Genomic DNA, 69,098 nt, shown 5'->3' on the forward strand with positions numbered 1-69,098 from the left:
CTGAACTGAATGCATGGGAAGTTCAAATGGGCTGGATATCAAGTACCAGACAACATCAGTTATAATCCTTGTCTGGGAAAAGTGTCTCCCTAAGTATCAGCTTAGCTTTTTTAATGTCTATAGGAAGGACAGGATTAGATCGGCTCTAATGCTCCAGAAACCTTTAGTAAATCCTCTGCATAGAACATATTTCCAGTGCCCTTTTGCAATCAATATTTCTCCTACTCTTGCCAGATCATAAAGGATGGGATGATATATCAGATAGTGCTCTTGGTCAGAACTTGTCATCGCAGGAGACAGGCCAAGGTTGTCAATGTACAACACAAGTGTATCCAAAATAATGGGGAAAAGCAGAATGTGTCCTCTGGCAGTCTGCCTGGTGGTGCTATCGGAGGGGCTCTCTCTGGGTCAGCATGAAGCTGAACCCCAGGGGGGTTGACAGTGGATGTTACACCACTGCATATCTCAGGTCCCAAGGATTGCACCACCATGTTACAGCATCATTTTCACTTTCGGACCAAATGCATTGAAAAAAGGATATATATTCAATACATTCAATACATTTCAATATCTACTGTGTCAATCCCCATAAATTTTGGGTCAACTCCAAACCATTTTTCTAGTTTGGTCTCTGATCCAAAAAGTGAATTCTTTATCCGGTCCTAGTCAGAATTGCCCAGTCCTATAGTTTCATAGTTGGTAGGGTCAGAAGGGACCTGAGCAGGTCATCGAGTCTGACCTCCTGCCAAGGGCAGGAAAGAATGCTGGGGTCAAACGACCCCGGCTAGGTGATTATCTAGCCTCCTTTTGAAGACCTAATCAGAATTAGGCCCATTGCTGCCTTTAACAAAGCTTCCAACACAGCAAATGCCCAACACATTATTGGTGCCCAAAGGCTATATTTATTTTTAAAAAGCTATTTATGTACCAGGTTTTGGCCTCTGACTTCCATTAGTATCTGGGCATAACTTCGTATGCCAGGTCTTATAGTGATAGCATGTGTCTATGAAAAGAGCACCAACCAATGCAGTTTTTTGACAGACCTCTGGGAGAGGTAATTTTCCATGCTGTGCTTCTTTCATAAGCTTGGAAAACTGGCCAGTAACCCTGTTGTGAAGTCATTGCAGAGAGGTTTCACTTGTTTGCAGTCAAAAGAGTACACAAGTGCTAAAAATAGCAGAGTATCCCTTAAAGGTGATCTGCCAGGCAGCTTCCTCCTTTTTTAATGTAAGGATATTGTTAAGGAATAGTCATTTGAATTACTAACTCAGCCCTGGACTGAAACCTCAGTAGTTCCAGAGTGAATCAGGAGTAGTTTCCATGCAATTATGCTAGTATATTAATAGTGTGAGATCAGACTGTAGCTCTCACTGGCAGGGCCTGAGGTCCATTCATTTCAACAGTGGAATTAGAGCTGTGGATTTCCTCTAGGAAGGCAATATTTCTATGGAGTTTTAGTCTTCTGTCCATCACTTCCTCTCCCACCCTGCACTGCCACATACCACTCCAGGGGGAGCTCCTTCGTGTCCATAAAGCACTTGGACGAGTGATTCGCTGAAATAACCACTTGCTCCCTAGCGCCAGGCCTTTGCAATAGAACAGTCAGACAAGCAATAATGAGGGAAGTTGGAGAATAAAACGTATTTTCTTCCACCTCTCCCCAAGTTGCAGAGAAAAGCGCTAGGTGGTCGCAGAGCAAAGTCAAAGGCAGAGGGATTTCCTTTGAAATCTATGGCATGCAGCAGCATCTTGGTTTCATTACGTTTTTTCTCCCTGTAGTGATAACGGTACATCTCCCACTGTGCGTCTTTGATTTCACCCTTTAAACGGTCCATTTTGATACACGCAGCCCTTTTTCCCCCATCAGCTTCCCCAGCCACTGCCGGATCCTAATGCCTTGTGTTTATATCCTAGCTACGGGCTGATATCAAAGAGAAATTCTCCAGCAGGACTAGGTGAACAGTTCATTAAAAAGAGAAGACAGCACCGGCTTTAAGCTCCCAAATGAAGGCTCTTTGTTCTTCGGTGCTTCTGTGACACGCAAAACAGGCTTTTGGAGCAGTGTCGCAGTCATGAAATTGGCACAACCCTAGCATGAGCTCTTTAGCATGCCTTATTTTAATGGACCAGCCATGCCAAACAGGCTGGTGAGCAAGCGGACCTGCTGGTAGAATATGGCTGCATCAAATGGTGCAATGCTGTCAAAGGCTGGCTGTGACTTTCATAGAAGTTTGAACCAGCTTCCAACTACTTTCCCAGCTGCTCTCTATTATCTGGAGACCAAATAACCTTGTTCAATTATTAGACCCAGCTGGGAGGGAGTGGGATCATGTGAGGCCTGCAGTAGCTGCCAGCTAAGATGTGATAAGGCGGTTGCGTGGTTGGGGCTGTTTCTAGAAGATGGCATGTGCTTAGCAGCTCTCTGTTGGAGAGAGCACTGGTTTTATGGTTTTTGCCAGGGAGGACTGAGAGAAAGCTTTGCTTGTCGGGAGAAAGCTCTCGTATGGGGGTGCTTAAAAAAATCAATGGGAGAACACAGCTAGGAGGAGCAGTACTCTGGCAGGTCAACTGGCACTGGCTGACCTGCCCTAGACACTGAGAAAGTCAGGATCCTACTAGGATGTTGGTGTGTAAACCCAAAGGGGTTCATGGAGAGCCAGCCTGACTGCTGCCTGCTGAGCTCAGACTCCATGTGATGCAGCACGTGTAGGCAATGCAGAGTAGGACAAATTACATAGCTAAAAATACCAGCTTGGAGTTGGCATGTGCCTCTCCTGTTGCAGCCCAGCATTTCCTTGCCTCTCTTCCACTAACTAGCTCATAGGTGACACAGGTGTGATGTGTACTGTATATAGGCTTGCTACGGATGCATGGTGTTTGCTACAGACTCCAGATCAATGCAATGTCCTTACTCATGGGAGCAATCTCGTGGAAGTCAAGGGAGATGCACCTGTTTCTGAGGACCTCTTAGTGTTGTGTTCCCTGTGGAAAGGGACAGAGGTGGTTTCCATTACATGCTATTTTAAACTGTATTTTACCAGTGATGTTGTTCCAAACCAGAAGGACAAGTCAATAGGCCTGGGAGCTGCAGTCAGAGCAGAATGCAGGTGCGAGCGAGAGGGGAACTTGTGCCACTTGTCTGACTTTCCAGGGGTTGGTTAGAAGGTGTTTTGTACCCAGGAGTAACTTGGAGCAGCGTCTGCAATCTCACCCAAATCCCCCTGGTATCTAGGAATCTCTGGTCTTGTGACCATGCCTCATTTAGGGCAAACAGAGAGCTGTTTTGTCAGCTCTTCACAGCCCAGAGAGTGTGCATTTCCCTGGAGGTCTCTGCCAGATGGTAATTACTACTGCCTTTCCAATCCTTTTGCCTCTCAAAAGCAAAATGAAGATGTTAGTGCAACCCTAAAGATATGGTCTGAGAGATGAAATGGAAATATACCAAATAAATTCAACATCCAAAGTGTATATGAAATAAGGGTAGGATCTCCTGATCTGTGTTACCATTCCTCCTGATAGCAATCAGTAAAGCAAGAATCCCAGAGAGGGACAGGCTACAGCAGGGGGTTAACAGCTGTAGCTGGGAGCAAATGCAGCTCATAAAGAAGGTGCCAGCGGCTGACAATGGCTTGGTTTGGCAGCTCTGTACCCTCTAGAGTTTCTCTTTACCAAACAGGAGCCAAATATCCCTATGTGAGATGGGGAAAAGAAAAATGTGCAGAATACAGGGTGTGCTCTAAATGCCTAGACAAGTCCTATGACTCTTGATATCAGCTCAGGTTGCTACTAATAGGACTGGATGATGATCCATTGAGAAGATGCTTCATGCTGTCTGCTGCTCTGTAGGAAATTTCAGAAATCAGATACAGTCTATAATGATAAAAGTCTGACACCTAATGGAGACAGCTGATACTGTAACAGGAATAGAAATTAGCCAGCTATTCCCTTACAGAAAAAAAGAAAAATATAGCACATCTTAGTGATGAAACCAATAGGATCTCAGAGATTCAAAGAGTTTTGTAGAAGTGACTCAGAGTCTTGAAAGAAAATGTTATCATTTTAAATATTTAATGATATTCATAAGAGAAGAGACTGTGTGTGCCAATCTGTGGCATTTAATACAGAGTTGTCTTCTGTAGCATTTGGGGTTAACCTGTTTGTACTAGAAGCTATCATTTTCTATGATATTCTATAAGAGTCTTCAATAATGAAGCAGTAGGGGCTTGAAGTCATACGTTCTTGTATTAACTTCTATCCGCAGAAGCTACAGTTCAATTCTAGGTGCATGGGCAGCTTGTCGCACAATAGGAACGACTGAAAATTATAGCAATTGCTGGTAATGGGGACTGAAGATTCTCAGTACTTCCTGGGATTGAACTATGAAGCCCAAAATTTATTCTATAATTGTCCTACTTGTCTGTGCAATCATTTTCCACTGTGTGTATTAATACGCTCGATTTGCTGCTATTTTAATGGGTCTGAGAACAATTTCCACTAATTGGCTCTGTGGAGGATTTGCAGCCAAGACTCCAAGGATTAAATGTGCCTGGAAGGCTAACGGCACACAATCAGAGTAGTTGGTTTTCCATTTCCCTTACCCTTGCAGAGGTGATCTCTACTGGTTAGTGCTGCAGGACATTGGTGGGGGAAGCTCCCACTCCTGGAGGACCTCTTTGATGGTAAACAGATGTGTCCAGTCTACAGAGCTGTCCACTGTCAGCTGTGAGTTGGCTTTAAAGTATCTGTACCTATATAAGTATCTTGAAATATATCTTTGCTTTATAACCTGAAGGCCTCGGTTGTGTTCCCGTGGCACTTGTCCTTTCGTTCCTACAATGTTACAGCATAAGCTGGTGCTTCTCTACCTGGTAGGCTCAGCACAACCCAACTGGAGGGTGTTTTCATACGAAGCTGCAAGTGGGCATTGATGCTGGGCCATTCCGTTGCTATTCTCGCTCCCAAAATTAGTACCAGGCTGGGAGGATAGATGTGATTCTCTGTGTGTTGCCTGTAGATGCTCTCTGTTAATGCATTTGCTCCAGTGAGTTGTAAAAGGAACGTAATATCAGTGGGAAGCCAGTGTTAAAGCGACACATTCTTCTTACAATAGCCCCAGCAGGATCTTTCTCACTAGGCTGTGCTACAAACAAAACTGATGCCAATTTTATTGAAGAGTTTGAGTCTCGTGACCCTGGGGTGAGCACCATGCAAAGCTCAGCCCCCACGGAGGGAGCAAATCCAGAGTTCAAGTCTAACTTCTGCTTGGAACCATACAAAACCATGTTCCCCTCTCCCCTCACTTCCCATATCCCAGACTCTGTGACCTCTGCTGGATTTCACTTCTGATGGTTTCTTTGAGAACCTGAAATTCAAAACCAAGCTTGGGAATACAAACCCACCTGGAGAGTGAATAAAAGTAGTTGGCACAACCCCCACTAGCTGAGATGACTGCGTTTCATGCTGCTCCAGATATGTCAGTGCTCCGATTCATTGCACTGTACAGGCACCTCTAATGGTCTGAGTGAAACAGGAGCATGGCAGAAGTGTCTGGTGTGAGTGGTATAATTACGCCTGGAGCCACACATTCCCTATCATCAGAAAATCTGCTAGGTGAACCTTTTTCATTTTGTTTTTAACCTTATTTTTTCCCCCATCTGAAAAAAGCTCTTGCTCTAGGCTCCACCACAGTCTAGGGTTTAGCTTTTAATGCATCTGACTCGTCATATAAAACCCAGCCCCCTTCGAGGAGTTCCGATAGAAACAGACAGCTCCCAAGGTCAGGGAAAAGGTTCGTTTCATTTTTGAAAGCTTGGAAGTTTTCTTTTCATTCGGGTAATTTTAACAAGGGGCTAATTAGCGCTAGCCGGTTTTGTCAGCTGTCCATGGTGGGGAATGGGCCAAGACCACTGACCTTGTTTTTCACCTAGATCGTTGATCAGGAAGACAAATACCCTTTAATGGGACCTCAGGGAGCGCCTGGCTTGTTCTCTCAAGTCAAGGGTTATACAACATAGCAGCTCCTCCAGCCGAGTTGCAAAATGCCACCACAGCTGCTCCGTGTTGGTGACTGCTGGGTGAGTGCTGCAGCTCGTTTAGTCAAGCAGCCATTTCTGTGTGGCTTCCAAAGAGAAGCACCTGACTAAGCACAGAGCAGAGTCACACTTGCAATCATTTGTTTTAATTAAAACAGTGAGTGCGTGTGCGTGTGTGCACATGCGTATGTATGCAAGGAACTGCCCCAGTGCTGGTGAGGTGCACAGAGCCCTTCCTCTTCTCATGTGGCTTTGGAGGCATTCTGCAGAGACCTCACCTTGCTCTTGTCTGAGCTGCGAAGCATCCCAGCAGGTCAGGAGGAAGGCACTTCTCAAATGATCTGTCAAACTGCAGGTCTTGCAGACATAAGCTCCCTGAAAACTTGTTCAACTAATCACTTCTGGATTAGGAAAGCACAATAAGTCTGCTGGAGAGAAATACCAAATGATGAACAGTTTTTAGTTGCCCCATTTCAGCTACTGCAAGAGTGGGTGGGAGGTGATGCACAACACTGTAGTAACCCCACCTGCGAGTCCAAAGTTGCAATCTCAAACGATGCTGGGTTGGGCCTATGCACCCGTGACCTGAAAAATCTCTAAGAAAGCATCAGGAAGTGGTGCTGATTTCTCAGGAAATGGTATGTCTCTTTCTGAATCAATGTTGGAGTACTGTAACACCGAAAGCTGCCATGTCTGATTCAAAAAAGAAACTGAAGTCCAGACCACAGAGATGGGCTCAGTTCTCATGTGCCCCATACCTAGGGGCAGTCACTTGCATCTAAAGTGATTGCTGAGCTGCATGAGAAAGCTACCAGGTCACAACTGCAGCATTTTGTTCTCGCACCGTATGGGTGCAATAGGCTACACAAGCTTCAGGGAGAAAGTGTAAGGGATTTGTGGCACTTTTTGCAAGAGTAGGAGCCATAAGCCTTTGAACAAATTCTCATAGGACTTCTATATTCTGCCTAATTAAACCTCTCCTCTAATTTCAAATGATACTTATCTTCTGAACTCTGTGGCAGCATTGCTCTGTGCTGTCAAAGAGTTGGTGCAGTGCATCCAGAGATAGTCATGTCAGGTGCAGTGATGCTTTATAAACTTAGAACGAGAAAAGACAGAGTACTGATAGCTCTCTTAAGAGTGACGGGACCTCATTTGTCCTCATTTCCTTTCCTGTAAACCAGCAGTTGCGCTCTGCAAGTTACTGGAGTTGTACCAGTGTACAAAAGGAGAAAGGGGCAGGGAGGGAAAGCAGGCCCAGTTTAGTGTGTCCAGGAGCAATGTCCTCAATCATGCCCTGTATTTAAATGCAAACTACCAGCTCAGCTGGAAACAGCAAAGCCCAGTTCTGGTGGCACTGAGGGTAAGCTAACTGGTGCTGACTTGAGGCAATGCTAAATAGATTGCCCTTGGCTTCACTGCTTCCGGTCAGAGCAGCAGTGACCATGCAAGCGTACAGCCCGCCAGACACCACTGCTGCCAACCAGCCAGTCTAGATGTGGCTGGAACAACCAACTGACTACACTGCCACTAGATACCACTTCCCTTATAACACTGAAGCTGAAAATATTGGCTATTCACTCAGTTTGGCTGACATGTATTTAAGAAAGTACCGAAGAAGAAGCAGAGGCATCAAATGTTTTCCATGTGGTTTTGGTATTGCCTGTATGAAACGCTGCCTGTTACATCAACTGGATCTGTGGGGCAGGGTTACTTGCTGCAAGCCATCATGAAATAAAACATGTCAAAACATGCGTGGGAGGGCTGGCCTTTCACCTGTGGAAAACTTAAAAGATCTAAAATGCATTTGAAGAGAGACAAAGTGAGAATGACTTCATGTGAACGCATGTGTTGAAAAGGGACTTTTTGATCACTAATGCCCCAATCAAGTAAAGTGCTTGTGCACTACATCAAGCAACTGCTCGCGGGGGTAGAGGATGGGAGCTGGGTCAGGGCTTAACAGGAATTCTCACTCTCTTCATGACAGAAATGTCACATCAGACGTGTCACTGTCATATCTGATCAGCCACAAATGCTATAGAAATGCTTAACTACTCAGGTGGATTTGTCTGCCTGGTCCTTCCGTCAGTCCTGGTGATTAAAAACTGAGTGCAGAACCTTACTGCGCTTCCCACAAGGGCACATTCAAACTCTCGTGGCCGAAACAGTTCCCAGCATAACTCGGATACCGCAGCTTTCTTGGCGCTGCCTGTGGCTTGTAGCACAAGTTGGCATGGGTGGCATGGGGTAGGTTGCAATTGTTTCACCCCCCAGAATGGTCCCAACACCATGGTTTGCTGGATGTATGGAAGAAGCAGAATTTGTCCCTGATTTTCTGTACTTAGTCTTGTGGCGGTGTTTTTTATTTAGATATTTAAGGATTTTCCCCACACCCAAGACGAGGTTTTTTAGTCATGTCACAAGGCTTCATGATTATACATTATTGCATCCTATATTTTTTTTCCCTGTGCCCAGGTACCATCCGCATTGCACCTTTTAGACACAGGCTTGCCAGCTTAGCACAGCATCATAGCTATGCTGAACTGCTCCGTGAATTGAGCTGTCTGTAAATTGGGACTTGAGGCCCTGAACTTACTATGCAGTTGATGCTAAACTCCAGTCTTCTGATGGTTTTCTGTGCCTGGCTTCAAACAAGGCAGTACTCCCGAACTAGCATTTATGCATGTGTTTGCAGGATGGCAGGGGAAATGCATGCAACTCAACTGCAAAATATCAGTTCTAAAGAATTTGACATCTTCCATTGTTTTCACAAGTTCATTTTCATCTGCTGGTGCAAACCCTTTTAGGTTTTGTTTCTTTAAAGTATTATGCATTTAGAGTGGGAAAGCAGGATTTGTACCGGGAACACTCTATTCCTTCCCTCTCTGTGTATGCATTTCGGTTGCAGGGGATAAAAACATCTTACTTTTCACTGGTTCTGTGCACTGTGCGACATTCACCTCCCCCTGCACTGCTGAAAGCTGACTCTCCCTTTACCCTGTTATGGGCCTGTATGATGATTAAAGGGTGGAAAAGGCTATAAATATAAACTTGGAGCAGCCCTGTCACTGCAACAATAGTGCTTTTTCCCATGGCTCTGAAAAGGGAACTGGTTGTCCTTTTTCTGACCCTTCTGCTCCCCTGGGGTCTCAGTGAGTTTGAAGAGCAAGCTGCAGCTGGGATGGACAGAGAGAGGTAGGCATGGCCCGTGATGCCTAGCTGAAGCTAAGACACTGAACTGGAAAAGGCCAGGCCTAGGTAGGAACAGGATCACCGCTTCAAGGAGAAAGCACACTGTGGTGACCTGTCCATGGAGGGGGGTTGCATACCTGCGTTTACACCAAGCAGGAGCCTTCCCTGCTTGAACTCCACTTTGAAACACAGGGAAAGACTAAGTGGCATGCCTTACCACCTCCCCTCCCCAGGGTTCAAATTATGCTCTTATGGGGGTCTGCAAAAACAAATGGGACTGCCCATCATGATGCCTTCATAAAATCAGAGATGCCCCCAGCAGACCTGGACACAAGCATGAGTGAACCAGGTGGCTGCCCAGGGCCCAGACAGAAAGGGGGCCTGAACATGGTAATTTTTTCCTGTTGTCCAATTATTACAGTACAGGCGCAGCAGTCCTTGACTTAAGACATTTCAAGTTGCAACAAACAGCACTTACGATGTTTGTAAATGGACACCCTATTTAAACTTTCTGACGTCAGTTTTGCTTTACAACGCTTGGTCTGACACCACGCCACGCCAGCAAACAAGTTTGCTGCGTTGCCCATCTCCCTGGAGAACATCTGTCCAAACTTCCTTGGACACTTTCTTTAACAAAGCAGACAAGACTCCAGAAAAACCTGCAGACAAGACTGCTGAGAAGACTCCAGCCAACAACCCTTCAAAAAGCGCAGCAAAGTCGCCTCAAAGAAGTCTTTCCAAATGAATATGATCGCTATTCACAATATAAGTACACTAATGTAGCAATATTACTCATCTATAACGGACTGAGTGCAAAATTCTGGGTTATTTTTGGTGAAAATAGGGTATCGGGCCTCGGTTCAGGAACCATTCCCCCATTAATAACATTGCTCCTACGGGGAAATCGGTTCCGAGTGACGACTTCAGGCGCAGTTTTCGGGAACCAATTATGTTGTAAGTCTGAGGACTGCCTGTATTATTATTATCTCTGGCCCAATACTAAAAGTTTGTGCAGTGCCACCAGTATCGAGAGAGAGTGTACAGCTGGAGGCTGGTGGGGCACGGCGATGTCGACAGCTGGGGGGTGGCGAGCACTGCCACTCTCAGAGGGTGCGTGTGCCACCAATGGCATATAGATGTGGGGTCATGTATGGACGCAGGGTCATGTATGGACGCAGGGTAGCATATGAACACAGGGTAGCATACAGACCCATGGGGTCTAAGGTAGTATACGGACATAAGGTAGCGTATGAACACGGGGTAGCCTACGGACGTGGGGTCTCGGGTAGTATACGGACACGAGCTAGCGTATGAACACGGGGTAGTGTACGGATGTGGGGTCTAGGGCAGTATACGGACACGAGGTAGCGTATGAACACGGGGTAGTATACGGATGTGGGGTCTAGGGCAGTATATGGACACGAGGGAGCGTATGAACACGGGGTAGCGTAAGGACGTGGGGTCTCGGGTAGTATACAGACAAGAGGGAGCGTATGAACACGGGGTAGCGTACGGACGTGGGGTCTCGGGTAGTATACGGACACGAGGGAGCGTATGAACACGGGGTAGCGTACGGATGTGGGGTCTCGGGTAGTATACGGACATGAGGGAGCGTATGAACACGGGGTAGCGTACGGACGTGGGGTCTCGGGTAGTATACGGACACGAGGGAGCGTATGAACACGGGGTAGCGTACGGACGTGGGGTCTCGGGTAGTATACGGACAAGAGGGAGCGTATGAACACGGGGTAGCGTACGGACGTGGGGTCTCGGGTAGTATACGGACACGAGGGAGCGTATGAACACAGGGTGGTGTATGGATTTGGGGTGTCAGGTAGTGTATGGATGTGGGGTAGTGTATGAACACGGGGTAGCGTATGGACGTGGGGTCTAGGGCAGTATACGGACACGAGGGAGCGTATGAACACGGACACGAGGGAGCGTATGAACACGGGGTAGTGTACAGATGTGGGGTTTCAGGCAGTATACGGACACGAGGGAGCATATGAACATGGGGTAGCGTACGGATGTGGGGTCTCGGGCAGTATACGGACACGAGGGAGCATATGAACACGGGGTAGCGTACGGATGTGGGGTCTCGGGCAGTATACGGACACGAGGGAGCCTATGAACACAGGGTAGCGTACGGATGTGGGGTCTCGGGCAGTATACGGACACGAGCTAGCGTATGAACACGGGGTAGTGTACGGACGTGGGGTCTCGGGCAGTATACGGACACGAGGGAGCGTATGAACACGGGGTAGCGTACGGACGTGGGGTCTCGGGCAGTATACGGACACGAGGGAGCGTATGAACACAGGGTGGTGTATGGATTTGGGGTGTCGGGTAGTGTATGGATGTGGGGTAGTGTATGAACACGGGGTAGCGTACGGACGTGGGGTCTCGGGCAGTATACGGACACGAGGGAGCGTATGAACACAGGGTGGTGTATGGATTTGGGGTGTCGGGTAGTGTATGGATGTGGGGTAGTGTATGAACACGGGGTAGCGTACGGACGTGGGGTCTCGGGCAGTATACGGACACGAGGGAGCGTACGAACACGGGTGTATGGATTTGGGGTGTCGGGTGGTGTATGGATGTGGGGCAGTGTATGAACACGGGGTGGTGCACGGACACAGTGGCGGGGGCAGAAGCGGGCGGCGCGCCGTTGGGCGGGGCGGCGATGGCGGCGGGGCGCGCAGGGAGGATGCCGGGGCCGCGCCCTCCTCCCCGCTCCTCCCGCTGCCCGGCGGACCCTGCGGCGCATGCCCCCGCTCCCCGGGGCCGGACGAAGCGCCGCCGCCAGCAGCGCCCGCAGCCGGGCCGGGCCCGCAGGTGAGCGCGGGGCGGCGCGGCCTAGCGCGGCCTGGCGGGGGTGGGGGAAACTGAGGCACGGGGCGGCCCCCTCCCCACTACAAACGGACTCTCCCGGCCTGGTCGGCGGCGCCGAGCGCGGGGGGAGGGGCGCGGGCCCGGCAGTGTCGCGTGGGGGTCGGCGGGACCAGCGCAGGGCCGTGTTGTGAGGTAAATAATTAAATCCGGCGAATGTATTCATGAGGTGCCGTCCCGACGAGGGGCAAATGTATTGCCAGGTAGCGTAGAAACGCAGAATGAGTCCAAGAAAAAGATCGTGAGGTATTGTACTGACGCGGGACGGGTCCAGCAAGCGTATCGTGAGGTAGCGTGCGGACACGGCACGAATCCGGCAGATCTGTTGTGAGGTAGCGTGCGGACACGGCACGAATCCGGCAGTTATGTTGTGAGGTGACGTACGGACGAGGGGCAGGTGAGGCAAACATATCATGAGGTAACATATAGACATGGGACAAGTCTGGCAGCAATATGAGGTAGTGTATGGACACGGGACAGATCCAGCAAATGTAATCATGAGGTAACGTACGGACGCGGGGCAGATCTGGCAAATGTATCGTGAGGTAGCAGACAGATGCAGAATGAATCCAGCAAAAATATTGTGAGGTAGCGTACGGACGTGGGACAAATCCGGCAAATGTATCGTGAAATTGTGTACAGATGCGGGACAAATCCAGCACAAAGATGAGGTAATGTACGGACACGGGACAAATCCATCAAATGTATTGTGAGGTAATGTATGGACGCGGGGCAAATCCAGCAAATGTATCATGAGGCAATGTACGGACATGGGACAAATCCAGCAAATGTATCGTGAGGTAATGTACAGACACACGGCAAATCCAGCAGTTGTATTCGTGAGGTAGCGTACGGACACAGAACAAATCCGGCAGTTATCTTGTGAGGTAGCGTATGGACGCGGAGCAAATCTGGCAAATGTATTCGTGAGGTAGCGTATAGAGGCAGAACAATTCCAGCAAAAATATCATGAAGTAGCGTACAGACGTGGGACAAAACCGGCAAATGTAATCATGAGGTAGTGTACAGATGTAGGACAAATCCAGCAAAAATTTTATGAGGTATTCTACGGACGCAAATCCAGCAAATGTATCATGACGTAGTGTACAGACATGGAAAAAATCCAGCAGTTATATTGTGAGATAGTGTACGGACACACAAATGGATCATGAGGTAGCGCAGAGATGCAGAATAAATCCAGCAAAAATATAATGAAGTAGCGTATGGACGTGGGACAAATCCGGCAACTGTATCGTGAAATTGCATATAGATGCAGAACAAATCCAGCACAAATACAAGGTAGGATACAGACATGGGACAAATCCGGCAAGTGTATCATGACGTAGCGTACGGACACAGGGCAAATCCGGCAACTGTGTTCGTGAGGTAGCGTACGGACACAAAACAAATCCGGCAGTTTTCTTGTAGCGTATGGATGCGGAGCAAATCTAGCAAATGTATCGTGAGGTAGCATATAGAGGCAGAACAAGTCCAGCAAAAATATCATGAGGTAGTATACAGACGTGGGACAAATCCAGCAAAAATTTTAGGTAGCGCACCGACACGGGACAGATCCAGCAAATGTAATCATGAGGTAGCATACAGATGCAGGACAAATCCAGCAATTATATTGTGAGGTAGCAAACAGACGCGGGGCAAATCTGGCAAATGTATCATGAGGTAGCATACAGATGCAGAATAAATCCAGCAAACATATCATGAGGTATTGTACAGACGTGGGACAAATCCGGTAAATGTATCATGAGGTAGCGTCCACGCACAGCACACATCCAAAAATTATATTGAGAGGTAGTGTACAGTAGAGCAAATGTATCGTGAGATAGCCTATAGATGCAGAACAAATCCAGCAAACGTATCAAGAGGTAGCGTACAGATGCGGGACACAACCAGCAAACGTATCATGAGCTAGAGTACAGACATAGGACAGATCCAGCCCGTATATCGTGAGGTAGTATACAGACATGCGATGAATCCAGCAAATGTATGGGGAAGTATCATACGGACACGGGACACACTAGACCCAGGGAATGTATCATAAGCTTGTGTGCTGACACGGGGCACGATAAATCCGCAGAATATAACATAAGGATGCATACACACACAGGACATGATAAGAAGTATATCCTGAGGTAGCATACAGATGTGGGACAAATCCAGCAATTATATTGTGAGGTAGTATACAGATGCGGGACAAATCTGGCAAATGTATGGTGAGGTAGCATACATTCCCCGGATCTACCATGCCCCATGACTGTATCATAAGCTTGCACACAGACATGGGGCATGATCAATCCACAGGATATATTGTAAGTGTGTTGCGGGACAAATCCAGCAAATATATCATGAGGTAGTGTACAGATACAGGGATCATACCCCATGTGTGTATGGTAAATCCAGGGAGTATATCCTAAACTAGCATACAGATGTGGGACAAATCCAGCAAATATATTGTGAGGTAGTGTACAGATACAGGGCATGAGAAACCTGGGGCAGGTATGGGAAGTTAGCACGCAGGCACAGGGCATGGTCAATTCAGGGATTATATCGTGAGGTTAGTGTACAGGTGCAGGGCATGAGAAATCCAGGGAATATATCATGAGCTAGCGTAGAGCTGCAGGACAAATTGAGCAAATATATTGTGAGGTAGTGTACAGATACAGGGCGCAATAGATCCAGGGAATGTATCATGAGCTTGCACACTCAAAGGGCACGATAGAGCCACAGAATATATAATAAATTTGCATACACACACGGAGCATGATAAAACCAGAGAATATATCATGAGCTAGCACATACACGCTGGACATAAATCAAGTAACTATATCGCGAGCTGGTGTACAGACATGGGCACAGTAGATCCGGGGACTGCATCATAAGCTTGTGTACAGACACAGGGCATGGTAAATCCTCAGATAAAAACATAGAATGTATCATAAATTTGCATACGCACCCAGGGCATGGATAAATTCAGGAAATATATCATGAGCTAGCATATAGGCATGGGACAAATCCAGCAAATATATCATGAGCTAGCATACAGATCTGGAGCACGACAGATCCAAGGAATATATCATAAGTTTGTATACAGACACGGGACACTATAAATCCACATAATATATCATAAATTTGTGGACAGATGTGCAACCCAAACCCCTGGACAGATGTGGGGCATGATAAATCCAGGGAATATATTGTAAGCCAAGAACTATGTCGTAAGCTAGTGTACAGACCTACTGGACATGATAAATCCAGCAAATATCATAAGCTTGTGTGCAGGCACAAGGTACAATAAACCGTGGAATATATCGTAAATAGCATGCAGATGTGGGACATGATAAATCCAGAGAATATATAGGAAAATATCATACAGATGCGGGACATAAATCCAAGGAATATAGCATAACTAGTGTACAGGAAACGGACATGATAAATCCAGGGAATATACTGTATGCAGTTGTACAGAAATGGGACTTGATAAATCCACGTTATTTTGTTCCAGGCCAAAGCAGTGTCCTAACCTGTCACTAAGAGAGGACTATTTCTCTAGTTCACCCATGTTTCGTAATGGTTTGCTATTTGGTAGGTTACTAGCATGCGTGTGGTAGGGTTAAATATTAATTTTTTCTTCCTTTGCTTGAAACTTACAGTGACGTGTGTTAGATTGCTCCAGGCACTGTCCTGTAAGGAAGAATGTCCTTGATCACTATGCTTAAATGTTAAATTCTATAAGAAGAGCCATTATCTGAGGAGGGAATCAGAAATCACTATCCATGGCTGCAGGCTTGGGAGAAAACATTTTATACAAAGGACATTTTGTGACAAGAATCGAGCAAATGAAGCAGCAGAAATATTTGTTTCTTTTGGCCTTGCAGGGTTGGGTTGCTGTGTGTGAAAATCAGGTGAGATAGGTCACGGGTAAATCTGTGAGATGGGAACCATGTTCCAGCTTGCTGTCACAATGATGTTCAAGTTGATCGTTGCCTTGTTGCAGAACAAGTTTGACAAAAAATACTATTTAGCACATTTACGGAGCTCTTCATGCTTCTAGCTTCATGTACCTCATGGATATAAGATAGCAGTTTTTCTCCCCATTTTCTGTTCAGTCCTCACCTGTACCATGAGTGAGTGTTTTTTTTATTCATTTAAACACTCAGGAATCGTAATCATTCTTAATGAAAACTTGTGAATGCAGATTACATTGTCACAAAAATGTCTTTCTGGCTGCTTAAGCTAGAGAATGCTTGAGAAGAGTTAGGGCAGATTTGTTCAGAGATAAAAGCTTGTTTTTGTAGCCTCTTCACAATATGAAGCCAGGCTGTGCTGTCAGCCTATTGTATTTGTGGAGAAGGTGTGGTGGAATTGACAAATAGGTTCAGACATCAGAGCAGTGGCGTTTGTTGTAGTATGCCTAACGCTAGCCAAATTAGATTTTACTCCTGCAAATGCCTGTTGCAGATGGACCCTTGTGCCATCATGAAGACCCGTGGAGGATTATAACCTTTATTGGGTGCACTAAGTCTTTCGGTGTTTGGCTGTTCAGTGTGTAATGCAACAGGCCTCAAACCGTTTGGGGTTTCCAGTATAATGTAAATAATTGTTCATAATCTTCTTAGCACTCTGCAAGCCCTTGAGATTTCTGTTTGTAGAAGGGCCTGCCTTCTGCGTTGAAGTCAGAATGACTGCAGTGTTACAAATGCAGCAGTCGGTGGAAACAGCCTGAAAGGACTTTGCTGCTGCATCGTGCAGGTGGTAAAGTGGAGCGATGGATGGAGGAAGTTATTTAAGCAAAGCCACAATGTTGAAGAGGATGCATACAGTCGTTAGCAGAATGGTTTTCATTTTTTTCATAAGGTTGTTTCAGTACAAAAGGTCTGTTTCAACATTTTTGGTTTCTTTTGCCCCAAAAAAACAATGCACAAGCAATAGAAAGACAGCTGCAGGGCACTTTGGCAATTTTTATCCAACACAGTGATGTAGGAGTCTAGTCAAAAGACCCTATATTCAGATTAAGACTCTTAGGTAGGGAGGATGAAATTACCTATATAGAAGTCTAGCAAGACCCAACAAGCCGTGGGGTCCTCTGTGGCCACAGGTGGATAGACCAGAGGCGGGCAATTATTTTGGGCAGAGGGCCACTTACTGAGTTTCGGCAAGCCATCGAGGGCCACGTGATAGGCAGCCCAGGGCAGATTAATATTAATTTTCTTAATTTTTAGGGGCTCCATGGGCTGGAGAGAATGGCCTAGCGGGCTGCATCCAGCCCCCGGGCTGCATTTTGCCCACCTCTGGGATAGACCATCATATCATCCAGGCTTCCTTTATGATACGAGCCATAGTTTTATCATTTAAATTATATGGAAAAGTAACTTGTGGGAACAGTTGACATAAGGCTCTGAGTTACTTGCAGGTGAGTGGAGTCACCAGGTATCATGTGGAAGGCATTATGTGTCTTCATGTATTGTGGATGCATTGTAAAAGTATTTTTCCTTTTCTCTTAGGATGGAAGGGAGACCAATTTGAGGAAAAAGCCGCTCTGTGGTAGATTTCTGTGTTGTCTGCTAGAATGTTCCTTGTGAATGCCTCTCCTCTGGTAGCTCTGCAGACCAATTGGGAGCCCTTTGCACAGTCGAGGAGTTGTGGATTCCCCGTTTGCTTCTCTGAATCGGAAGAGGATGTCACTAGATCCTCTGTAAACACAAAAGTTCAGATGATCATAAACAATCTGCAAAGTCAGGAGTCTTCCCTGGGCATGAACAATGAGTATGATTGTATTATGCAGAAAAAGCAAAAGGGAGAAAAGGGAAGTACAAAGAGACTTATGTCTAACACCTGCTTGCTACAAGAGCACATTAAATATTCCAAACGGGGTTGTCCTGATGATTCTGATGGCACAGAAATGGAAGAGAGTTCTGAGTTTGGAGCCCTGGTGTTAGATTCAGACAGCGATGATTCTGTTGACCGCGACATAGAGGAAGCCATTCAAGAGTACTTAAAAACGAAAAGCAAGGGTAACCAGCTGTTGCCGAGGAATGTACAGTGTTTGGAAAGTACAGATGGATACAAAAGGGTCAGAAAGGAACTCTCGCAGAGCAAGATAGCTAATAATCTCCCCGTGAAATTTGAGGCTGAAATGGTAGCTGAAGAGTTGGTTTCTGACCACATGGAAATTAGCAAAAAGGCACGGTCTGCTTCCCCTCTGAGCATCAGTAGCGATGACTCTTTCGAGCAGAGCATACAGGCTGAAATTGTGCAGTTCCTGAATGAGAAGAAACAGCAAGAAACTAATAAGTGTGTCATTATGGAAGATAGAAAACTAGAATGGAGAGAGACCCATGTGAAATCTGTGTTAAAATATAACAAAGAAACAACCAACAAAGCAAGCTGCCCGAACATAAAGCAAGGCTGTAAAGCACTCCTCTTAAGGCACCATCCCAAACTACGGAAGGCTAGCTCGCAATCTAAATGTTTGAAGTCTAGAACCAGCGAGGAGCCTATTGATTTCAGCCAAGTGAATCAAGCACATCTTAAAATGACTGCAGTTAGCGAGCCCTGGAGCATGGAGCAAAATAAAGGAAGCGAGGCCAAGAGGAATTTCTGGAGGGGAGAACAAATAATTGAAAGTGCACACATATCTGACTCGAGTAGCGATGACGGGATTGAAGAAGCCATTCAGCTCTATCAGCTGGAGAAAATTAGGAAACAGGGAAGCCGAGCAACCGACCATGTCCCTTTGGGAGGAGAGCAGTTTGATACAAAGCGGGCAGCAGACATTTCTGCAAGGCTTACAATTAGCTCGGCCAAACGCATCTCACCAGATGTCCATAAGAAAACTTTAAGCAACAAGAGGAAAGAGATGGGTACAAAATCAGTGGAATTGAAAAGCACTGGCAGTGACTTGAACCAGATCTTTAAGCCGGTGAAAAAAGCCAGAGGCTGTGCCTCTCCAGTAAACAAAATTGCTGACTGTGAGCTCACATTACAGGCCTCTTGTAGAGCAGACACATCTGCAGAACTGATGTGCGCAGAAGCCATTCTTGACATTTCCAAAACAATCCTACCACCTCCGGTGGGAAGTGACAACAGACCCCTTGCAGCAAACCCTTTCTTCTCTCCCCAGTGTGCACCTCCTGCCCACTCTGAGAGTGACAGCAGCCCCATAGACAGTGATGATAGCATAGAGCAAGAAATCAGGGCTTTCTTGGCTGTCAAGGGACAGTCAGAAAGTCTTGTACCCAAGCCCAGTAATCTCTCCCATGCTATCTGCCTGCCTTCCTCTTCCGAGCATCATAACCTCACTGCTGGCTTTGAGCCTTCCCTCCCTAAAACATTTAAGCTATCACTGAGTCGGAAAAGGAGGCTTCGAGGAGAAAGCAAGGTAGCAAAACAGGCTGCACCAAAAAAAACAAAAGAGGTGGAAACTGGGTGTTCCCAACTAGGTAATAATAATAACTCACAGATGCCAGTGTTTCAAAATGAGTGTGGACTAAGCAGTCACAGAGAAGCCTGTGAAGTTGGAAGGTGTGGTAACAAAGAGATTAAAGGGCAGCTCATCTCTTGGGAGTTAACTGGGCACGATGATGAGCATGTGGCTTTAGACTCAGCAACCACTTTGGTGCAAGTTCACCAGAATGCAAAAGAACTATTAAAAAGTGCCATCCAAAGTCAAGAGAGAGACGATTCGTCTGACAAGAGCAGTTCCCTGGACAGTGATGAAGATCTTGATAGTGCTATCAAGGACCTCTTGAAGTCCAAGAGGAAACTAAAGAAAAAATCCAAAGATCAAAAAATTCAGTGCAAGAAGAAAGTCCGATTTAGTGACATGGAAATACAGGTGTTGGATGAACTTGGCAGCATTCAACCAAGTGAGTGGGAGTCTAAAAGTCCCCCACTGCTGAAAAGCAGCCTCTCAAAATCTAGGAGAGAGACTAAGGAGAATGCAGTGAGAAACCTCCAAAGCAGTATAAATGGCAAACTTCCAAAGGGAAGAGCAGAAAGCATAAAGAGCCTACAGTGTGAACTACAAGTTGAGAGAGAAGGTAAACCTAAACCAGTTTCTAACCAGAATAATCTACAGGCCGCTAAAACTACAAGATGCCCTTTGAGCGCTCCGTCAGTGGCAGACGACAGCAGCTCGGTGGACAGTGACGACAGCATCGAACAAGAAATTAGGAAATTTTTGGCAGAAAAGGCCAAAGACCCTGTAAGCAATATGGGAACGCAGAAGGATAAGGGGACCACTGACCCGCTGAGAGTGGCTAAGCCAAGCACTAACAAAGGAAAAGCAAGTTTCCGACTACTTGAAACTGAGACTGGCCTGATATCAGCTCAGGGCAAAAAAACTAAGAAGGCAGTTCAGCAGAGTGGTGGCTTGAGAAGCTCTCGGGGAGCAGAAGGAAAAAGTGCAATAATTCATGATGGTGGGAAAAGTGTGTCCTTTGCAGAAAACATGCGCTTCCATACTACTGTTGAGTTGAAAGCTAAGCAAGGAAGGGCAGGGACTCAAGGTGATGTCAGGGGTGGTTCATCTGCAAAACAAAATGCAGCAGGTAAAAAGGACCTCTCTAGCTCAAAGTCCGTGCAGAAAAGCTTTCCAGCGAAAAACAGCAGAGGTGACCCCAGTAAATTACATAACCGCTTGAATGCAAAGCCTAATTCCAAAAGAAAAAGCACCTTTCAGCTAAAAATTTCCAGCAAATTTATAGCTAGTCTGAAATATGCCCGTGAGAGGAAGAGATCCGAGCTTTTGAAAAAAAGGCAAAATGCAGAAAGTTCACTTCCTCTGAGCAGCCCTTCAAAAATGGAGGTAGCTCCCCCCAGTGGTTGTGAACTTAGGCAGGACAGTGAAGCTGTGTTGCAGAAGGGAAACTGTGACAGAGAGGAGAAGACAGGGCCAAAAGACACAACTTTTCCTCAAAAGCTCACAGTTGAGGAGATCAATCTCCCTGTAGCAGAAATATGTGAAAAACCAGAGGCTGCTCCTTTGCAAGTTAGAGCTGAAGCGGATGATGATAGGAAGGATAAGACTTTGAGAGATGAGCAGATGAGTCTCATGTCAGAGCTAGATCCAGGTCCTCCCCCATTGCAAGGGCCCAGCACGGCAGCAGTAAAAGATGACAGTGTTAGCACAGATATATGTAGCAGTGAGAGCCAAACCATGCACATTAAGGAAGAGGAAAGAGAGAGGCCGCCATGCAGCAACAGTCAGGAAGAAATTAATGTATCTGATTCAAGTTCAGAAGGGAAAATGTTAGTCCAGCAAAATGGGGAATGTGAATGCAAAGAGAACCAAGATGAGGAAGCATTAGACAGAGGTGATGCAGAATTTAGTGACGTAGCAATAGAGGAATGCCCACGTTCCTTGGTGAAAACCGAGGTATCAACTTTGTAAGTAACTTTTTACAATAACATTCAGCCTTTTTAGAAAATAATTATCAGTGTAAATAGCTTGATAAAGTTTGAAACTAAACTGAAAAAAGATGGGAGATACTGATCTATGTATATCATATATACACACGAATGTGAAGAAAACCTCCTATTTAACAGGTCTGTTGCAGAAAGATGAACGTAATTTTTGTAGGTTTTGGTAAATTATTTAAAGTGCTTTAAGGAGATATTTTTTATAATGATTTTTAGGGTTTTCATTACGACATGATGTTGCAGTTAACACTGTTGTCATACACATGATGATGATACCATTGCTAATTATGCTTTAAATTATATGGAGCATCTGAGCATAAGTACATCACAAGCAAACCCATTTGTGTACATAATATATTGGCCAGCTGTTAAGAAAGTCTAAGAGAAACCACAGCATTTGATAGCAATATTACATTCTTGGTGTTGCTGACTTGGTGTTTCTTGGAATTAGAATGATTTTGGACCAACCCCAAATCATTTTCTGTGGGTCCCACTCTTGCCATGAGAAGTGTTTCACCAGACCACCGAAGCTAACACCTCTCCATTGAAGTCCATGCAGCTCCATACATATGAGGAGAGGTCTTTCTGTGTAGATCCAGTGGTAAGTTCAGGACTGTGATGTGGATGGTCTTTGAAGGCCTTGCTTCATATTAAGTGGTCTCAACAATCTTAGAAACATATCGTCTGAATGCTCCAAATGCCTCTGGTTAGCAGCTATGACAAAGCACAGTTGCAGTTCAGTACAGTCAATAACAAAATGGTTTTGGTAGATTGCACTAGAGCTGCATGCTACCTGTAGCATGCACAGCTGAAATAACTCTACAGCTTTCCTTGAGTCTCATTTCAATGCCTGAAATGAAACAATGACCTTTGACTTTACATTAAGTGACTTTTTGGTAAGTGGCTCCTAAAAGGTGCATTCTGTGTAAAATGTGATAGTCCTCTGCAATGTTGTGCAATAGAGTAAACTCGGGCTTGCCAGTGGAAGATGCAGCGATCATTTTCTCAAAAGCTCTGGTTGGGCAACCTTTGTTTGAGTGAGATTCTATGGTATTTTCTACGCCTCTTTTTGTTCCAAGTCCTGCTTTCTCTCCCTTCCATCTATCCAGCATTAAATCACTTTTACTGAGTCTAAAAACCATTTCATTCAGAATAGGAATGTCTCCACGCAGATTGGCACTGGCATACCCACAAGATGTGAATTAAAACTGATGCGTGTTGGATAAGTGCATAATTCATGTTAAGGCGTGACTCCTTGGTTTTTTGCCTACTGTTTCTCTTGCAACAGATTCTGATAATCTGCATATTGCTTATGCGCATAAACTATTTAAGCACACAGAAACTCCTTGGCCCCGCTGTCAACTTCCTAATGCAGTTTACTCCCATTAATGGAGTAATTAGTAAAACTGACTAGGAACATCATTTTCAAGGCTTTTGTAACACCAGTGAGCTGACTGGGTCCTGTTCATTTCCAGGCTGCTCTTAGAGGCATATGACTCTCTGAGAAGGGAAGTCAGGAGCCTTAATGAGGTGGGAAGACCTTAGTTCAGGCTGCTTCTCTTTTTAATGAGCATTGCTTATATTGATTTGGATAAAGTGCATAACCTGTTTTCAGTCTCCAGGCTATGCACGTAAGCAGAGTTCAGCAGAGCTATTTAATTTCCACTGTGCATGTGCAATAAAGCTCTGGGGCATACCAGTCTTTATGTTTTGTATCAGCAGCTCAGTTTGGCATTTCTCTTATAATTGGTCATTTTAAATAGCTCACCTCTTCCAGACCTCCACTGGCATACATCTCCATTATCAGTCTGTCTTACTCACTTCAGCAGTCTTCTCTCTGGCTGGCCTCAAGTTTCCAGAGCAGAATAAAAGCAGTCAAAAACACAACCAGTATTGCATTCCCCTGTCTGCTCTGATACGGCAGAGAATCGGCAGGTAACGACATACAATAGTGTAGAGCTAGGAACCGTGTTCTAGAGATAAGAGAAACATCAGCCTTTATGCCTAGACATCCTTTTTGTGTGTTTTTTACTAATGTGCAGTTACACTTTAAAAATTTTGATAGTGGTTGCCTGACATCTTACTTTTTGACCACATTTTTATAAAAAACGTTGATTTTTTTTTTTTTTTTTTAGATGAAAAAATTACAGCAGGTAAGTAAAACCTGTAATTTAGCAAGAGTATACCTGCCTGCCTGAGTCCATTTGTAGGACTGGGTCTTTAGTTTGAAATCAGGCTGTGAGCTGATATTTTAATATCAACATTTTTGTAGTACATGGCTTTCCTAAGATGATGCTGTAATTAATAACAAATGATGGAAGCACTATGTACCTGGTCTGCATAAACTATGCTGAATGTTTCCTTGTTAAACATTTCAGTAAGACAACATTACGTTTTTAAAAAGTGTCTTGTGCCCCAATGGACGTGTGTTTGTGTGGTCGATACTTTGTCTTGGTGTACTGATTCACTCTCAGCTAAGATACAATTCTGTGTACTTTGTGCTTTAACCCAAATCTAATTTTAAACAGCACTTTTTTTTTTAAATTGACAACTTGATTTGTATATAAGAAATGGTGTAAAATCGATAAGTTTATAACATTTAATAAATTGGGTTCTGACCATGAACCGTGAAACCATCGAGAGCTCAAGTGGTTTGTGTCAGCATCTTGAAATCTTTCTGTCCCTGCTCGTTATTTTCCCCCCTCTGAATTTACTGTAAAGTTGTAAAGAGCTGACGCCTGCAGTTTTGTGGCATGTCATATGCACACAGAAAAGACTCACTCCTGCTTCCCTGAAGACAATGGCAAAATCCCTGCCATTTTAACTGGGAGTATCCGAGTCAGAAGCCCTAAATTTTCCTGCTACTTATTTTCTCTTCCTATCTCTATACAGTTCCTCTCCAAATCCAGAATGCTCTGTGTACAGCAACAGGAATGGGACTAGCATCCATTATTCATAGATCGTTAGGGGCTGGAAGGGACCTCGCAGATCATCAGGTCCAGCACCCCCGCTCTAGGCAGGAAGACAGCTGGGGTCAAGTGACCCCAGGGAGGTGACTGTCAAGTCTCCTCTTGAAAACCTCCAGGATAGGTGACTGCATCACCTCTGGAGGGAACTTATTCCACAGTCTGGACACCCTGACTGTAAAGGAGTTTTTCCTGGTATTAAGTCTGAAGCAGCTTTCCAGGAGTTTATATCCATTGGTCCTGGTCTTCCCCAGGGGTGCCCTGGTGAACAGTTGTTCACCGAGCTCCTGATGCACTCCTCTGATATAGCGGTAAGCCGCTATCCAGTCCTCTCTCAACCTTATCTTCTTTAGGCTGAAGAGGCCCAGGTCCCTCAGCCTTTCCTCGCATGGCTTGCCTTGCAAGTCCCTGATCATGTGAGCAACTCTTTTCTGGACACTGTCAAGTTTTTCCACGTCCTTATTGAAGTGCGGCGCCCAGAACTGGACACAGTAGTCCAGCTGCAGTCTCACCAGTGCTGAGTACAGTGGGAGTATCACTTCCTTTGTTTTACACGAGATGCATCGGTTGATGCATGCCAGCTTGTTGTTTGCTCTGCTGGCCACGCTGACAACTCATGTTCATGCAATGGTCAGTCATTTTCGCTAGGTCCCTTTCAGCCGTGGTTAGGTGCATGATACCCAGTGGAAATAAGAAACGGGAACAGATTTGAAAATGTGACTGTACTGTAGGTCTGCGTTCCCTCATGTGAAAATGGGGCTACAGGGCTAGAGGATATTTGGCTTGATGGCTCAACAGGTTGTGGGCCTAATCGTTAGCCATACGAGTAGGATTTAGTGACACCACCACTTCTCACCTACAGGACCAGCACAGACCTCAGAAAGTTCTACCCAGTTCTAGGAGCTGATTTTTCCATGTTAGTTCCACCAGAATTGTGGACTGGCCATCTGTACAAATGGTATACGCCCCGCATCTTGGATATTTATTGGCAGCTCAGCTATCAGCAGTATGCTGTGTCAGGCTTCTTCCCACGCTGTGCTTGCAACAATTGCAACAACATCGTTCCGGGTACAGATCTCATCAATCATTCATGTAGTCAGGAAAGAGAAGCCTAGCTCCTTGGAACAATAAGAAATCAATATTAAACTCAGCAGATTAAAGCCTGGGTGGTTAAAGAATAGAAAAATTACATTAACCGAGTTAGTGAGTCTGTGAATTTATGGGGCTAAACTTGTGTCCTGAACATGCTTTGAGATTGCAGAAGTGATATGCCCAATCGTGCCGCTCGAGGGAGAGCCTTGTTAGGCATTGCACCAAAAGGATGTACAAATGTGTGTTTTCTGTGTTTTGGCACCCATTGTAGTAGCCACCAATTGAATAGGCTAAGCTAACCCACTTGACTCTATTAGTGGCATCTCTAGCTGATGGGTGAAGGTGCACTGACTGCATAATAAAGAATGAACTTGCCCTGGCATCATGTCCAGGCCTCTTGTGGGCAGAGGAACTGCTGACCTGTGAAATCCAATCTTACCAGGTAAGTAAAGTAGGCACTGACTTTTAATTTAAAATCATCCCATGTCCTGTTAACAACACACTGGGGTATTCTTTTCATTTAGTGCATGACTTTGCTTTGTTGTGGGTTTTGAGCAATCTGAGACAAGGCGTGGCGGGTCCATGCTGTGAAGACCGACCCTCCCCTTTGAAACTTAGGTGTTGTGTCAACAGCTGTTCACTAAGGGCAGTGGAAGCAGGCACCTTCATCCACTGTGAATGCAATCGTTTTATTTTCATGTGCATTAGAAAAGGCAGCTCTCAGCATCCCTCTGGGGACCTGGAGGATTTACCCCTATTTTTCAACATATTAATTACCCCTTGTTAATTAAAGATTGTGCCTTTGGACATGGTGCCTAAACCAGAAGGGATTATAGTACAGACATCTTGTGCCACTTTCTTTGTTAACCAGTGTTTTTTTTTAATTTTCAGCCTGTTAAAAACTTCCATCGATCCTGGATTGACAATACAGCCATACATAATCTTATCTCCAAGAGATCTGTGTAAAAATCTGACTTTAAAAACACAGAAAGGAAAAAGAAAATTCCAGGTAGATTCTCAGCTATGCATTTTTGCTCTTTCTTCTGCAGTTACGAGTGTCAAATGTTTTTCCTGCTCTGCATTTAACTGTTTGAAATGTTTAAACACTACATTTGGAGAATCTGTCGCTAACCTTGGACCTTCTCAGGAATTGTTAGCTTCACCTCAACTTATCATTAGTGTCCCCTGTAGATTGTGTCTGCCAGGAAAAACCTATAGGGAACATGGGACCTGAATGGCCAATAGCAAGGGTGTAGAAAAGACTCCCCTTTTCACCTATTTAATGCACAATGTTTAACTCCACTGAGCTACAGGGCTGGCATCTTAGGGGCACACACTGCCCCAGAAATAGATAGCACTGTTTAGCTACACATCCAAAATGCCCAAGTCCCATGCTGGCTGTAGTATGCGCACGTCTCATCTCCATTATCCTATTACAGATCTTACACACTGTATGACTTGGAGGATTTGTAATAGGATAATGGAGACTTTCACCTCGAGGTCACCAGTTTAAATCCAGCCCCAACTGAGCTGTGATTTTAAGTTATTTGTATCTGGTGATCTGTAAGTGTGTCTCCTCTGGCTAGCACACAAATGTCCCTGCTACTAACACCCTTTGCTTCAAATGATGTCAAGTCTTGGTAAAGAGAGGAAGGAAGAGGTGTGGCAGTAGAGACTGAATTGTCTCTCTTTGTCCATGTGAGGAGCGGAGTATATGTATGTCTCAGTGCACTGGCATTTTCTAACCTGCTGTGCTACTAAACAAAGGACTGAAGTCCTAACACTGTCATAGAGCAGCTTATTCTAGCACTCCACTCATCTGAAAACAGTAGAGGTTAAATAACAAAGCTATCTCAAGCTCTGATACAGCAGGGATGAGCTCATTAATAATACCTCTAGGGCCAGCCCACAATTTTTTCGGGCCCTCCAAAAGAAATGTTTTGGGGGGCCCTGCCCTGAAGAAGCGGGGGAGGAGGGGGATGACAAGTAGCCGAACGCAGGGGGCCCCTTAGCTGCGGGGCGTGCTGTGGCGGCAGGTTTCACAGTATAGGATGGGCCAGCCCTGAATACCTCAGCAATGAAATGCGTGCTTATTAATGGCTATTATGGGGGATAAGAGGCCATGAAGAGCTGGCTTAAAATGTTCAGAACAGGTGTTTGTAGAGGTGGTGAATTTGCTTGTGTTGGTAAAGGTTGGGTGTTTTGCACTTGATTTCAGGTATTCTGATCTTCTCCAACTTGGCTTTGCTGTTTACATTTTTATAGGGATTTGATCAGAAAGGTTAAAGATATTTTGGATGCAGTGACATTTAGACTAGCCGATCTGATGAGTGCTTCTCATCTAAGTCAAATTCAATACTATGTAGAGACTTTAAAAAGTTGCCAGAGGGGAAACGTGTTCTGCTTCTGAAACTAAATAAGATGAGATGAACAGATTCCAAAGAAGGCGCAGAAATTCAGGAGAAAGGGTCAGGGGCTTAATAGGGAAAAGAGAAGGGAAAAAATGCACATTTCCATAGAAGGACACAAATCAGCAACAGTACTGTGGTAAAATGTAGCATAACTATGTAAAGAGCACAATTCTGATGGCCTGCCTTTCTCTAGCAAAGGACAGCTTTCTTCCTTTTGCTTTAGATCAGTGTTACTTATTTAATCTCAATTTTTTGCTTTCTGAATGCCCCAGAGGAAAACTGTGTTGTATGTCTGGGATGGAAAAGCCTCACTTTGTTTTCTCACAAACTCAGCTGGAAAGCTGGGTAAATAACAAAATAACATACGCTTTGGAGCGCAGCATCACACCAGCTGTAGCTTGCAAACTAGCTGTTAGCCTCTAGGCATAGAATATTTATCTTGCCTGCTTTCAAGCCAATTACTCAAGGCCCATTGCACAATATATGGTAATCTTATGAGTTAACATGATAATATTCAAATCCACTGATCATTGAATCTGAAGAATAAGGACTTTGACCCAAAAGAGGCCTGGCTGTTAGCTATGTAACTAGCTATGCTATTTCATCTGTAAGATTTTCCATGGGGTGGTGTTATTTATCCTGTCATGCCTTATAAACAAATAACAGTAGGCAAATCCAGTTCATTTAAATGTGACTGTTCTGTATATCATCTTAAATACAAACTAGCACATCTGAGAATACAGTTTGTACTGGGGTTAAATTATGACAGAAAGATTATACCTGGCCGTAAGGCTCAGAAATAAAACATCAGGAACAGATTTATGCACAAAAGATGTTTTTAGGTGAGATTTAAAATAGTATGGGAAAAAATATGACTGATATCCTGGCAGGGAAATGCTAGGTGTTGGGAGGGAGATTATTCATTTATTTTAAAAAAACAGTCCTTTCTATGGACAGGACAGTAAGTGTATGTTAAACAGCCACAACTCTGTCTCATTTGTTTTGCATTGTGTGTTAATTTGCATTGCAGGAAAAGGTGTGGAAATGGTGAGTGAAGAGAAGGCGGTACCCTGAAAGCCTGGAAGAAAAGCAGGGAATGAAACAGCAGAGGGTTGCTTTTCATAATTGTACTGATTTCTCTTTGGAAGCCACACCATAGCTAGGTATTGAAAACCCATGACTGGGACCAGTTTCTGCCCTTTCCTGTTAGTTAAATGCTATTGACGGGCTAGTAATGGAGGTAGACTATAGCTCAGTATTTGTGTAAACAAGATAACCAAATGTCATGGTATATACCATGGACCTGATCCCAAACTCACTGAAGTCAATGAAAATCTTTAACTACAATGGGTTTTAGATCATGCACCATGACATTGGTTTATTCTCCGTTAATGCCCTTTATTAGAGTTACCCAGTTTAGAACGTGAGGATTTTCCTTACTGATTTTGTTAATACCTAACAGAAAAACCTTCCCTTGCTTGTGCTTTTTAAAAACTCCTTTGTCACATTTCATTGTTTCACTTTTATAAGACAATACCAAATCAATCCTAGTTGAGGGGGAAATATTTAAGAAACCATGACAAATATGATTGGTCCTAGTTTCTGAATACATCTTCCCCACTAAGCTAAGTTCTCTTTCCAGCTAGCATCTGGCATGTCAGCATAGGTCTTCAGTTTTGCTGGCTTATTCCAGTGCATTTGACACCTACCTGAAACTAGTTGCTCATCCACAAGCAGGCAGAATTCTTCAGTTCTGTTTTCTAGGTCAAAATGTATTTTGCTGTTTATTTGAGTTCAGTGCTGTTTGTATACGTGATGCAGTTGCATGGGTTTTATTACTCGTTCCAATAAAGCCTTTAAAATGTTTCACTATGATTCATTGCCATTATTTGAGTAATCTAAGAAATTATGGTTTCAAGACCTAGGAAGGAGTAGTAAGTATTCTTTAATAAATCAGTGAGCAGCATTATATAAAAGGTTAATATTATGTATCATATTATTATGTATTATAATAGTACATGTTATGTATTATAATAATACATATTTCATGGTATTCTGGTTGTATTCTAAACAACATGGAGACAAGGATTTAAAAAAATCCTTCATCCTTTAGTAAGAGACAAGGATTTTTGTGAGAGAGCGCTTTTATTGGGCCAGCTGTAGTCGGGAGAGATTTTTAGACAAGTTGTCAAGCACAAAGTGCCATTCCTCTGGTCTTTTAGTCCCATGTAGTACATGAACCAAGAGTTTTAAATGTAACCTTTATGAGTGAGGAAAAAAGCTATTAACCATACGGATATGTGCTTTGTTATGATCTATGTTAACTGAACAACACATAATTATATGTGACTTATACTGCCTATAAATTAACTGGAAGTGTCAGTTATTTCCAGTTGCACAATTTAAATATCATTTAGCTACATTCAGTCTTTATTAATTACAGTACTAGTCTTCTACCCAAGAAAGTTCATTCTGTAACCTAGACAATCATTTTCCCCCGGTTTCATATTGAAACATATTTATGTATATTCCAGTCAGAAGCTATGGAAACTGGTTCTTAATTTTTTAAAGAGAGGATTTTATCCCCCCAACATTTACAAAAACCTGTGAAACCCCTTTTGTCGGCTTTATGAACTCTGCTGCACCTTAAGCCTCTTAATTTTGTAGTCGCTTTGTCAAACTCTAATAGGAAGACCCCCATTATCAAGAAGAGTCTCACAAAAAAAAAAACCCACAACAGAATCCCAAATTCACGTCAGAACAAGGTTACTGCTCTGAAGCGCTGCTGTTAATCTAGCGCTGCTTTTTCTACGGCATGAATCGTTTTTCAGCTTTGCAGTGCATTTGTCTTTTTTCAGAGCAGATCAGCTCTGGTTTTGGTTCTATTTAAACAACGGTTTCTCGCTCTAGGCAGGTGTTCCTGTCACAGATGCCACCATCACAGCTGGCACTAACTGGCCCTCAGACGGCCATCTTAGAGACCCGGTATCAACAGGCTGGAGATCTGCTCTGATTCCTCCCATAAATAGCACGCGAGGGTCATTTCTGAAGTATGCGACAGGGCAGCAAGGCTAGGGAAAGTATGCCTGCCAGCCATTGGTGCTGTGCTGTGAGGTCACGCTCTCCATCTGCTTAACTAATATTGCATTCATCTATATTCAAAGGCATTGTAAGGGGAAAAGGCCACTCTTCTAGATTTTTTAAATAATTTTTTATTCATGCACCAGCTCAGAAGCAATATGTTACACTTACTAGTCTCACTGCAGGTTTGACATCAGCTCATTTACCTGTTTTATTCTATGTTCACAGCCATTCATTTCCACTCTGCTGTGCTATCATTGAGTCTACGCTCACTGGCGACAAGGTCACCTGAAGCTGGATATTGTAATAAAAGATTCCCATTGCAGCTTAATGAGACTTTAATGACACGTAAAAGAAGCCTGTATTCATACTGATGAGCTTTTGTATGGCAGGTGAAAGCAGTGGTATATTGCTAAGCAGCTTGCTTGTTTTTAACCAGGCAGTTGACACTGAACTAAAGGAGAGGTTTCAGACTGCAGTCATGCGGGCTGAAAACCTACTGACAGTAGGATGGCCCACTGCTGTTGTAACTGGGGTGAAAGTTGAGTCTGTCGTAAAAGGTGATGAAGTTATCTGGCCCCGTGACATCACTTTTCTCCATGGCAGTGTTGAGACCATTACTCCTGTACATGCCGCACTGTCCCAGTTTTTTTGAAAATTCATGTGAGCAGACATAAAAGGAGGTCTGTGATGGAGGGGAGGGGGAAGGCAAAATGAGATGTCAGATTGGTGGGAGGTAACCTTTTTGGCATGCGTGCCACAAATTAAGCCCCACACCCTTCCCGAATGCCACTCCAAATCCCTTTCCCGGGTCCAATCTGCTGCTCTTTCAGCTCCCTGCCCTGTGCTCCCTGCTCAATCTGCTGCTCTGCTTTCTGCTCTGCATCCTATCTGCCACCACGTTGTCTGTTCCTTCCCTGATCTGGATGCCACACAGAGGCTACTTGTGCCACGTGTGCTGGTTGCCACGCCTGTGTTAGATGCACATGCGAATGGTGCTCTATAGTAGCTAGGACTCTTGGTTTTTACGGCTCAGGAACCAACGCCCTACAGAAGCCCACAGCAAAGGCCTGGAAACTTTCATCCCTGAACTGGCATTGCTATCCATGCATAATAATGTGCGTGTGACTGAACTGGTATTGATTAAAGATGTTTAAGAGTAGAAAGAGGCTTTTTATTCTCTGTTGCCTGCAAGTATCTCTCTCCATTTGGAGTAACACGCTTAAGGGCAAGGATATGGTGTCCTATGAAAAGTAGTACTTCTACCCCAGTGTGCTTCAGAAGTACTCGATCACTGTGTCCACTTGCTTTTGAGTGAATAACTTATCTTTTCTTTCTAATCCTCCTGCACTACAAAGCCTGTTGCTTGGAGATACTGAGGTTTCTGGGTGCAGTTTTGCCAGAGCCCCCAAGTGACTTAAGCGATTTTCAATGCTTATGCTCCTATACCAAAAACTCCACCATCTGCAAAGTTTGGCATGAGTCATTATTGCTTCCCTTCCTTTGTAAGTGGCTGGGGTGATGGCAGGACGCAAATCTGAAATGCAATTGAAAACAGTCTACTGGGGTTTACAGAGCAGACCTAAGATTGAGCTGCTCTTGGACATTATGCCAATTTAACACAAGACACAGTGATAAATTGCGGCTATTAGGTTTCCCTCTGTTCTGTTTCCTTTTGTGACTTTTCCAGCCTTATTTTCTAGCTGTCTGAATAGACACCCACATAGACATGCCTTCCTCCTTACCCTAATTGCTTATGCCACTTGCAGGAGATATGTAGGCACAGGAGATTTGGTAAACACCCCATGACTGGAGAAGAATACAGGCATTTTAAGATGCTGCTTGGGATAGAGGTTCCTGTTAGGAGGGCGGTGTTCATGTTAGCTTTCTGCACACACTTACTGGCATTTCATGTACGGTAGGTGCTCTGCTTCCATACGTCTGGTTGGTGGTTCTGTACAGTGGATTGGGCTCTTTTGTCCTAAAGAACAAAATATAAGTTTACTCCGTCCGGTTTTTTCATGCAAACTGCATTCTGCACAGGGTTAAACAGCACAGAGAGCCCTTACAGCAAAAGATGGACGTCGAGACAGTCAAGCAAGGGGGAAAAGGTGGTTTTGGATGAGATTAGGGATGTGTATATGGTTGGAAAGCCTGCAGAGCAGTCAGGCCCGTCACCATCGGGAACGTGTCTTGTGTTAAATTGACAGGAGCTCAGGGAGGAGATGGGTGCCATCGGGGCAGAAACCATACCCGAATCTGGAAATATTTGTAAGGAAAAGGACCGTTCTGGACTCTGCAGAGCTGGGGCTTGAAGATGGAGCAAAGGCACACTTGGGGCCTCTTGTCTCGAAGGCTGAACCGGCTCTCGGAAAGGGTTGCGATCGCAAGAGCCCCGCAGCACAAGCTGGACTTAAAACGGGTCTGGTTTGCTGAGGTCTGCAGATGATCTCTGGGCACGCCCCCAACCCCTCTCCATCCTGGCACCGTCTCTGCTCGATGCCCGTGTTGCAACAGCTGCCTCACCTGTAGCCCCGAAACCATCCTGGGTGGTTGAACCTGGCTGGCAAACTGTCATCCACTCGGTAATAATCGCTGGTTCTCTGCGACGGGCCCTGCTCCGTCTCCTTCTTACAGGCGGGCTCTGCTTCCAGCAGACGCCCCTGGGACATGTTGTGCTGAGGCCTAAACGCGGATCCGGCTGGACAAAGAAGCGGGGAAGCGCCGGGTACTACAGCAGCTCCCGGTCCTTGTGTCACCTGTTGCTGGGAGACGGGCTGTCCCTTGGCAACAAAAGTGGCAACACTTCTTAAAGGAACACTGCTCTTCCCCTCCACAAAACCAGCGTTAGGGTTTGAGCAGGATGCCGGCTAGGTCCAGTAGTTGTAGGAAATCGCTGTTACAAGCGCCTGCCGTGGATCGGCTGTCGACTGCCCAGTTGGTTCTTCCCCCACCCCTTGCACCAGTGCTGCTTCATTCCCACGTTTCCTTTTTATCTGAACGTCTGGAAGAAGGCGGCGGGGTCCTTCGTTCATCGTCAGCATCCCCTCGACTCGAGGATGCTCACGGACAGGCCTCGAAGGGTCCGATCCTCGAGCCACAAATCCCGGGACGAGCAGGCCGCGGCGATTCCTCTCCTCTTCCTCTCTCCCTTCTCCGCTTTGAGACGCTTCACCTGCCGCATGTACTCTCAACGTAACGTTTCCTCCACCGCATCCCAAAGCACTTATTTTGGGACCCAGGATGCTTGAGGCGGGTACCACTGGCATCAGGGAGGATGCAGGCGTTTGCACCCCTGGGAAGCGGGGCAGTGCCACTGCACCCTGCAAGCACTCTGGTTTTTCTCCCCCTGCTCCCTTGGAGGGCCTGGCTGTTGCATGCAAGGGCTGCGGGGTGTGCAGCGCCGTGCACGTGGCAGCCCGCTGCCTTCCCCCGCGGCCGGGCGGCTGCAATGGTTCCTCTGCAGCGGCAGGCGGAGCTGCGCCGAGCCCGGGCTCCGCGGCCGCGGGAGGAAGCGGAAAGCAGCGCCGCGGAGCCCGGCCCCTTCCCCCGGGCTGCAGCATGGCTGGTCCGCGGCTGCTGCGAGCCGGTGAGCAACCCCCGGGGGCAGCCCCGATGTGCCCCGTCCCCTCTGCCTGCAGCCTGGGCTCCCCATGCACCCAGCCCCTGTGCTTGGGGACCAACGCTGGGGGGAGAACCCCTGGCCTAGCTGCTGTGGCTCCTGGAGGTGCCCAGGGGTGCCAGGCAGACAGGTCCCTGCAAAGCGGGGTGTCAGAGCAGCTTGGGTTAGGCGCTGCAAGGGCTTGTTTCTAGGGCAGGGCACGAAGTTGCATTCATGCTATGGGGGCAGGTGTCAGCTGTAACTATATGAGCACTGCGTGTCCTGTGTACCCTACAACAACAGGGAGCACGGCTTTGTCTAGATGCGGTGCTACCGGAAATAAAGGATGTCTGGGCTGGGCTCAGGCAGGGGGCTGGATGAGATGACCTCTGCATCCCCACTTCTTGTAATCCTCCTAATACTGGGTTGCTTAGCTGCGGTACCCAAGCTAGCCCTGCATTGCAAGGTGGGATCACCCGCTCTCTGCACCGGTTTCCTCGCCTTTGAAGTAGGGTGAGCAGCAAGCCGTATCGTAAGAGCTAGGAGCATTTTTACAAAGCATTGCCCGCCTGCGGTAAGAGGGGTTGCAAACCGCGATGCGTTTATCATCGTACTGGCTCTGTAAACCTTTTATTTGATTTCCTCCTTCCCTCTCTTTGCAGTCATACCAAGGCTCAGCTGCGTTGGCTTGCTGGAAAGAGTTTCTCCCAGAGCCGCCCTGCTCAGCACTCGACTTTGTGGAACTGATCCTGTCCCGGCAGAGACCCAGCAGGTGGACCCCAGTGGTAAGGCTGCCTTCTCACCTGCTGGGGAAAGCCAGAGCCGGATACGGATACAGCCTGAAAAGAACAGAATGAATTGAAGTATTCCTCTGTGCTACCTGCTAGAGTTGCTCTGATCTAGGAGGGAAGCACATCTAAGCGAATGGGCATCGCTTCTGAGACCTGCTTTTCTGCTTCTGCTCTCGGATTCTTGTGCATGTGTTTCTGAATGCGTGAGATGATCTCCTAACTTACCTCTTAGTGTGCTGAGAGAAGACTCTGTGGGTGAGGTTTGGGATTGGGAGTCAGGACTCCTGGGTTGTGTGTGTGGTACAGCTTAGGGCAAGGCATTTCACATTTTAGGCTTTTTCCCATTGATGTGATGATGACCCCCATGCAAATACTTCTTGAGTTATACTTTGTAGAATGGTAAAAGGAAGGGGACGCCTGTGGGGGTGGATCTAATTGTCCTTTACAAGCACTGATATGCTGCTGTTCCCGGCAGCATAATATCACCTTCTTTTTCTCACGCCATGAGTGACCTTGGTGTTTTACAAGCTAAGAGTAAAGATGAAACTCGATTTTCTCTTCTTCCAGTTATTAATGAGAAGCTGTTAACTGAACCCCTCAAGCAGCCAGACTATTTCAATGTGAAAGAGCTCTTCACCCTGAAAGATCTCTTTCAGGCCAGAGTGCATTTGGGACACAAGAAAGGGTGCCGTCACAGGTATGTTTCATCACTTTGCGCAGGAGATTTTGGACAGTGCTGGGTAATGTCAGCTTCAGTAGTCCTTGGAAGACCTCATTGGCGTCACAGTGTTTTGGGTCGGGCTTATAGAAAAATGAGTACAACTATTTGGCCTTTCAGGTGCTCGCAGAAGGATTCTAAACTAATTGCTGTTAAAAAAAGTACAAGGGTGGTTATGTTGTTTGTGTGGAGACATAGGTAGCCATATGAGTCTGAAGTCAAGCAGAAGGCAGGTACGGAGCTATAAACTGCTCTGTGCACATCCTTTCACAGCTGCTGATAAAGTGAGCTCCAATTCACGAAAGCTTATGCTATACATATCTCTAATTTAGTTAGCATAAGGCAGGGAAGATGTGCACCTTACAGACTATTTGCTGCCATGAAAGTGTAAGGGTTCGAGGCAACTTGCAAAGACTGGCGGATGTCGGATGGTTTCTATAAAGCAAAGGTTCCCAAGCACTGGGCCGTGGCCGAGTACCAGGCTGCGACAGCTTGGCTGCCAAGTCGTGGCACGAGCCCCCTGCTCAAACCCCCATCTGTCCGCCCAGGCAAGCAGCTTCTGGGGTTAAAGCTGAGCTTCCAGGGTTAAAGGTGCATGGTGGGGCAGGCCCGGGAGGGAGGCAGCTGGCTCCACATGCCTCATCCTGCTCCCGTGGGGCCACGGTATAAAAAGAGTTAGGAACCACTGCTATAGAGGAGCTGGGATGTTTGAGGATATCAGTCCAAGGACAGTAAAGGTCCAGATTCTTGGTATCCCATATTCTCTCCTTGCTCCTAGGTTTATGGAGCCATATATCTATGGCTGCCGTCTTGACCAGGACATGATTGACTTGGATCAGACCATGGACCACCTCCAGCTGGCGCTCAACTTCACAGCCCACATCGCCTACCGCAAGGGGATCATTCTCTTTGTCTGCCGCAACCGCCAGTTTGGACACATGGTGGAGCTCACGGCCAAGAACTGCGGGGAGTATGCCCACACCCGCTACTGGCAGGGCGGTCTGCTGACCAACACCCACACCATTTATGGAGGCAGCGTCCGTCTGCCTGACCTCCTCATCTTCCTCAGCACCCTAAGCAACGTCTTTGAGCCCCACGTGGCTGTTCGGGACGCTGCCAAGATGAATATCCCAACCGTGGGGGTGGTGGATACGAACTGCAACCCCTCCCTTATCACGTACCCTATCCCAGGGAACGATGACAGCCCATTGGCTATGAAGCTCTACTGCAAGCTCTTCAAGATGACCATCACCCGGGCAAAGCACAAGAGGAAGCAGATGGAGGCTTTATATGAACTGCAAAACCAAGCAAGCAGCAATTAGACCCATCTTGGGTGCTTAATGGCCTACTTGCAAATCCGTGAGCTCACCCATGCACTGATAAGCAGCAGGTTGTTGCCGCCTCTGCTCATTCTCTGTGCCAGCAGTGTGTATAAGGCAAATTGTTGTGAACAGTGAGATTATTAGCATAAATTTCAATGAGAGATCGAATGTACCCTGAGAGAGCCCCCTGGCCTGCTGCTGAGAGAGAGATCCAGTGTAGGGGGCAGTGCCGACTCTGAAAAGTTGCCTATGAGTATACTTGGCTGTCTTCTCCCCTTGCTCCCCTGCAAATAAAGCTCACTTAACCAAGCCTAGACCGGTTGTTATTAGTGTAAGTAGAGTGTATCCACTTTTGTTCACTTCTGTCTGTTCCTTATTCAAGCAGAAATGTATAAAGCATGTTTTGTTGTGATTCTTTCTTTCTAAACATACTGTAATCTGAATTGGGGAAGCTTGTTTCCATGCTGCCCCAACCCTCCTCTTGCTGAACAAAATAAAATATTCTATTTTTTTCCCCCACAACTTGCAACTGTTTTCTTAAATGAAACATGAAAAATCCCACAGAAAGCTATAAATGAACGACAGGTTACAGGTTTAAGGTGGGGAATGGTCTTTGCCAGAGAGATCTCCTCCTAAAACAATACTTGTAAAAGCTCTGCTTTTTATGGGATCACTGGTGATGCGAAATGTTGAGAGGTTTGGGGTGTTTTTTTAAGTCAGTTCAGCTTCTACACTTCCCTGTGTAGAAGCTGAAACTGACTTTAAAAAAAACCCAAACCTGTAGAGACCTGCAGGTCAAGCTTTATAGTTTAAAATCCTACTTTAATATACTCTCCCTTACTGTTTTGTTATTTCTGTTTCCTGTTGCAGAGAGGCCTACACCAGCCCCAGAGAGGAAACTGGCTTTTCAGGGGAAATAATGAACCTATTAGGTAGCATTCATACATAGTCAGATGTGAAGGTAACTAACAGGATCTTTTTCCCTTGTCTGTCCCTGATGCACTAATTGCAGGAGTGGTGTTTAACAACTGGAACTAAAGCCATTATTTTGGCTAAAGTGAATTTTTTTTTTTTATGGTTCAGAGCTTCCCTTTATTAGTGTCTCTTATTATTTTAGAATAACTCCATTGCTGTATCTAGGGGAAAAAGCAGGCACAAAAGAATGACAATGGTACTGCTGTGCCTGTTTTAGCACTTCAGCTTAATCCAGATTTCCCAAGGGATGGTTCTCATTAGTCCACACTTCAAAACAGAGCCTTTGTTACAAAGAGGCTCATTCCCAAACTGACTACACAGAATGTCGGTCCTTTAATTCAAGTGATGAGACTCTGAAGTGTCAAAGCACAACTTAAACAGAGGATCCCTGGGCCCTAGTGCTTTTCAAGGCAGGGTTTGCTCTCCCTTTACAGGAGTTTGCTCTCCTTGTTAACTAGTGCTGCTGGTATAAGCCTGTCGGTTTGCTTCTTGGGCCTGGAAACTCTGCATGCTTCATACCAGACTTTCTTCCTAGTCTCCTTCCGCAGAGCTGTTTTGCAAGTGCATGCTGATAACTTCCACGTATGAAATCCCTCTCTCCTTCATAGGAGGAATGTCATCTTTTCCCCCTTTTCCACCATGATGCCAACCTCAAGACTTCTTTTGCTCTGCTCTTCGTCCCTTTTCTCTGTCCTCCCTTCTCAGGTTCTTCTTGAGAGAGTGTGATTTTTTTTTTTCCCCCAGCTCCAGCCCCTGGAGGAGGTGAGAAACCCACCCATCCATTTATTCTTTAAGGAAAACATCCAGCTTGCACTCTAGAAGCAAACATGGAGTCACCAGCATGGAGAAGAGACAGAACTGCACAAGTGTTATTTTTAAGTGAAAAAGGTGCTGCTTTGGGTAAATCTGATATCTTTTATTAGACCAACTACGACTGTTAGCAAAATTCTTCCTTGCAAGCTTTTGGGTACAAACACCCTTCTTCCGGCAGAGGGAGCATCTGCAGGTTTGTGCTCTTAAAAAGGACGTTTTTAAACATGCTTTTTGAGGCACACTCGTGCCGCTGAAATGCAGAGGGGTCTCCACGGTGGCCCACACCTTCCCCATCTCCTCTCCCCACTCTTCCACCTTCCTCCACGCCGGTGTCCCCCGTCTCCGCTCTTCCAACTTCCTCCCTGCACTATCCCCACCCACTTCAGGCACCCCTCGCCAGCTCTTAGGCCTCGCTCGTGTTTTGACTACAAAAACAAGAAGGGGGCAATTTTTTTTTCGTGTTGCAAAGAACTCGGAGCACATCCGCGCAGGAGGTTTTTAGCCCGGAGGGTGCCTGCTTGAAATGTCGGGGTTCGTCTTGTGACCTCGGCTGGCACGCCGAACGGCGCTAGCATGGCATGCCACCCTTGAGAGGATCTCAAGCTGGACATTGTGCTGACCCCGGAGAGGATGGTTGGGAGCAAGGGCCTCAAGCTGCAGCAAGGGAAGCTTAGATGGGAGATGAGCTCTGCTAGGAGGATACACCGCACCATGTCCACCCTTGGCAGTTTTCAAGAGCAGGTCAGAAGACACTTGGTTGGGTGAAGCATTGCCTGGGGACCCCCACCCCAACCCAGCCCTGCTCTCCTGGGACCCCCTCCCTGCGAGCGACACTGCTGCACTTCGCCCTCCCCGCCTGCAGGGGGCGCGCGCGCGCCGCCACGACGCTCTGCTTCGCGAAGGGGAAGGCGGCTGGGGTGCAGAGCCCTTTTGTCCCTCGCGGGCTCCTGTCGGGCCGCCTATATAAGCGGGCGGCGGGCAGTTGTTCGGCCTTTCCCTGCGGCGCGGGCGGTAGGTCGCCATGTTGTTGGGGGGGGTCCGGGGTCAAATAGGGGAGTCCTTGGGATGATGTGTGTGTGCAGGGGGTGTGCACATGGACGTGCAGGGGGTGTGCACGTGTGTGCGCGCGCATGCATGTGCGGTGGGGGCATGTGCAGTGTGTGTGCACGGTTGTGTATGTGTGTCCCTGTGTGCATGCACGTGTCCATATGTGTGTGTGCAGGCAGTCCTCAGACTTGCGACACAATCGGTTCCCAAAAACCCAGTCTGAAGTCGAAATGTCAGACGTTCCCGTGGGAGTGATGTTATCCACGGGGGATCGACGCTCGAGACCCTATTTTCACCAATTGTGTGTGTGTGTGTGTGTGTGTATATATATATATATACACAATTTGCCAAAAAAAAAAAGGTAGAAAGGCTAGCAGCCCGCTCGCTTTCTGAGCTGAGGCGACTAGGAAAGCAGCTTTACCCCTAGTTTAATTAGACATCTCCCTTGGACTCATTGTCACCTTTCTCCTTTCTGGAGTTGGTTTTTTTTTTTATTATTATTATTATTATTATTTTTGAGCAGGCTACAAAGAATGGAGCGGAAGACGGCCTCGCCCTGAAAACGAGAAGCCGGGTGAGTGTGAATTCAGGCCCGATAACAAAACCGTCTGTGGGAGACGTGCTGTTTGCGCAGCGCATCGTGCGACACCTCGTAAGGAGCTGTTTGTTGCTAGGGGTTGCTTAAAAATATGCACTTCCCTAATATTATGGCTCTTGCACTAGAAGCTCGTGAGACAGCCTCTCGGTGTAAATATTTAGAGCACTTTGGCGTAGCAGTTGGGACACAAACGCTCACTTCAGAATTGGTTGTGTTCAGATTATCCGAGCGTGCATTGGTTTGATGTTGAAATTGGTGGGTAAGGCTCCTTGGCTTGTGCCGCGGCAGAGGTCAGCCTGGAGGATACCCTCTAGTCTATACGTTGCAAACGCAGCAGAGACTGTCCGAGGGATTCTTGGTGGGAGGTAGGCAGAGCAAGGGCTCGATGTGCGCAGCGGTGCATTAATTGTGAGCGTTTTGTTGTGTACGGTGTTATTCAGTGGAGGTTTTAGCATTTCAGGCTGTTTATATCTGAAATGTAGCTGTTTTAGACTCACAGAAAACGAGGGTTGAAGGGAGCTCAGGAGGTCACATCTAGTCCAACCCCCTGCTCCAAGCAGGACCAGCCCCAACTACATCATCCCAGCCAAGGCTTTGTCTAGCCGGGTTTTGAAACCCCCCCAAGGAGGATCTTCCACCACCTCCCTGGGTAACCTGTTGCAGCGTTTTACTACCCTTCTCATGAGCAAATACTTCCTAATCTCCAACCTAAACTTTCCTTGCTGCAACTTGAGCCCATTGCTTCGTGTTCTGCTCTTGTTTTGACTCAACTTGTGCAGTGTCCTCTTCCCCGATGCAGTTAAGCCCCCTCGGTCTTTATTTACGTATGCACTCTTCCATGTTAAATAGGTAACTGCCCCTATAGGCGTTGCGAAGGTGGCTGCTGTGCCATCTTTGTGTCATCAGGTGGCAGAGAGAAACAGGCTATGTCTACGCTCGGTGTTCAGAAACCCGTGAGCACTCAGAATGATTAATAGCCTGACATCATTTATAAAGCTGCTTTCTTAGGAAGCCTTTGGAAAAATTGCATAAATATGTTTTGGAAACCTCCCATTTCCTATTCCTGATCTGCCTTGATCTCGGAGGATGTCTGGGGCTGTTGTAGGAAAGCACTGATGAAACTCTGTGGACCAGTGTCTATCCTTTGGAGCGGTAGGAGCTGTTCCACTAAATCTGTACTGTTTATGTGGGAAACCAAGGTGTAAAGAGAGCAAGCGGCTTTTACTCCAGAGTCCTATAACAAGCTGATGGTATGGGCAGGAACTGGATCTTGGGGATCTAGTCTCCCAGGCCACAGCTCTACCCATAAGATGGTTCCTTCCTCTTTTCAGGATGGGATTTGCTTTTCAATTGCTTCCTTGCTGCCAGTGCCGAAGAGGCAGACTACCAAATGACGTCGCTACTAGTTATGCTATTCAGGGGCAGGGAGTGGGGACCTGTCATAAAATATATTCCAGTTTAACCTGGGGCTAGCTGGTAGAGGAGAAGCTGAGATGTCAAGGAGAGTGTTGCTTTTTCCTGCCACAGTGAAAACTCAAACTTAAGAAAAAACAAGGACGTGAAACAGCTGTCATTTTACTTAATCTCCCAAATCGCTGTCAGCAGTGGGCTGATGCCCAAATAGCCAGCCTCTGTACTGCACCTAAATAGGCATTATACATGCTCTTCTCATTTTCTGCTTTTGTTGTTGTTTTGCAGGGAAAGGAATGTGAACACTACAAACTTGGGAGGTTTCCTCCAAAAACTCAGGTGAGCCAAGTTTCCTGCAGGCTTCCTGCCCCCTGGTAGCTCCATGCCCCTACAGGTGTTGCAGGTGTGGCTGTCGTGCCACATCTGTGTCATTAGGTGGCGAAAGAAAGAGGTTGCGTCTACGCTCAGTGTTCTGAAATCTGTGAGCACTCAGAATGATTAACAGCCTGACATGCAACTCTTTTTTCTCTTAATACTAAATGATGGAAAGTGCTGGATTCACACCTGTGGATTCCCCCTCTGGCCAGAGCAGGCTTCACCTGTGGAAAAACAGGACGATTTTTTCCATCTCACCCTGCCAATGAAGACTTCCTCTGTGGGGATGGTTATTCACTTAGTACCTATTCCATTTGGTGCAGGTTATAGTGATACTTTTTGTTACCTGGATGCTTGTGCACTGAAATGTTGCATTAACATTCCCCAAATCATTTTGTGTTAGATGGATAGCTGTCAGATCATAGCTATCTTCAGTGGTTACAAATGGGACTGAATTTGATTTTGCAGGCTAGAAGTGATGGGTACTGTATAGTTCATCTGGTCTTCCCTGAGGCTAATGATTTCTATGGTAGCATAAAGGGGAAGAGAAGGTCCTTCTTTAATGTCATTGCTTTGAACATTATGTGCATGCTGGGGGAGGGGTTGGGATTACATTGTTCGTATAAGGAAAAGTATGAAAGTTAAGCTTTGCGTTGTGCATTGATTGTGCGTACTGCGATATACCTGGCAGTCAGCTATAGCTGTCCTTATGCTTATCCTGTAATGGAAATAAATGTTCCCCCCACCACACACACACGTATGCCCTTCTGCTTGCAAATGTGGGCCTCGACCCAAAGACGGCTTTCCTGGAATGTGCAAAATTCTAGGTCTAAACTGCAGTTTGTTTCCATCTGTCTTGCTTTTAATTCCTTCCAGTGACAAGTTTTTAGAATGGTTATAATTGTTAAGCACTGTGTCTTTTTTGTTTGTTGGTTTAGAAAAATGTGAATACAATACGGGCCGAAAAGTCTTCATCCTAGAAGTCAGGTGAGCTTGGAAACGGGGTAAATTCTAAATCATGATTCTAGAAACCATCAGCAGGAGTTGCAGTCCGCTTGCTAACATGTCAGCAATCCAGTGCAGCGTAGACAAGGCAATTTGCTTCTTAAGATGTGTTCAACTTGAGCACCTTCTAAGCCTTTGTCTAGATGAAGATTAGATAGACTTTTAGAACTGGCTATACAAACATAGGCTGCAAAACCTTTTTAGATGGGAGAGAAAATGGGGGCAAAGACATGAGAGCCATCTTGAACCTTTCTTTAAGATAAAGCACCTGAAAGCTGCAGTTATTACAGCTTTTGGATTTTTGTATGGCATGCTTTACTCAATCAGAAATGGAGAGGGGGTGATTATACATTTAAATTGCAATGCTACAATTTTGGTGGGGACTAGATGTTTTAATTGGTGTTTCTCTGGTGTCCTGGGCTTGAGAGAGTTACAGCCATGGATGTCATGGTTTGTCATTAGGGGGCAGAGATGGAGAGCCTGTGTGTGTTCTCTGTTCCGAAACCTATGAGATGAGTGGTAGTTTGACATTGTTTCCAAGTATACCTGCTTTCTCCAGAGAGATGGTAGACTGTGGAGCAAATGTCCTTTGAAAGGCAGCTAATCGCAAGCTAGTTTTATCCATGTCAGGAGAAGGCCTTATCCTTGTGTACAAGGACAAGTGGAGGAGACCGTTCTATTCTTGGGTTCTCCTGAGGCCTCTGCTGCTGCCCCCTGTGGCTTTGGGGAATAGCTGTTTGGCATCCTGTTGTCTGTCAAATGCTGATAAGGTTTCAGTTCCTCTCTTGAGTGTAGTGAGGTTTAACACTTGTAAAGGTCCTGAAAAACAAACAAAATGCAACAAAAACAGGATGGAAATGCAACGAATGAGCCAGGAGTTTCAGAAACGGGAACCTAAAATTAGGCAATTTCCAGAGCGCCTGAGTTATTTAGAAGCACAGTTGCTGTAAATGGGTATTGTACTAAAAATCCCCATCCCAGTAAGCAGTTTTGTTTTTCCCCAAAAGTGCTCAGCCCTCGGTACCTTCACCCTTTAATTAGCACAATCACACATACCTTCTACTGTGCCTAGCTACAATGCTTAATTCATGGGGCTAGAAGTACTTGCTAATGAAAGACCAAAAGTATTGATTTACCTTTGCAGCCATAATACTCGATTCCTTCATACTGCTTGCTTGGCTGGGTACTTTTTACAGTTTACAAAATTCTGGGCATTTATTCATTCAGTTAGAAGTATTTGTGACTGTTCTGGTGGTGTACACGTGACTTGTATTATACATTCGATTATGGTCTTTGTCGGGGAGGGGAGGACCAAGAAAAACGTAGAACCCAGGAATGTTGCTGATTGCAGGCATACCAGCAAAATTAACAGTTCACTGAATTTCATATGTTTGACTGTGTAATTCTCAGTGGTCAGAAGTAGTTCTCAAAACCAGCCTGGCTTTGCGAAAAATTGATATTCCATGCCTTCTTTTCACAGGTTCACTCGAGGAAGACAGTATTGATTTCTTTTGAAATGTAATGCAAAGCTATTGAAGGTAAGTATTATGACATCTTTTAGTACCAAGAATAAAATACTCCAGGCACAATGTGTTAGCGAAATGGCTGGTGCCAGTGAGTTGGAATACAAAAACTAGAGTTGAAGTAGCATCTGAGGTCTGGTCGTTTAAAGGACATGGACAGGTCAATAAAAAAGAAAATAACAGCTATACAGTCGATGCCTGTTGGCAGCAACACTGGGTAAGAGCAACAGCCACCTACCAGCCACCTTTCCCCTGGCAATGTTTTTCCTGCCATGCATCTTCTGTCTGGTAACAGCAACACAGCTGCTGCTTAAGAGCAACACTTGTGGATCAGGAGATGCTTGACCTCGCTGTGCTTAGCAGCCTGCGGACACCATGCCAAGAAGTCTCTCCCTTAAAGAGAAAGTTGAGATTATTCAGGCCTGTCAAGTTCCTGGAGCCAATCAAAACCAAGTTGCCGTCAAGTGGGACTTGCACAGATCAGTTGTTTGTAGAATATGGAAGCAGAAGGATAAGCTTTTGTCTGATTATGAGGATGGCCAGGCAAAGAGCAGTCGCAAACGCAAGCGGGAGGGGAAAGCCCCTGATGTCGACAGGGCGCTCTTTCACTGGCTTAAGGCAAAGAGGGCAGAAGGAGCTTTGCTTACAGGACCTATCATCAAGGACAAGGCCCTCCAGCTTGCTGCTGCAGCTGGACTCGGTGATTTTAAGGCGAGTGATGGTTGGTTCAGCAGGTGGAAGAAACGATTCAATGTCACATACAGAAAGGAGCATGGAGAGCAGCAGTTGAGGGACAAGCTGTCAGCTGTGCAGTGGCAGGCTGAGAGACTTCCTCAGGTCCCTGAGAAGATTTCTCTAGCTGACATCTACAGTGCGGACAAGACTGGGTATTATTTGAAGGAGCTCCCTGGCAGTGGACTCAGAATAAAAACAGAGAAGCTGGAAGGTGGTACTATTTCCCAAGACAGAGATTGTCTTGGTCTCTCTCCTGAAGAATGGCAGGATGTAAAACCAAAACTAATTTCCAGCTGCTTCAAAAGGGGCAAGGTAATAAAGTTTCATGCGGTGCCAGGGGAGGAGGAGGAAGGCAGGGATGCAGAAGAAGGCGTTGCCCCCCCGAACGATATTCCACTCACGAGTAAAATGACAGAAGAGAGTGTGGCAGATGCTGCAGCTAGGGATGAGGGCTTGCCCGGGTTTGGAGAGCCAAGCGTTGGGGAGTTCGTTGGCACCGCTGCCACTAGACCAGAGAAACATCCGTGGGTTGAAAAGACTGATGATCAGGGGACAGAACAAGTGGGTGAGCGTGATCTTGATGAAATTCTACCTCCCACAAATGCAGATGTGTTGAAGGCTTTGAGCATGGTTTGGCACTTCTCACGGCAAGAAAGGCTGGGAGACGAGGTTTATAGGTCCCTTCAGGACATCAAATCCCATCTCCAAAACAAAATGGCAGCAGAAGCAGTGCAAATTAACAGAGTTCTTCCCCCAGATACCTTGAGTTGATCCTTTTCTGATTTCAGCAGCCTGGAATTACAATGCGCTTTGTGGAGCATGACTTTAATTTAGCTTGTGTTGGTTGTCAATAGTGGTGGTTTGGTGGTTGTTTGAACCAAAAAATAATACTTGAAAATTTTTATGGTGTAAACTTAATCCATGCTGCCCTTAGCTACCTGTCTTACATATCAGAAAACAGGGGCTGCTCTTGGTTGGGCATGTCCAGTGACAGCTGCTTTAGGAACAATATAGCCCCAAGGCACTGGCACATTGCTACGAACAGGCGTCGACTGTAATAGAAAGCTTCCTTTTATAAGTTACTATTGGTATGTAATGTGCTTAAAGTGTAAGTTTTGATGACCATTTTGAATTACTGGCCCTAATTTTAGACTGGACACTGAAGCTAGATTGGTAATTTCAGCTTGCACAGAAACACAGCAGTGCAATTCTGATTATCTCAGGGGAAATTTAAAATTCAACTTGTAAAGTCTCCTCGTGGAATTCAAAGACTTTCTGGGTACTGTTTTCTCTGTACCTTGTGTCTACAGCCTGCTTCTTGACTCTGAGCTCTGAGACCATCTCCCTCTTCTGTTTGAAAAATGCTCAGCGTGTATTTCTTTCAAGTGTGTCCGCTTTTTCATTTCTCTAAGCCTTAAAGAACAGGTGACTGACCATCAAAGATACCTTCGTAATGCACGGATTATTTTCTTTAGAATCGAAATTGTCTAACATCGTTGTCCAGTGAGGTTTGCTTGGAACTCGAATTTTCCAGTTAATGTGTGAAACGGTCAGAGCTCCCATGTTGTAAATGGACTATTTCTGTGTTTTATAAGCGTGTAATACTTTCTAAGCACAATAAAATTCATTTGCACGTGAAGAGAACAGCATTAATGTCGTCACATTTATTGAGGCTTTGCTATCCTTAACCTAGTAGTTTCAGATGTTTGCATATTAACGTTGGTTTGTACTTTGGCACAGAACAGGTCCATTGTTTGTGCATTAGTGATTCAGAGACATTTATCTCTGCATTTAAATAATTACTGTGGATAGCTGCCACTTCGGTTAGTTGGCAAGACTACATGTGTGATATTTCCTTTCCTTACTGCCTATTAATGATCAATTATTGTTCCATTGAGACATAAATATGAGTGCTGTGTCGTATTTATGCCAGAAGGAGGCAGGCAGGAAGCGTTATGCTGCTTTATAGTCTGTATCCTTAAAGAAAGGATACACACAGACCTTTATAGCAGCTGAACAACGTGGTAATAAGTTGGAATGTGCACACTTGGAGAGGAGGAGGGGGGGGGGTGTTTTTTCCTGCATGAAATTATTTTTCTCTTAGACTCTTGATTTATGTTAAGGCTTTCACACATCCAGTCCAGCACTTACCTTTTAAAGTAGTGGGTGCGTTTAAGGACTTTTCAATTGCAGTTTAATATTAATGCATTAATATAGCAACTGTAATATTCAGCTGGTAAAGCACTCCATTCCCCACAACTGTCTCAACAATGAAATTATGCGGAATCTTGTAGACACGCTTGTTTGTTTACACTGATTGTATGTTTCCAAATGTGTATTGTGAAGAATTACGCCAAAATAAAGGAAAAGGCATTTTTCGACTCATAACACAGCTGTCTGGTACAACATCATTTCAAACCCTGCAAAAGTTGACGGTGCATGCCACAGGTTGGTACTACCACAATGGAATTATTGAATCAGCATGGTGGACTGAGTAAAAGAAAATACTGTTTCTCTTCTCCCAGCCAAGATGTTGGCTTACGTTTGGTGTGATGCCCTTTCAGGTGAAAAGAAGTGGGTTACGTAGAAGTGAAATGTTTTGACCTGGTTAGTGATAGCATGAGACTCAAACCCAAAGACCCTGTCTTCCCCACCTCCACGCCAGGCCCAGGAGTGCTGCTGTGAAGCCCATCTTGTCCACTTGCTCCAATGCACTGAGCGCCACATCCTGGAAATACATCCTTGTACCTTTCTAGAGCAGTGCTGAGCCCCTCTCAGGACTGCCCATGGGCACTCGCTCTCATGAATGCTTTTTGGCATACACTCTGGGCCACTTCCAGGTTCCTGCCTACCTTCAGCTGCAGGATTTGGCACCAGAGCAGTGGGAGTGACTAATTTGCGATGGGTCTGCCAGATGCACCCCAGCGGCTGTGTGGGCTTACATAGCAAGGCTGTCCGAAGTACTTGTTAAAATAAATTGCATCATGGCTTGACTCTTCCCCTCTCTGGTTACATGTCAGCCCATCCTCGTCCTGCGGGACCCTGATCAGGAAGTAGGGTGTTGGGATAGTTGTGAAACACCTGCTCTGCTTGTGGTGGGGGAGCGGCCCTGCACTGCGCTGCTCTCCTCCAGGTGACGAGAGATGCATGGGTTATGACTGCACTTAGCATTCTCAAACTCCTGAAGGCTCTGTAATGACGAATAGCCTGACAAAATCTTGCTGTGCTAAATACTGGAAAATGTCCTCATTAAATGGGCATTACTGGGGCCAAAGGTGCCATTAACCAAGCGGGTAGCTGCTGGCTGCAAAATGAGCCATTTAATTGGGAAAAGGCACTGCCTAATAGCAGTGGGTTCCTAAAAGAATGCTAATAAGGTTGTTGTGGTTGTTGCTGTGCGAAGACTCATGCATTAAGATGTGACTGTTTAATTTAAAATTACTGGCTTTTAACCCTGAAATACATGTTTGATTTCTCACAAGCCTTTAATCAGATCAAGGTTTCCACAAGGGGTAGTGAGCACCTAATGAGGCTTTTGGGAAACTTCACCTTATCAGGTAGAGCTTTCTTTTTTTACTGAAATCCTCAGGAAATGTGCTGAGTTCCATTGAATTGCTCACAAATCGGCACAGACAAAACGAGAGAGAAATAGCCAAAGATTGGGTGGAATTGAGGTGTTAAAACACAGCAGCTCTCAGGCAGATGGTCAGCACTCCATGTTTTTGAAAGGGGGTAGAGGGGACTCCAAAATCTTTGTAAATATTGGCTTACCACCATTTAAAGCAGTTTACTCTGTGCAGTAGAGACCTCTGGAATTAAGTCTTTACCAGCGCTTATGGCGTATTCAAGTCACAAATAACAAAAATGTAAATATTGAATTTTTAGGAACTGAGCTTTTGTGACCTCCATCTGTCTCGGAAAGGCAAATACATGTGCAAAAAAGTGATCAGAATAATTACAGTTCTTATGAGATGCAGAGAAGAATTTAAGCTAATGGCTTTTTTGGACAAACTGCACAATTAAAGTAATGGTCTGATTTAAACCAATGAATACTCGGAGATTCAGAGAGGAGATTAATCCTCGTACGTAATGAAAGATCACTGTTCTGGGACCTGGGTACGAGGAAATGAATTGAAGATGCAAGCCTTGTGTTGTAAACATTCACTTAGATGGCAGTTTGGAAAATGGACTAGCACAGAAACTTCACCTTAAATTCAACCATTTTTCAAGGTATTTTTGTGTGCAATTCCCTGCAGGGGAGTGCATCACCAGGCTGCTTCCATTGGAGGGATCAGGTTAGGACTTTGACAGGTTTAATACAGTATCAGGCCTTTGATGGTTTATTTTTTTTAAGGGAAAACGCAACATAAGGTCGAGCTATTTTTATTTGTCATGGGACGGTTTTCAAGTTTATATTATTACCTATTTAAAATTATATTATTACCTATTTAAAATTAAACTACATATCCTAAGAACATCTGAGTTGGTTAGAAACCGAACTGGTGCATAGTTGGATGTGCCCTGAACTATGACAGTATTGCTAAATGTAGTTATACGGCACAAATTTGGGGAATTAAAAAGCACAGACATGTCATCGAGAAAATCTTACTGAAGGGCGTAGTGAGATACTAAGTTAAGTAAACTGGAAACTGCACTAAGAAAATTTGTTTAAAAATGCCAGTTGTGGCACATTATGCAATGTAATATTACCATAAAGGCCTGTGTGAAGAACCAATTTAGCTTAGGGTTGCCTCAGAAGCGATGCTTTCTATATGGCAATAATCTCTTCAAACATGCATATTCCTCTAATTAAGTCTCTGCATCCTATTGGTTCATTAACTGCCCTTGGCTCTAGCTGCAGCTCTTGGCTCTGGTAGTAAGATGGGGGCTTTGTATCGAACCTTATTCAATACGCCTGGAAACCACTGCCACTCTATAATATTAGTGAAAGTAGGAGCCCAACGGAGAGGAAGCAATTTGCATAATAGCAAAGGAATAAAACCGCAGCTCATAAGTAGGAGCCAGATCCAATCTGTTGGAGTGCGCTTGAAAAACTAAAAGTTTACCCTTGGCAAGGCCTGGTTTCCATTTTGAGCTTAAAAAAACAAAAAAAACCTAAATCCCTGCATTCAAAATAGACTTCAGAAGGCCCAGGGCTTAGGTCTGTGGCATGCTGGGTAATGCTCTTTCTGGCTGCGAAGGCGACCAGTTTCAATACCCAGAGCCAAAATTCAAGATTGTTTTCCTAGGGTAATCCTCTGCTTGCTGAGTGGCAAAGGGAAGGTGTCAGGTTAAAGAATGGAAGAGGGCTGCTCAGCCCAGGTCTAGGTCAGATAGGAGTGGGGGCAGGTGGCATAGTGGCAGATCGAGCAGAAAGCAGAGCAGCAGATCGGGCAGAGAAAGGGGCTAATGTACAGCACATCTGCCAAGAAGGTTGGCCCCCACTGCTCTAAGCTAAAAAAACTTTCCTGGCATTGCTGTCTGCTAAGGAGGCGTACACCTCAAACCTAGCCCACCCAACTGCCTGCTTTCTCCACCCTCCCAGTATAGATGGTGGGAGGATAGTGAAGGCAGGTGGGGACATCATGAATGTGGCAGAAAACCCTCTCCTGCTGCCATCAGCTAGGTGCCCATGTTGGGGCTCTGTTGGCAGTGGCAGCACCGTACTACAGGTAAGTCCTTAGTACTTCTCTCACCCTCCTTACACCCCTCCTCTTGCAGGCCCTCAGCATAGGCATTACACTGATGTGGATTCTTTAACCGTGTGGCGTATCGTGGCTTCATGCACTCTTAATTTGGTGCCTGCCCCTCTAGGTGGGCAGTGGCTTCCCATCAGTCCCGAGCCAGGCAGCTCACCCTCCGGTTTTGATTTGGGAGACGAAACAAGGATTCTGCCTTCCTAGTCCCACCTACTCGATGTTAAAATTCAGCGTTAATGCTCCATTCCTCCTTGGTGGGTGGGCAGGTAGGAACATGTTGACATTACACAGTAATGAGTGGGTGGTATTAGTGACATAAAAAATCCTCGTGATGAAGAAAAGAATGAAAAATAGCCCACCGTTTGCTAAGCTGTCCCAGGCCCTTAATTTCTTTTCTGAATGACCCATCTCCTGAAGCCAACGGTTCGCTGTAGTTCCACAGTCCAATACAGAAATTCAGCGTGATATGGGTATGTCACAAATTGTTGTCTGCAGTTATGATCCTAGGTTCTTACAGACTTAACAGCAGCACAAGTGCTCATGTCTGGCCCTCTATGCTAGGGTGACTTGTCACTCTCATAGCATATTAGCTGCCTGATATCTGAGTAATGCCCATACGCCACTGTGTTGGGGTGCTGGGACCCAGATCTAGGAAGGTACAAAGCTGCTGAACTCCAATTAATGTCAGTGAAATCAAGGAATGGGCATTAAAAAGTACTAAATATGTTGGGCGCTTGTGCTTCAATTAGCCATCGTAACAACTTTCCTGGAAAACCAGTTTAATTCTGCAAAGCTGTCTGTAGTCCCTGAGTCACGACTGACTTTGGAGATCCAGAGATGCTGAACAATGGGCAGAAGACTTCCTCGCTGAACAATGGGCGGAAGACTTTTTCTCCCTGCTGCAGTCAGGAGAGAAAAATCATATTTATTTATAGTGTGCAAGGCATTCAGAAGCTGTACTGACTAATGAGGAGTAAGGTCTTTAAGTGCGCACATTCATTTGCTGCTTACACATGATGCTTACTTTTAAGAACTTCATTTATTTGAAAGTCTTTATTTTCTTATATCCTGGGGCTCTTCTTTCGATCACCGATGATGCCTCAGGGTTTGTGTAACCTAGCAATCATGGCAGCAGCAAAGGAAACTCCTCAGAGTCGGTGTTTGAAGTCTCCTAGTTTGTAACTTGGTTCCCTACAATGCGCTAGTTGAAATGCGCTGTAAGCACTACGGCTCGTGAACACAATGGGCAGCGGTATAAATACCTTCTCTGACATTTTCTCCGATCGGCTTTGTTAGTGCTCTAAGAATAAACTCTTACTGCTATTTTGATCTTTGTGCGTTTTCCATTTTTGCCTCCGTGTTCAGATATTCTCAGAAGAGCAGCTGGATGAAATAATTTATAAAGAAATTAAAAGTTTTCAGCCACCTCCCCCCAATCTGTCATGGCATTTCATTTAAGTGCCAGTTTAAAGAGAAAAACCTTGCAAACTATTCTACAATGAATTGCATTTATGTAGTCACAACCTTGCAAGTAATAACATGTTTTGCCCATTCTGGCATTTGTGACTTTTTTTTCTTCAAGTACATACAGAACATTATTCAAACTGGTTTCTGCCTCCACTTGCCGAAGCTGGGAAATGTTGCTCATGCCTAGACTATTGTTTAAAAATACTTGAACCTAGCATCAGTCTACAATGCTAATGTAAGGCAAGGCTGGATTGTGTGGCCTTCCCTGTGCATTTCTAGGCTCTTCTCTTTCGTACCTGACATAACTGCACAGTATTTAACAAGTCTGAGAAATTCTTGCACTCAACACAATGCATCTTTAGCCTTGTTCCCTCCTGCCGCCCCGCCGCTACCACAGTGTAGAGCTGCACATGCTAAACCATAGGAGTAAGAATCTGCTTTTTCAATTTCCTTTAATGCGACACATCTCTCTAGCCAGGAAAGGAAGGATGTGGTTCCATGCGAAATAGGATGCAGGATTTTGGGGAATGGTAGATACGGTCCACCGTTCCTGCACACCATGGAAATTACTATAAACTGTAAATGAATGACTTGAAGAGGGAGTGTTCATTTTTGTCAATACTGGTTTTATTTGAATAGCCGTTGGCTTAACTAATTCTATCTCTGTTAGACACACAGGGTACCTCCAGCATCAAGCTTCACCTTCCCATTGTAGACTCTTACAGAGAAGGGACTTTGATATCATTTATAGTCATGTTATATCATTCATGAACCGCCTGACTTTTACCCTCCTGACTCCTTGTTCATTTGGAAAACCAGTGGCATGAAGACTTCTTTAAAAGGTAAAGAGACAGTGCCAGTCCTGTGGGAAAATGTAGGTTACAATCAGCTTTCAAGCCTTCATTTATAAAGCAACTGGACTATGAATAATAATCTCCAGAAATTTGAAGAGGATTATTTGTGTATATATATATATATATATATATATATATATATTTTGAAAAGCGCCTTTTTCCTAGTAGAAAAGCAAAAATAATTTGTCAATGTGGTTGGTTGCCATAGAAATATAGGACAGTAGAACAATAGCCATGGCAACTACATCTGAATTTATCATCATTAAAACTGAATTCCAAGCTGACTGGAAAACCTCCAAACCTTCTCCTCCCAAACTCTCACCTTTTATAATAGCAGATGCCCTGCGTATGCCAGTCTATCAGCTGGCAACGTAAGCTTCAGTGGACTTGTATCTCTGCACCGTTGATAGGAAGTTAAATGTTGCTTGCTTGTACAAAAGGAGTACCTCCACCCCAAAATAAATAAATAAATGATCGAAAAGCCAAAGATGCTTAACCTTCTGGTAGATGAATTACTGTGTTGCAAAGCTGGCCTCTCTGGGAAGCAAGTTAAATGACTGCATGCTAGATTTAAAGCATCGCTGACACTAAAACATTTTCTCCATAAATAACGGTGAGAGGTAATGATGATCCTATAGAACTAATAGAAGGAAACGCTGGTATCTTCTCTCCAAAGGGCTCATAAGTTCAGAGCCGTGACACTAAAGATTGCCTTCAGAGGCCATATATTTCGAGAGGGACTTTTTTTTTTCCTTCCAGTGATTGTTTCCCAAATGTGCGCTTCGCTTCACTAACCAACTGTTGTTGGATAACCGGCATATGGTCTGTCAATATGAGTAAAATGCTTAGAAAATGGAGAACAAGCTAACCGGAGTTTACAGAAATTAAACTCTTCCCCTCCATCCATGGCCTGAAAGCGTTGTTATAATTGAACATAAATGGGGTCTGGAGTTTGAAAGCAGGGAGTGGTCAGGCAGCCAGCTGAGAGGCTTTCCTTGTTGCCAACTGAAGTATTGCCTCCGTTTAATCGTGGGCAAAGAAACACACTAATGCGGTATTCGCTTTTTGCTTTTGCAAGCAAAGCTCGGCTTCATTTTAAAATGATTAAGTCAAGCAAAGCGCTTGGACCTGAATTGGCATTTGAACACTGCTGATTTCCCTCTACATGGAAAGTTTGTACTATTAAAAAAGGCCCAATGCCCACACAAGCCCAGGTAACCTGGTGAGCTAGTGCGGTTGAGGTATGCCAGCTTCTGTGGACAACCGCAAACAAGGGGGTGGTGTAGCCCCCATTATTTCTGGCTCAGACTCTCAGCCTTAATAATGACACGTTCCCCTTTACAGGGGGGTTGACAAGTGAAAGCCCTGAGCAAGTCTGGAATGAGATACCTTAACTGCTAGCACACAGCAGTTATATATGTTACTCTATTCACCGTGTGTCTTAGGCCTGAGACTTTCTATAGGTCTGGTTCATGGGAATCACTGCATACCTTCAACTGCACGCCTCTTATAAATGTCCAAAACAACATGTCGGGGTGGTTCATTTTTCTAGCAGGCAGCCATGCCATCCTCCGCCAGTATTAGCAGCAATTTGAGCAGCCTGGAATTTCCCAGCCCCCCTCTTTATAGGAGTCAGGCACTTTAAATAGATGCATAACATGAACCAAAAGTGTAAGCACGAGTGGAAAAGCCTCTCTGCTCCCTACACGACAGCTGCATTCGAGAGTGCCTGATTCAGACGTTAAAAAATTGCTAATTGTGCAGGTTCCTCTGGGTATGGTAACCTGCCATTCAAAAATATCACAAGGAAGCTGGTCTTTAAAAGGCTGCTGTTTGCTATTGATGTACCCGTGCGAGTCACATAAAAGCTATTTATTTACATCAGAGGTGTTCATCAAAATAAAATGTGACAATTACAATGTGATAATTATTTCCCTCTTCTTCCATTTCTGATTGTTCCTGGTTTAAAAAGAAAGATGGCTACAATTAGACCCTGCTTCTCTCCCCCACCCCCACCCCATCAGCTTCTTCCCGCAGTCCCATTTAGCCAGGTTGTCTGTATTCCTACTCTGCATCATACCCTCACAGGCCTAAAAAATGCTATCGATGATGCTACCGAGTGGTTCAGGTCAGGATGCTTTTTTTTTCAAGAAGGAAAAGGGGCTGCAGCTATGTCAAACTCCCTGCTTATGGTGCATTTCTGCTGGGGGAGCAAATGAGGAAAGACTGCTGACCTGCTGGACCCACCCCCCCCCCCCCCCGCTTCTCCCCACGAAATTCCAGTTTGGTAACCCCCAGTCATGTCTTCCCCATTAGGAATATTTGGTATTGGAAATCTTCTTCCACAGCAAAGTCTTGAGATTGTTCAACACGAGTGAGTGGTGCACTTCCATCTGGCTAGCCAGGCCGCTCAGAGTCATGCACGTTCGTAGCTGCTTCTGCAGCTCTTCTCTCAGGTCGGACGGCGCTCCGTACAGCAAGTAGTCCTGTAGGAGCCCGCAGACTTTAGCCAGGTTGGGCTGGACCACCTCGCTCTTGCACTGTTTCATGAGTTTGTCACAAGTCGCCGTGCAGTCCTTGCCATAGGTGCAGTCCACGTTCTGCTCACAGTGACGTCCTTTGAGGAAACCTCTGATTGTCATCTCGGTGGCCACCTTCCTCAGGTTAACCATTTTGAAGTCGTACTTGTCATTGTACCCCACGTTCTTAAAGCTGGTCTCACAGATGTAGAAGTTCCCGTACGTGCCGTGGAATATCTCCTCCACGAACTCCAGGAGGCCAATGGCGATTTTGGCTCGCCTGGGCCAGGCTGGGGCAAACCACTGATGAACAAGTCGGTGGATGGCAGAGGGCAGCAGTGGCTGGAGGAAGCGAGGGACATCCATGCCATAGAGAGAGTTGTGAGGAATCTTCTCTGTGATGTACAGGTCCCCACAGTGTCCCAGCAGCTTGGAGGTGTGCTCCTTCTCATGCAGGGAGAGCATGAGGAGGAATTCATTCAACTGAAGAAGCGCCCAGATGGACTTGGCCTCTGCCAGAGACACTTTCCCATCTCGGTTCACGTCGGCCATCGTGATGATTTGGTTCACCAAGGCTGCCAGGGATGTCTGATCTCCGAGGTTAGACTGCAAGTAAATGAGGAATTGCATCAGCTCCTTTAAACATGACCTGTCCTGCTTGAGCACTGTATATATATACATCAGAGGCGGGCAGTTATTTGGGCGGAGGGACACTTACCAAGTTTTGGCAAGCGGTCAAGGGCAGCATTTACCTCTCCGGTGCAGGGAAGTAAGAACAGCCCCAAGGTCCCAGGCCAGAAGCCTCTGCTAGGCAGGGGCTTCTGGTTGGGGAGGCAGGGCTGGAGGGGCCCTGCTGCTGGGTCCTGCTGCCAGCTTCCCCTGGGTCCTATTGTCCCTGACTCCTGTCATCTTTGACAGGCATCCAGGAACAAATAAATATTTTTTTTTTTTTTTAATTTTTAGGAGCCCTATGAGCCAGACAGAATGGCCTGGCAGGCCGGATCTGGTCCCCGGGCCATATTTTGCCCACCCCGGTATATATTAACCCATGGAACAGAGTATGTGGGTGCTCTGCTCCTAACATGTTCCTCTTGACCAACTGCATTGCAAATTCCCTGCTGTGCCCCAATGATTACAGCTGGACTGGTACGTACCAGCAGCTTGGAGCAGCCTGAGAGTGCTCGAAACCCTAAGAAGTCTTCAAGGGTGCAGCTTAAGTACAGCAAATGCTGATCAAGCCCTTGACACAGTTGGGACCTGTTCCATGGGAGATGCAGCAACTATTGACCTAATGCCTCCAGCCATGTGTTCAGAGGACCCCCCTCCCTTGCAATAGGAATGATGCTCTCATTACAGAAGAAACAAAAGTTCAATTTCTGCAAAGCAAACTGGCAAAATACAATTTAAAAGTCAAAGGAAGGAGCAGCTACCTGCATTGGGTGCAGCCATGCTGTGAGGTGAACTGCTACGTTGCCCAGGGGCAGCGGAGATTCGTGCTAATGAAAGAATAGCACTTACCTTAATGTAGCTTTGAGAGGCTGCTCTTGTGAGCTACATCTTTTGTGTTTTAACCTACTTCCTACCAGCAAGTGCAGCTAGACAAATGAGCTCGTAGGAGGGGAAGGAAACTAGCCTGTTGGTATGAAAGCAGCGCAAATGTTCTTCAAATTTCTGAAACAGCTACTCTATGGTAAGTCTGGCAGCAGACTGGAGTCCGATAATTGATCCGTTCCAGGAGAATTGTTTTAGAGTTAAGGCCGATGCCGGTTCTCAGAAAGTCACGAGGAGGCCTGTAGCTATGAGTGGCAGGAACCTGAAAACCTTGGTTTTCATCTGCATCGAATGAGTTTGACAATTCTCTCCCTGGAGCACGGGGTTTCTCCCCACCTCATTCCTATAGACGGAGGAGACTGTCACTAATTTCAACCTTGCTAGTTTTCCTAACATGGTGACTTCCAATGTCATCTGCCAGCCTGGCTCGAGATAAGCTGTCACAGGCCTTAACTCAGAGTGACATCCACAAGGCTAATGATAGCCAAGGGACATCTTTCACCCTGAAGGCTTTCTTCCTCCTCTGTAAATACGCTTCAGTAACACAAAATACAGGGCTTGCTTCATCCACAGCAGAAATACGGCCAGCTTGGGAGAGAACAACAGCTACATAGCCACACACAGCAAGGCTACCCACCGCTTGCAGGACTGGAGGTGTGCAAGATCTCAGTGAGGGAAGTGGAGAGCATCTTTATAACTGCTTGAAAGTTGATGGGGACTAGAACGGCATGTGAATTGGAGCCAGGGTTTAAAATTCATTTATGTTTCAGAGTTAAAAGTCAGCAGAAATGAACACGCTCACCAGCAAAATGTTCAGGAAGTCGTGACAGTGAATTTCAAATCAATGTGAACATTGAATTTACGTGCACACTGACTGTCCCCTGACTTTTCTGGCATGTTTCCTAACCTAGGGGGTCCTCCAGTCTCTTCCTCTGTTATCTACCGCTACCGGCATTATCCTGAGTGTCACAAAATGCTGTGTGAAAAGCCGTACCCTGGAACCAGTGGCTATGGACAGAGACCTTCAGCCCTGAGGTCTGTGCTCTCACAGGGAGGGAAGTCCGTAATTAGTTTTTCTCCCTCCCCAGGGCCAAGTACCATTCCCTGGCCCAGGGTTTCAGGAGGGAGAGGATATAATACACCATCACAAAACAAAGGCAGAGAGCGCGCTCCGCACCACACTGACTTTTAGGAAATTCAGGAGCATCTCTCTGAACTCATCCATCGACGTCCCTCTGGTCGGCTTGTCAAAGAGAACCAGGTCCCTCCGGGGAGCAGAATCGGGGTTGCTGTCTACCTTCAAGGCCTCCTCGATGCCACATTTAATGATCACCTCTTTCTCCTTCCAGAGCCCACTGTAAACCTGGACCAAAGGAAAGGGAAGCGGTCAAACAGGGATGGATGGAAAGTCAATGCAAGTGATTAGCTGGTGGGTTCTTGAGAGGGAGGGATGCGAGGACAGCCCAGAGGCCGTGAGCCCGCGGGGAGAGATTAATGAGGCTCCGGGCACCCGTTTCGACTGCCTGAGTGCTGGCCAGCAGCAAAGAGCAGGCTGGCTGCTGCAGTGACAGGAGACTCGGAGCTTCCCAACAAGTTTGGCTCAGGCAGTGGCAGGTCAGGCGTCCCTTGCATTGCTCTGTCATCCTGCACCAAGCAAAGGTGCAAGGGGGAAGGACCGGTCCCTAGCTCAACCCTTGGCCTAGCGGGTGGTGGAGGTTTGGGGAACATGCACACCAGCCTCCCAAGCCAAGGGCATGTGTTAAAGGAGCTGCCCAACACACTGAAGTCACCTCCCAAGTACTAACTCAATGCTTCTCCCTCCAGCCACGTGCCCGCCGCGCCAGTGCCCCCGCACAGCCCTACCCACCTGCTGCGTGGGGGACGAGGAGAGGCAGTGCTGAAACACGAGGGTGTGTTCGTCACACAAGTCCCTGCACGTCGAGCCGGAAATGATCCCCTTCTTGTACTGGTCGCACTGAGGAGAGGCAGAGTCGTGAACCAGTTCGTTAGCAGCGTTGCTCATTCCCGCGCTAGGAGAAGCTGTGCCTGGAGCCCAGCTCCCTGAACAGCCACTTGCCATCCTAGACCCGACCCCCACAGCCCCCAACCCAGCCACAGGCAGCCTGGCTCTTGCTGCTGCCCAGAGCAGATGAGAAGCAAATTCCCCGGGTTTAACTTCAACCCCAGGTTGTCAACGAGCCTCCAGAGCAACTGAAGTCCCTCTGCGCTCTTCCTTTCCACTTCTGTTTCCTCAAGCAGGGATGCCCAGAGCCCTCTGTACAGTGCTACTGCTCTGTGCCTCAGTTTCCCCACAGGTCAAACCATCTGAGCGCGCCACTACTTGCTGATTACTTCTCTGCACTGGGATCAGACAGTCGCAGCTCCCTGAGCTCCTACCCATGCATTCATAGCCAGTTAATGGGGAAGCCTGGCCTCTGCAGTGACTTTATGGTGGGGAAGGACCCGTGCATTAGACAGCGAAGGGTGAGAGGCAGCTGGGCTCTGGCTTTGTGACCCACGTGCACTTAAATACAATGCAACCAGCCACGGCAGAGAGGCTTCGCTGTAGCCTGTGAACTGTTGCCACCAATTTTCTCCTTTGCTGTGGCTGATGTGAAGTCCAGGCGCTCTGGACTACAGAGTCTGCTCCTCCCCAGGCAGGAGGTAAACGGGTAGCCCCAAGATGCCAGCCGCACCCTTGCGATCACCCCAAGAAATCTGCGGCCTGCCAGAAACGGCTGGGTTTGTTTTATGGGCAGAGCCCAGAAAAAGGAGAGGCCCCCGCGGTTTCTTTCCTGTTTACCCAGGATTGGAGATAGCCAGCTAGTCCTTAGTTAAAATAAATAGCTATCCTCAAGTAGCTCTCAGAGATGGGAGCTCTCACACAAAATCATTATCAAAAACCATTTACTATAGACTTACTGGGTGTGACTCAGCATTCGGACTGGCTAATAATTAAGCCCATGCCAACTTCCTGCTAGCAACTCACTGTATATTGCCAGGGTTCGGCTGGTTGCTTTGCTTTCAGCCTGCTCAGAGGGGAAACCATCTGCTTTAAAAGCAGATCTGCCTGGAATGATTGCTAACCTCATGTTAGAGAGTAATATAATACCCAGGGCGACCCTAAGTGATAGATTAGAAAAAATATATAGCTACTCCCTTGTTCTGTAAGTTGTGCATTGATAACAGCATTTGGTTGCTAGTCGGTTTGTCCAGTTCCTGCATTCATAGATTCATAGATCCATAGATGTTAGGGTCGGAAGGGACCTCTAGATCATCGAGTCCAACCCCCTGCATAAGCAGGAAAGAGTGCTGGGTCTAGATGACCCCAGCTAGATGCATATCCAACCTCCTCTTGAAGACCCCCAGGGTAGGGGAGAGCACCATACGTGGGAGTGCATTGTGTGGGTCTTTCATACAGTGGTAACAGGAAAAAACCCATTGGAAAATGTGACCATGAGGTGTGCAGGGAATGCAGCAGAAAGGAGCGTCTGGAACGACAAGGCTCGCTTTCAGGTGGCTGGAGCCCACTGATGCTTGAGGACCTGTGATGAGAGGAAGAGTCAGAGCTTCTTGCTTCTCCTTCCAGTTACAGGCAGGGAATAGCTCATGCTGTGCTGTGGAAGCCAGGACACCGCTGCTGAAGTCCCAGATTTATTGCTTAATTTCTGCCTGGCACACATGTTGTTGTGGACAAAAGCCACGCACCCTCCTGAAATCTCTGTGCCAGCCCTGGATCGGGGGGCAGTGTGCCCAGGGAACCCTTGAAATGGGACTTTTAGCCCAGGTATTTGGTGAGGGGCCACAAAACAACAGTTCCTGGCACGGTGTGGACGTGGCCATGCTCTTCCCAGTTTGCTCCTGAACCACAAGCTGGATAAGAGCATCCTCTCAGGCCAATTAGCAGCATCTCCCAGCAGACCTAATGAGCACACACCGGGCCATGTCATGGCAGCTGCACTCACTGGAGAGAAAAGGAAGGTAGATTTTCCAGTCCCAGGGGGTCTGTGTCCTGCAGTTAGTCCCACTACAGCTGGTTGTCTTATTGTGCACAGGTATTGTATTTCTTTAGGGAGGGACAAAGTGCTGGGGCCTGATTTTTGGGTGGAAGGGTTCATTACCTAGTTAATCACAGAGCAGAGGTCACATCTAGTCCACCCCCCTGCTTGAGGCAGCATGAGCCCTGGCCAAACCACCCTAGACAAAGCCATCGTCTTGACTCTTGTTATCTGCAATTGCAGGGGGCTGGCCTCAGTGGTGCCTCCTGCCAGCCCAATGTCTTTGGGGGCTGCTCTGTGCCTGGATTTGATCCTGATCGGATGCATATGAAGACACTTGATGAGAGGGTCCCACAAAGAGCTGATCAGGAGCAGCCCCAGGTGCAGGCCGTGCCAGAGTGGGAGACGAGCCACACCTGCCCTTGGGTGCTGGGCTGATTGGGAGAGCGAATTGACTCCCTGGAACAGGTTGAAAAGGGCTTGTTGGAGGGCTGAGCTCCCTTTGCTGGGGACTCTGGGGAGGAGGCATTTGATAGAGGCAAAGATGAGATTAAGATGATTTTGCACTAAGCTTGCTTGAGCAACTGCTAGCAATGGAAGGGGGGGTGCTGAAATCAGCTGGGGGTCTGACTCCTTCTTAGGTGAATGCAAGGAAAGCAAAGCCTCTAAGTTGTGCTGGAGGAAGCTGCTGGGGCAGGTATAGCCTCTCTGGACAGCTGGCTAGGGAAGCTCCTGGGAGGCAAATCAGCAGTGAGGATGGGAGAAGAGCAATGGAGAAGGTGTCTAGCTAGGCCGTGGGGTGGGAGGGGGTCTCTACACGGCTAACTAAAACATGCTACAAGCCCAGCCCTGCACAGGGAAGCTGCAATTGCAGTGCAGCCCTGGAGAGAGGGTGCCCTCCAATGACCCTGCAAGTGCTGCATCTGCTTGCCTGGGCTCCAGAGCTGCTGGATCTGCCCTGGCAGCATCCCAGATAGCCACTGGAGGTCTCCACGGGGCCGGGCTTGAAATCTGGGCTGCAAGGGAAAGAAGCAGAATGAGTGCAAGCCAAGTATTAGATGAGGCAGGATGAGGACAGAGCCCTTCACAAGCTGGACTTGGAGGGCTGCTGCTATGGCAGGTGTCTATAAACCCCCTTGCTGTGCTCAAAATGCCTTACACACAAGCAAAACACAGGCCATGCCCCAGCACCTCCATCTGTGCATCTGAGCTCTGAGCTGGGGATTTTCCTCTAACCCCATGGTCCAAATTACACGCGTTGTCAGCACTCGGGAACCTGATGCAGGCTTGCAGCCACCTCTACATGGGTCCAGATACAAAATATACAGCACATGGGGGGCTGTGTTTTGGAAAGCAGGGGTGCCAGAAAGGGCCTGGGGCATGAGTACATGTGAGCTCCAGCGCGGTGCATTGGCACAGTTGAGAGAAGATGTGTGAGCAGAAGAGCAACCCCAGAGCAGAGGGGTGGTCCTATATCTGCCTATGGTGATGGGGACATTGCTGTGGGACGCCGAGGTCTGGCTCTACAGGGAAGCTGAAAGGGGAAGGGATTCAGAGAAGTGCTATGAGAGCTATGGCAGAGCTGGAAAACCTCCTAGGAGGAGCCTTTTTTTGGCTTACTCAAAGGGGTTAAGAAGGGACTTGATTGAAGTGTGCAGGGACCTAAATGTGCAAAGGATTTCTGATAATGGAGGAATGCAGCAGGCCAGAGCCTGAATGCAGGCCAGGGATCAGGCCCAAAGGTTTTAGCCATAAGGGGGATTCACCTTCGGAGCAGCTGGCCTCAGGGGTCTATGCCACAGGGTGGCCTAAAAGAGCGGCTGTCGCTCATCCACGAGTTTGGGGCTCGAGGAAGAGGAGTGGCTAGATGGGAACGTAATGCAGGGACAAGGCCACGAATGGCCCAAAGAAACCTCCGCTTGTCTATCGCATCCATCTCCAAGGTCTGCCCTTGGGCAGGGGTTTGCCCCTCTGTCCATACAGCCCCTTGCACACACTGAGCACTACCACACTCAGCAGCCTGTTTGTCTAGACCCCTTGCACGGGCCACTGGGGCCCAAGGCCAGGACAAGCTAGCGATTGCAAAGCTCAAGCTTGCTCCCAGCCTCCTTTGCAAGCTCACAGGGTTAGCTAGAGCTAGCTTGGCCGCAGAGCCCGCCACCATCATGCAGCTGGTGACGAGAGGCTGTTGTTTCCCTCAGCAGCCCGAGCCAAAGCCATCGTGGCAGTGCCATGTGCTTGCCACTGCCGGTGTCTCATTGCCTTGGCACTGTAACTGCATTTCCCTGAGCCGGCAGTGATGGTAATTGGCGTCTGCCCGGCCCCGCACCCTTCCCGCTGACGTCTCATTAAATTGTTTTGCCGTCGTCCTGATGGTGCAAGGTCACCTTCACTCGCCGCGGGGAGATGCCGCGATGCTGAATGATAGCCTGTTCCTAGGGAAGGGAATTCACTGTTACGACCAGAAGCTGGGGCCTGGCTCTCAAACCTGAATGCCTTGATATCTCCACTTCCCTTTGCATGCATCTCTTGGCTCCCCATCCGTGGTCACCCACTGTCTTTGGTGCTGAGACGGGAAGGTGTCTTGGGCAGTGACTGTCCCTCCTGAACAGCATCGAGCTGCTGGTCTGTGACTGGGGCTTATCCAAGCAGCCACCATTCGCTTTGCAGATGGTAAGGGTCAGGGCAAGAAGAAAAGGGTCCCTCCCAGGCTGCAGTGACAGATCTAGCACACCTCACCAGGGAGAGTCAGGGGTTTATTGGGGCGAAGGGCTTGCACCTGCTAGCTTTGACAGTGAAACTCCAGCACCACCGGGTCCTGGCAGAGAGGAGCTGAGAGGTGAACACAGCTCTGTATAAGGCACCGGAGATGGCACATGGGACACGGATTGACAGGCAGATCCTCCTGGAGGGACGCGGGACGGAGACAGAGCAGAAAGCAGAGCAGCAGAGCAGGCAGAGCGGCATCTGGGGAGGGTGCAGGGCTAGTCTGCTAAAAAAGTTTGGCCCTGAGACTCCAACTGACTGCCGCTAGCACAAGCGCAGTGGGAAGGCCGCTGCAGGCCCCATCCTCCATGGACCAGAGCTTGATGAGCCCCATTACTAGAGGCCTAATGACCTTCCCCTTGAGATCAGCGTGAGCAAAGCCCCCCGCAGTCCTCTGCCCCCTCCTCCCCTCGCACACGTGCCCTCGGGCCTCCCACCACCCGCGTCCAGCCATCGCTCCAGCAATGCTCCCGGGACCCTGGCTGCGGTCTCTGCACTTTGCTATTCATTTTCCTGGCGGGCGTGGTGAGCGAAAGCAATGCGCGGTCACCGTGCAGCGTGCTCCCCGCCTGCTGCTGGGGTCCTTCGGAGGAGACCCCGCTGCTTGCAACTCGGAGACGAGCATGAATGAGGACAGAGGGAGGGAGCGCGAGGCCAGGAGGGACGGCTGCTCCCTCCAGACTCAAGGGCTGGCTGATGGGTTGTGCAGAGATTAATAGAGGCAGGGGGGAGGATGAAGGCACTGTTGTTTTCCAGGCATCTGCAAGAGCCTTCCTGGAAGAAGCCGTCCCCGCGGTGCCTCCCCACGCACCGTTCCCAGCAGGCTCAGCCCCTCTTGAATGCCCTTCAGCGCAGGGTCTGTCTGCGTGTGGATACCGTGCTGGCTGGGGACACGAGCTTTGGGGTCAGGACGCCAGCCTGCTCCAAAACCCATCTTTTCCTCTGCCGGTAGCACTGACAGCATGGCTACCCCCACCTGCAACACCCACTGGGATGAGAGGCATGATATTTAGGAGGGCTGAGGCATCTCCAAGCAGGTCGGGGCACTTGCAGGGTTGCCGTCGGGGAGCAGCGCTTCCACCCGGGGCGGCTTCTGCGGTTTGAATGCATTTCTGCAGAGGGAGGAGGAACCTCCTGCATGCTCTCGCCCCAGCAAACTATGTCCTAGCAGAGGGTTTCAGCTGGAAACACTTGAGTCTCCAATGCAGGTTGTTCACCCCATCCGGTCAGAGAAGCATCCAAGCTCCTGGGGCCTCATATCGTGCCCTGATCCCTGTTCCCTCCCTGATGCCTCCTACTACCGATTCCCTTGATCCCCAGGGGACGTTTCCTTTCTCGCTGCCTCAATATGCCCCCCCATGCAGAGCAAAGCAGTCGAATGGTTTGGCACGTCCTTGCCGTGGGGCGGGGGAGCTCTTGGGGCCAGGCATTGCCTGCCGAGTTGTGTGTTCGATGCCTGAGCTGCGTCTAATGACTCTCAGGACATGAATGACTAACCAGCCCCAGGTCCCTGCTGCTGGCTGCCCCCCGCAGCCACGTGGCTGCCCTTTCCTGCTCCCTTGCCTCTTCCAGCGCCTTAGGCCTGGCTGCCAAATGCCCCCCTTGGCCACGCATGGAGCAGCCACTTCATCCGAGCCCCTCGCCGAACAGTCGTTAAATCGAGGCCTCGAGCACGGTTCATTAGAGGTCGCATCCAGCCCCAGCTCTTGCTGAGAAAGCGTGGCTCTCTTCCCGCTGCCTTCTCTCCCTCCTGGGCCCTGGTGCACTAAGAGCTTTGCTGTTCCCTCTGGCACGCTCCCCGAGCCATTAGTGAGGCGTAATACAGCCTTTTAATAATCACGGCTGATTAAAGAGCCCCTCTTGGTGACGGGCGTGAGAGACGGCTCCCTTGTGACCCCCTCTCCGCGGCGTAGGGCCTTATCCATCATGTGGGCCGAGCGGCTTCCTGGCCGTGCCAGCCCACGGCACAGAGCTCAGCCCTGCCTGCTCCCTGCCCCACGACACCCGCATCCATCACCCCTTCCACCTCCTCCAGAAGTGCTTCATCGGGGCGGCAGCATCACTTAGCGCCCAGAGCACCAGCCTGGGTGAAGAGGACACCTGGGTCCTCTTCACCGACCTCCTGGGTGACATCCCTTCCCTTCTCGGTGCCTCAGTTTCCCCACCTACACAATGCAAATGCTGACAGAGTGCTTCGAGAGCGGGCTGAGAGCATTGCAGACGGCCAAGGTGTCAGCACAGCTCCTCTGGATTCAAGCTCAGGCCCAAAGGGATGTTGCTGCTTTCCGCTGTTTTGCTAATTAGATCCACTGCCAAGAGGTCGTTAAGCAGGGGCTGCAGCACAATCGGGTGCTAGCAGGGCCCGCGGGGGATTCCCTCCTCCCTGCTTCCTACCAACGGTGGGGATGAATCTCATGCGCGTGATAGACTGGATGGGCAGGCGGGGTGACCCCAGGGGTCAAATTGTGGCTGCCGGCTGGCTCACTCATGGATGAGCCCCAGCCCATCAGACCCAGGCTAGAGGGGCAGACAAGCTCTGTCGCGATGGAGGTCATTGCATGCTCTGTTGAGATGCAGGCAGCTCAGGGGTACAACAGCCTCTCCAGACCGGCAGCACCAGACAGCAATGCACAGGACCCCAGTCACAGCCAGCACAGGGCATCTTCACCCAACCTGACCACTGCCCTGCACATGGCACCTCACCCTCGCCAGCCAGGATCGCCAGGAGGGCTCATATCTGCAAGGGATGGATGCCAGACCTTGATTCACTTCTTACGCCAAAGCCGGCTTTTTCTGCAGCACAGCCCCCATCGGCTTCTGTCCTTGCCTTGAGGCCCTTCCAGCTCCAGCTCCTGCCTTCAGTCTCAGCTGCTCTGGTGCCTTCTCACGCACCTGCCCATTGCCATCACATTCAAGTCCTGCAGAAACCAGCCCCCTCTCTGAGCCTGCCCCAAGCTGGTCCCCGACCTCCCTACCGAAGCTGTCCCTAAGCGCATGAGTGGGGGTGAAATACAACACTGGGGACCATGAAACCCCCAGTGCTTGCCACTTGTCAGAGAGGGTGAGACACCACAAGCAGCATCTGCAGGTCCTCCACAGCCAGGCCGGGCAGACGGGTCTGCTGAGATGCCCGGATGCCGGCATGGGCCTCACCAGGCATCTCTGCAATGGAGAGCGGAGGTGGTACGGCAACCTCCCCGCTACATGTTCGGAGTACCAGTGAGTCACACGGCAGCTCTGGCATCCCCGGGGGTGGCTCCTAGACAAGCCTCTTCGCAGGCTCCCCATCGTTCTGCATTGGAGAAATGTGCCGTGGATGGCTGTCGCTCCACACACCTCCAGGTGGGAGCCGGGCTGGAGCTGCTCCTCTCCCGCTCTGCTCAAACCAGCCAGGTTTGCACGCTTTGCTTCAGAGCACAGAACAAGGGGCCAAGATGCAGCTGTCCCTACAGCGGGGATAGTGAAGCCAGGCACGAGCCTGACCCAGCGGTGCTCTGGGAACCCATTGCTTGCCTTGCTGCTACAGAGCCAGGCACCAGATCTAGAGGTAGAGACAGGTGCCAATGGGTCAGTTGAGGCATGCATTGGAGGACTCGTCCGCACTGAGCTCCAAGGGAGGTCAGCAATGCAGTGCTCTGGCCCCAGGTGCCCAGGGCTGGCTCAGACCCATGCCCTCCCTGCACCTTTATTAGCAGAGTGGGCAGCGATTTCATCCTGAGCTCCGGGGCAGGGAGGAACAACAGGGTGGAGACCCCCGAAGGGGGAGGGTGGAGAGGAGGTGGTAAAACCAAAGGGCAGCCCTGCCTCAAGGCCCCTTCTCATCCTGCTAACATCTGACCAGAAGGGACCTGCCTAGGGGACCTGTCTGGGGAATACCCTGGGAGAGTGAATGCGTCTCAACCAACAGTCTTGCCAGGGTGAGGGTGAGGGGAAGGAGAGTGCCTCTGTCTCCTCACACACATGTGTGCAAACACCAACGCGCAAGTGCACATGTATGCACACAAGCACACCCCCAGAGGTAGATGCTCCAGCTGAGAAGCAAGCATGCCCCTATACAGCAGTTCACAAGCATGCATGCACATGCTTTTAAGCAACACATGCACACACTAGCGCTGTCTTCCGTGTGCAAAATGACATGCACCTCGCAGCAGACAGGCCTCCAGGGCACTGCACATGCTGGGAAGTGGGGTGCATGGAGAAGCAGAGCAGCCCTGTATTTTGAGGATGCAC

The 69,098-nt window shown here is 47.3% G+C and overlaps 5 protein-coding genes and 2 non-coding genes across 11 annotated transcripts in view; 5 read left to right on the forward strand and 2 right to left on the reverse strand.

The window, feature by feature from the left end:
* The first annotated feature begins 11,891 nt into the window (after positions 1–11,891).
* Positions 11,892–29,886, forward strand: PPP1R26 (protein phosphatase 1 regulatory subunit 26). Of its 3 annotated transcripts, none has more exons than XM_019475740.2 (4): positions 11,913–12,059; positions 17,633–21,518; positions 26,501–26,618; positions 29,051–29,886. In XM_019475740.2, exons 2-4 carry the CDS (start codon positions 17,698–17,700, stop codon positions 29,069–29,071), a joined length of 3,960 nt encoding a protein of 1,319 aa, XP_019331285.1. In that variant the 5' UTR covers positions 11,913–12,059; positions 17,633–17,697; the 3' UTR covers positions 29,072–29,886. The 3 variants fall into 3 exon arrangements, with proteins under 3 accessions (XP_059571654.1, XP_019331285.1, XP_019331287.1); XM_019475742.2 differs by lacking the exon at positions 11,913–12,059 and adding an exon at positions 12,229–12,248; XM_059715671.1 differs by lacking the exon at positions 17,633–21,518 and having other exon boundaries at positions 11,892–12,059.
* PIERCE1 (piercer of microtubule wall 1) lies at positions 25,244–34,525 on the reverse strand. Of its 2 annotated transcripts, none has more exons than XM_019475744.2 (3): positions 33,628–34,525; positions 33,004–33,082; positions 25,244–25,635 (listed from the first exon to the last, which is right to left on the reverse strand). In XM_019475744.2, the coding sequence occupies exons 1-3, from the start codon at positions 33,771–33,773 to the stop codon at positions 25,606–25,608; spliced, it is 255 nt and encodes an 84-aa protein (XP_019331289.1). In that variant the 5' UTR covers positions 33,774–34,525; the 3' UTR covers positions 25,244–25,605. The 2 variants fall into 2 exon arrangements, with proteins under 2 accessions (XP_019331289.1, XP_006257956.1); XM_006257894.4 differs by lacking the exon at positions 25,244–25,635 and adding an exon at positions 31,422–31,786.
* Positions 34,526–34,606: 81 nt separating this feature from the next.
* On the forward strand, positions 34,607–38,055 carry MRPS2 (mitochondrial ribosomal protein S2). The gene is made up of 4 exons (XM_006257896.4): positions 34,607–34,690; positions 35,365–35,487; positions 36,061–36,190; positions 36,990–38,055. The coding sequence occupies exons 1-4, from the start codon at positions 34,663–34,665 to the stop codon at positions 37,531–37,533; spliced, it is 825 nt and encodes a 274-aa protein (XP_006257958.2). The 5' UTR covers positions 34,607–34,662; the 3' UTR covers positions 37,534–38,055.
* A 2,188-nt stretch (positions 38,056–40,243) lies between these two features.
* LOC102573850 (tigger transposable element-derived protein 4) lies at positions 40,244–48,402 on the forward strand. 2 transcript variants are annotated; one of them, XM_006257895.4, is made up of 5 exons: positions 40,244–40,332; positions 40,892–40,942; positions 42,665–42,715; positions 43,690–43,738; positions 45,237–48,402. In XM_006257895.4, the coding sequence occupies exon 5, from the start codon at positions 45,655–45,657 to the stop codon at positions 46,783–46,785; it is 1,131 nt and encodes a 376-aa protein (XP_006257957.1). In that variant the 5' UTR covers positions 40,244–40,332; positions 40,892–40,942; positions 42,665–42,715; positions 43,690–43,738; positions 45,237–45,654; the 3' UTR covers positions 46,786–48,402. The 2 variants fall into 2 exon arrangements, with proteins under 2 accessions (XP_006257957.1, XP_014459308.1); XM_014603822.3 differs by lacking the exon at positions 43,690–43,738.
* On the forward strand, positions 41,819–41,952 carry LOC132244580 (small nucleolar RNA SNORA17). The gene has a single exon (XR_009456150.1). It is a non-coding gene; the product is annotated as a small nucleolar RNA SNORA17 (small nucleolar RNA).
* Positions 42,758–42,890, forward strand: LOC132244581 (small nucleolar RNA SNORA17). Its single transcript, XR_009456151.1, has one exon. It is a non-coding gene; the product is annotated as a small nucleolar RNA SNORA17 (small nucleolar RNA).
* A 7,890-nt stretch (positions 48,403–56,292) lies between the features above and the next one.
* The window catches only part of DIPK1B (divergent protein kinase domain 1B), a 22,238-nt gene continuing 9,432 nt past the window's right edge, over positions 56,293–69,098 (reverse strand). The window contains exons 3-5 of the mRNA XM_014603821.3: positions 59,972–60,079; positions 59,291–59,467; positions 56,293–57,159 (exon numbers count right to left, since the gene is read on the reverse strand). Of these exons, the coding sequence (XP_014459307.1) occupies positions 56,347–57,159; positions 59,291–59,467; positions 59,972–60,079 (1,098 nt within the window). The 3' untranslated portion in view covers positions 56,293–56,346. The remainder of the gene's footprint in view (positions 57,160–59,290; positions 59,468–59,971; positions 60,080–69,098) is intronic.

The sequence above is a fragment of the Alligator mississippiensis genome, chromosome 12 (genome assembly GCF_030867095.1).
Source record: "Alligator mississippiensis isolate rAllMis1 chromosome 12, rAllMis1, whole genome shotgun sequence".
Classification (NCBI taxonomy): domain Eukaryota; kingdom Metazoa; phylum Chordata; order Crocodylia; family Alligatoridae; genus Alligator; species Alligator mississippiensis.

Excerpts from the sequence above, each read along its gene's own strand:
- PIERCE1 (XM_006257894.4), bottom strand. The coding sequence starts at position 33,773 with ATGTCCCAGGGGCGTCTGCTGGAAGCAGAGCCCGCCTGTAAGAAGGAG. Across the intron at positions 33,083-33,627 it reads GGATGGTTTCGGGGCTACAG|GACAAAAGAGCCCAATCCAC; the intron begins GTGAGGCAGCTG and ends TTTGTTCTTTAG. Across the intron at positions 31,787-33,003 it reads CTACCGTACATGAAATGCCA|ACCTCCTTTTATGTCTGCTC; the intron begins GTAAGTGTGTGC and ends CCTCCATCACAG.
- MRPS2 (XM_006257896.4), top strand. The coding sequence starts at position 34,663 with ATGGCTGGTCCGCGGCTGCTGCGAGCCG. Across the intron at positions 34,691-35,364 it reads TCCGCGGCTGCTGCGAGCCG|TCATACCAAGGCTCAGCTGC; the intron begins GTGAGCAACCCC and ends CTCTCTTTGCAG. Across the intron at positions 36,191-36,989 it reads AAGAAAGGGTGCCGTCACAG|GTTTATGGAGCCATATATCT; the intron begins GTATGTTTCATC and ends CCTTGCTCCTAG.
- LOC102573850 (XM_006257895.4), top strand. The coding sequence starts at position 45,655 with ATGCCAAGAAGTCTCTCCCTTAAAGAGAAAGTTGAGATTATTCAGGCC.
- PPP1R26 (XM_019475740.2), top strand. The coding sequence starts at position 17,698 with ATGTTCCTTGTGAATGCCTCTCCTCTGGTAGCTCTGCAGACCAATTGG. Across the intron at positions 21,519-26,500 it reads AAAACCGAGGTATCAACTTT|CCTGTTAAAAACTTCCATCG; the intron begins GTAAGTAACTTT and ends TTTAATTTTCAG. Across the intron at positions 26,619-29,050 it reads AAGGAAAAAGAAAATTCCAG|GAAAAGGTGTGGAAATGGTG; the intron begins GTAGATTCTCAG and ends TTTGCATTGCAG.